Raw genomic sequence first — 72,089 nt, forward strand, 5'->3', positions numbered from 1 at the left:
TGTTTCCAGTGCCACCTACATATAGATTTACCGATTTGGTAAATTTACCGATTCGGTATTTTACATAATCGGTAAATTTACCGAATCGGTAAATTTACCGATTATGTAAAATATAGGCCCCCTACATCACAATCACCAAATACCGGTCGGTAACGGCCGAAATCGGCCGTTACGAACAGGTATTTGGTGACCTACATTTGGCCCCAAGTCATTTATTATATTTAATATTTCAGCCCCCTGAGCGCCAGTCAAGGCTCCTTCAGATAATGGAATTCTCACATCCCATGATCTAGTAACACTTGAGTCACAAGATCTCCCACAGGTAACCTTTGTACACAACCTATCTTTACCAGTACTTCTTAGGGGCACAGAAACTGCAGTGCACCATCCCTATTACCAATCTCAGACGCGGGCGGAACCCACATGCTCTGCAGCTGAGCACCACAGTCACTCCCCCTTCTCTCGTCCGATTCCACTTTTCTGGGTTCCGGTCATGTCGCGGTCCCAGGACTCAATGCAGCAGCAGCAGCTCGGAGGCTCCTGAGAAACCCTTCCAGCGTCTCCATTTTGATTGCAGCTCGAGACGCAACCTGAAGTCCTGGCTTGAACCGGGCTCAGGGCTCATCAGTTCTGGAGCAAGGGAGGAATTACACAAGCTACAATGAAGGAGTGAAGGAGCTTAGACAGCTGCTTTGGGTTGCATTCAGCGTTCAACTTCTCCTTGCTTGAAAAGTAATTAATTGAAGGGCATAGAGTGGCCCATGGAAGATGAAACTAACCGCTTTTGTTGCACTGCTTTCATGTGCCTGCATAAATAATGAATACCTGGTGGAGGGGAAAATGGGGGAGGGGCGCATTGAGGGGCATTTTTACCACTGCCCAATCCTGGATTGCTAAATCTATAAATCTGGCCTCGCCGTAACCTGAGGGTATCATGTAGAATAGCAGGAAGCATTGGCAATGGTAAGTGCTCTCTGCCTAACTATTGTTCTCTGTGAAGTACTGGGGTCGCTGGTAGGGTTCACAAAGTCACTGCAAACACTTGTAGGAATTAGTCTAAGGCTTCAGGGGCCTCCGAGACTGCAGCTTCTGCACAAAGGGGAGGCAAAAAACGTGGAGGTCAGGCAGCAGTCGAGCCAACCATACCTACCTCCTACGTAAGGAGCTAAAGACCAGGCACAGAGAACATTGAGGATAGCTTGACATCCCCGGACGCTGTTGATCATTATAATTTTGACCCCTCAGGCTCTCTCTGTCAACCAGAACACAAAAATCGACGGGATATAGGAGTGCCCACTTCCAAGCAGGGTACAGAGGGACATATAGTCGAGCTGTCCTTATATCATGAATCAGACCTGGAACAGCGCATGCCTGCAGTTAGACATTGTATATATATTTTTTGATTAGTATATGAAGATTTTAATGTGGTTATTCCTGTTTTATATTTTTTCTTTATTGTATAGGATATACGTGGCTGCTCCAGAAGAAGGCGCTGGTCGCCGAAACGCGCGTCGAGATGTATTTTGCCACTTTTTATTGTTGTGTTATTTGCTTTTTATGTTTTTAATATGAATTGTGATTAATTTTAATTTGTGACTGATAATATGTGATACTTGTTTTTCATGAAGAATTCAATAAATATTGAGTATATACCTTTTGTAAACTCTCTTTCTGTGTAATATTAGGTTTGACAAATGTTACATTAAAGTACCTAGGTTGTTTTGTTTCAATTGCAGTTAGGGAATATCCATTGTTTCAGAAGCTGAAGGCTGCTGCCACTGTGGATGTTTCAGAACTCTCCCAGGTAAAGGTCTCACCTGGGGATACCTGCTTTGGCTTCAGCAGGCGCACAGGAAATCCCACATTTATCTCTGCATGGTCCTCGGGTGGCTGCATTTCGGTTTTCCCGGCGGAACGGTCTAGAAGAAGAATCTACCAGGGCAGAAAGAGGCATTTTGGGGGCCAGGTCTCAGTGAGAGACTCTCTAGAAGGGTAGCGAAACCCCTTTTCTGCAACTGGAAGTTAAAAGTATGCTCAATCTCATCCTTGACGAGATTAAGGATTTGAAGGCTTCTGAAGCGCTGGAAACTGCGGCTCTCCATGTCAGGGTCAATAAAACTGAGGAATGATAGCACCACTTCCAGTGAGGCTAAATGAGGTTGAATTCGGGATTTTGGAGCCAGACAACCAGCTCACTATGACCCACAATAAAATTGGTCAATTCCACAAGCAGCAGTTCCTGTCAGAAAATAAGATTGAAGAATTAGAAAATCATTAACGCCACTTCGATTTACATATGTTGGATGTGAGGGCCAACAGATGCTTCCTTGGGTTAATTAATTTATCAAGTCTCATATCTTGCCAGGATTATCTGGTGATTTAACCTTAACGAGAGCCCAGCACAACGCTCTGCAACCTCACAATTCCCAAGTATAACTCTCGTTAATTTTGTTGATTATCCGAAGGCAATACAGCAGATTTTTATTTATTTATTTTATTGTTTTATAGAGCGCGAACTTGACCCTAGGGTATCAGAGCGCTTTACAAGGGAAACATAGCAGTGTACAATATGAGGGAATCACAATAGTAAGCGGTTACGTATAAAAACAGTTTACATATAATTAACTCCAGATAATGCCCCAGATTTCTTGAAGAGGTAGGACGGTATTCCGTAGGGAGGCTCTAGTCTGTATTAGGTCAAGGTCTGTGTATTGGTCAATGACTGAGAATCGGCAGGAGGCAGCATTTTGGGGCGGAATTTACCCATAAGGAAGGTTTTGGCCTCCTTTTTGAAGCGTGACAGATAAGGGATTCTTCTGATGGTGGGCGGGTGAGAGTTCCATATTCTTGGAGCAGATCCAGAGAAAGCCCGGTTATAAGTTTTTTTTTCTGGAACCATGCGGGTTGGAGTAGAAGGTCTCTGGCGGAACGGGAGTTTCTGCTTCAGCCGGATACCACAAGTTTCTGTGCAAGGTAGGCAGGGGAGTTGGAGTATAAAGCTTTGTGTGTGATGCAAGCCAGTTTGAGTTGGATTCTGGCCTCAAGCGGGATCCAGTTCAAAGCTTTCAGGTGTGGGGAGATATGATCACATTTTTTTGAGCTTGTAAGAAGTCTGGTGGCGGCATTAAAGCAGGCTTTTAGGGGTCCCAGGGAGATCTTGGGTAAGCCTGAGAGAGTGGAACAACCATATTCCAGTCTAGAGATTACTAGCGCTTGGACTGCGCTTTTTAGGTCGGTAGCGTCAAGGAAGGGTTTCAGTTTCCAGAGGTAGCTCAGGTGGAATCTGGCTGATTTGGCCATCGAGTTGATGTGGTCTCTCATGTTCAAATTACAGTCCAGGGTTATTCCCACAGATTTAGCTGAGTTCACAATGGTCGGTGGGCAATCTAAGGCTGTGATAGCCTTGACCATAGTTGCATCTCGGGATTAGTATTTGGAGGGGAGATTAGGAGGAATTCTGTTTTCTTGTCATTAAGTTTAAGTTGATTGGAGGTGAGTCAGTGGACGGTTGATTTCAGGGCCTCGTTCATGGAGAGAATGTCTTCAAGAGGCTTTGATGTAGAGCTGGGTGTCATCAGCATACATATGGTAGGAGATATTTGCTGTGCGTAGAACTTCAGTGAGAGGTTCAAGATAAAGGTTGAAGAGGGTAGGGGATAGGGTTGATCCTTGAGGGACTCCGACCTTGACCGGCGAGGGAGCTGATAGTTTGCCGTTGATTAGGAATCACTGTGATCGGTTTTGGAGGAAGGATTTAAACCATTCTAGGACAGACCAGTCCAAGCCCATCCTCAGTTTGAGACATTCGATTAATTTTTCGTGGTTGACCGTGTCGAAGGCCGAGGATAGATCTAGGAGGATTAACAGGCATGTTTCCCCTTGGTCCAGGGCTTGGAGGGCATCGTCAACGATGTGGAGGATGGTGGTTTCATAGCTGTGCCCGGGTCGGAAACTGGATTGGAAATCATCGAGAAGGTGGAAGTTGTTGATGTGCTGACTTAGTTGGTGTTGTACACCTTTCTCCAACACTTTGGCTAAGAGGGGGATGTTGGAGATAGGTATGAAGTTTTTGGGGATGGCTGGATCAAGCGATGTTTTTTTCAAAATGGGGAGGACTTGGCCGGCTTTCAGGGAGTCAGGAATGGTACCTTGCTGGAGCGAAGGCGTTAATTATTGCTGTCCAGCTAGGGATAATGGATTGGGCAACAGCCGCTAGGCAGTTGGAGGGGAGTGGGTCGTTGAAATGGTTATTCGGGTTTAGGGACGATAAGATTTTATAAACGGAGTCTTCGTCATAGAGATTGAAGTCAGTCCAGAGTGCTTGATTTTTAGGTAAAGATTGGGGGGGGGTATCGTAGGAGGCAGGCCAGGCAGGGATATGGAGTATGTGGTGGCACTAAGTTCATCTTCTAAGGTTGCGACTTTGTCCGCGATGAAGGAGGAGAATTCCTCGGATGATATTAAAGCCTAGGGGGCTTCTTTCGAGGTTTTGACTAGTTTGTTGGATTGGTGTTTGACGAGTTCAAAGAGCTTACGAGGTCTGTTCTTGGCGTTCTCAAGTTCAGATCTGATTAATTATTTCTTTGATTTCAGGAAGTTCTTGTTGCAGGCATTTATGGCCTGGCGGAGAAGTTTTAGATGAGTGGCGGATGGGTCCTGTCTCCAGATTCTTTCGGATTGCCAGAGGCATCTCTTCTCATTGTTGAGTGGTCCAGTGAACCAGGGGTTCCTATCTTTAGTTTGGGTTCTTTTTACCTTTAGTGGTGCTAGGTCATCCATAATGTTCAAGATAGTTGCGGAGTAGTGGTTGTTGAGGTCATTGACTGTTGAGCAATGTGGGTGGGGGTCAGATTTGCAGCGAGCCTCTAGTTCATTGTGGTCCAGGTTTCTAGTATCTCTAATCCAGCGTTTGGGAATCACTGGTTGAGGGGCCCTTATCTTGTGGGTGCCCTGTAACCGGAATGCGATGGCGTGGTGGTCAGACCAGTCGCATGGGTCTATGGAGTTAAGCTTGACTGTTGATTCCTTGGAAATGATCCAGTCAAGGGTGGCACCTTTTTAATGTGTTGGGAGAGAGCAGGCTTGGGTCAGGGCTTGATCGAACAGGAGGTCTTTGATGGCGTTGACATGAGGGTTCTTGGGGTCATTCCAATGCAGGTTGAAATCGCCCAGGAGGATATCTTTGGTATTGGAGGAGAACTTAGCAGTAATAAGTTCCATGAGGTGGTCAGTGAAGGAGTCGTTCGTGCCATGGGGATGATAGATGATATGTAGGTTGCACAATAGGGTGGAGTTGTTGCAAATGGGGAGTGCGAGGTATTCGCAAATGTCAGAGGAATCAGCCAGACGTTCAGATACGCTGAGGTTAGAACGGTAGATGCAAGCGATGCCCCCTCCTTTCTTGCTAGATTTTTCTCTTCACCAGAAGTACCCTTGTGTTGAATCTTTTCTGATCTATTTGCTGTTGCAGCAAGACACCGAAAGGAGTTTGTTGAAATGATTCATCTATATAAAGTGCAAGGGGAACAGGCTAGCAGTGCACAACAATCTAAACTGAAGGTTCTTTTGAAAAGACAATTTCATCTGTTATCTAATGTTTCAGATGCTCAGGAGCTTTTGCAGCAGATCTCTAAAAGAACCTAATAAAGATTAATGAAATGTTGATGTCACTGTTAATGATGTTGCTTGATATCTGGCTCCCCGCAGTACCTAAGCAAAGTTGGTAAGTTATTCTTTAGATTGCGGACGGGGCAGGGGGAGTGGGAGGGAGTGCAATGTCATTGCACCAATCTTAGCTAGAGTCACTCTGGGAGGGGTATGGTTGGCTCTTCCCCACCAACTAGGGGTGTTTTTTGTTGGGTTATTGTATTTCTACAATGACTCCCCTTTGCATTATTGATAGGTCATAGGAGGGTTTTTGGGGTAGGGGTAGATGCTATCATTAAAAAATGAGCAGCTTCATCTTTTGTGCATTTTGTTTGGGTAGAGAAGAGGGAGTCAGTATCTTTGTTTATTACAAAATGAGTGTTTTTTTCCCAGTCACTTGGCTATGGCACTTTGAAATAAGCGCTGAAAATGGCTTATAAAATTACAATTCCATCCTGTAATGTTAATGGAATGGTAACTAGACAAAAGTCAGGGGCATTAGTTAGATGACTTGCTTCCTTCTCTCCGGAAGTATTATTTCTGCAAAAGAACTGTCTTAGGGAGAATCCTCCAAAGATCTGTATACCAAGGCAATAGTATTCTCATGCGTTGGTTACTTCAGCTGGGATGGCAGTGAGAGGAGTCGCAATTTATTTGGGTAGAGCCCTCGACTGGGTTCTAAACTATACAATAAGATACCCACAGTGTTGCAAGCTTTGGTTAATGGCTCACCTATCAACCTAGTAAACTATTACGCCCCACTGACTGATATACCGGAACCTCTGCAGCAGATCTATAAAATTTGATTAGGAGCAGTCGGGTCGATTATATTGGGGGAGATTTTAATTTTATTCAAGAGCTTAGGAATGACACTCTAATAAAGGAAAACAGCAATGAAAACCTCAAACTAAAGAGGTTAATGATACCTTGAAGGAAGATCTCCATCAGATTGACCCATGGAGGATTGACCACCCCCTACTAAACAATTAATCAGTTTTCTAGTCGATATCGTACTGCTTCCCAGATTGACTTTTTTCTACTTTCCCAATTGATAATAAAGACAAGCTTGTATATTTAGGCCAATTCTTTTTCTGATCATGCCCTAATTTCTGTTACTATTGAGCTAGAGGTCAATTGGAACTACAGGCAAAGGGGGCAGCTGGACCGCTTGTCACTAGCAGATGAGCAATGGGATAGCATTGAGGAAATCTTTCAAATAAATCAGCTTACAGGTTCTGTTTTTTCTACATGAGGGCGTTCAAAGCTACTGCTAGGGGTCGCATTATTTCCTATGAGGCATTCCAACACAGAGATCCAGCAATAATCAATATTCACTCAGGGGACGTTCACGTAAGAACTATTTGGAATTCGAATCGGGCAGTCGGCTGTTTGCGAGATTCGGCATCGTATAGGGGCCGCTTTGTCGAGTATCCACGCTGACTAAGAGTCGCATATCACAGCGTACACTGATTTTTCTTGAAGAAGTTTGATATCTCCTAAACTTGGAGCCTGTAAGGATGTGTTACTTATATTTTTACGAATTCTGCAGTTCTTACCTGAATGTCCCCTGAGTGAATATTGATTATTGCTGGATGGGACATCCACATGGCGTGCTTTTATCATATTGATCTGAAACACGAGCAGTAAAGACTTTATTGGTTGGACCATATTGGATGCCCTGAGGAAGCCCCATTGGTGCGAAACATGCTGGCTGCGTGGTAAATATTGAATTTGACCATCTTGAGTCAAGAACATTTCCAGAATGTATTAAAGGAATCATCTGCTTGACATCATTGAAGGACATTTTCATTTCTTTAACGTGATATAGCATTTTGAAAGATACTTGCTTTGTTGCTTCTCTATTTGCTTGTATCTAGATTCTATGTTTATGATCCCTTGGCGGTGAACTAAAAGAGGTGGGCAACTAAAATTTGAGTGATCTATTAGGATCCATGTGTATAGTTATGCGATGCAATTTTTTCCTCCAATACTGCCAATCTGTTTAATTCGGCTATGGGCATATCTATTAATTTAGATACAGCTTTGGCACTCTTTGTTTTTTTACATAATGGGCAGCCCCAGAATGTATCTAAATCGGGTCATAAGTTTTTGGCAATTGTCATCACAGGAGCTCCCTCTCTCAGTCTGCAAATGTGGTGAACCTCCAGGTCTCCGGAATAGCAAGAATGGCTTAGTAAAATGATTAGAATGATGTAAGACACTTTATCTCAATTGTAGCACTTTAGAATAAGGCTTGGTTTGTGTAACAACATAACCTTATGTTTTATATTCATTGTTCTTGTAGCACAAGGAATTTTAGAAATGTATCTTATTATATTCTTTAGCACTTTGTAAGGATTCGGGTCAGGGTACCATCATAAATTTATGCTCCACTATCTTTTGTCTTTTCTATGTAAGATATATTAGAAATTAAATGAAATTTTTGGTCAAAATGTTTGTTATGTAAGTACACTCTTTTTTTCTCTTTTTTATTGCATATTCATATGAAATTTGATTCTTGATTGTAATGTTTTCGATCTGCTCAATAAAACTAAATTAAAAACAATGTGACAATTCATTTACCCCACTGTAAGATATCAATCATAGATTGGAGTCCCTGGCGATTCATTACCCATCAAATTAAGGATTCCCACGGGTCTCAATACCGCGCACTCATGATTCTCTTTGACAAGCAAAAGCCTCATGTGTCGCCACCACAAATGTTTGAAACCATGGAATAGTTACAAGGGGTTGACGGCTTGAAACAAAATATTGCTTGGTTGGAGTTGATACCTCTTTACAAATCAAGAGGGCATCACAACATCTTTAATGGAAGTCCAAGCCTAAAACTGACTGGTGCTCTATAAGGCCTGAAGCACATAAGATCCAACAAAATAGATGTGGTTGAATTTAAATCTAACTCACTGGTAATATGATATGGTATTATCACCATCACATGGGTGGACAAAGGTCCTACTTCACTGGCCTGGAAGGACAGGGACCAGTTTGCAGCATGGGGCATTGAGATGAGGTAACCAGAACCAGTATGTTATCCAAGTCCATTGCTTCTGGGTTTATCAGTCCTGCCAGAGACATCCAACGCACATCGGGGACTGCTAAAGGGGGTGATTGGTCCTGCGCATCCAACAGCAGCCAAGGAGGGCCTACAAAGAACTAGATATCAATAGTCAGGTAATGGAGGACAACTTATATCACATCAAGATGTCCAGCTGTCAGTATCGCATTCTAAAAGCAGAACCATAGAGGATGCATGAAACACGCAGTGGTAAGCCTCCTACATGGCTAAAGCCCTAAAAGTCTGCTCATGGAACATGAGCGGACTAAGAAGCAAGGTAGGGGAGGAAGAATTTGCACGATTGCTACATGATTTTGATCTCCAGTTATTTCAGAAAACTTGGGCATAGACAGCGATTCCCATTCCAGGCTTCAAAGAATTCCACATCAGAGCCATTAAAGCCTCCAGGTCAGGAAGAGCAAAACAGGGGCTCTCACTCTACAGTGCCACTGACCTTCTGAGGGATCACAAACACCAGGCCTGAGCTTATCCTGGATACACTGTGTCAAAGTTTTTTGCCTTATTCCCCTCTGACCAGCCCTTCACACTACTAATTTGGAACCTATATATCCATCCAGGCAAGAAGAACACACCTGTAAAGATTGAGATCCTGATTGACCTACTTAAATCTCTCCAATCCAGTAAGTCTTAATCCCACATTATGTTGTCTGGAGATTTCAATCTGAACCTACTGCAAGGCTCAAATGAGCTGCCCCTTCTTAAAGTCCGCAGATAATCAGTAATCAGGCCAGATAGACCAGCAATGCAAGGCATGTATTACTACACTTGAGGCCCTGGGTTTCTGCACACTAGATGGGCGCTCATCCCTGGACCAGCCAGCAGCATTTATTAGAATGACAAATAGAACAAACTCCATCCTGGATTATACCCTGGTTAGCTCTGAATCATTTGTGGAAACCGTGAATTTCTCTATAAATGTCAGACTAAAGATCGACCCCTTTGCTGAAACATTTTCACTAAAGATCATCCCCTCTAAAGACCCCAGAGGCAATAGGACTATGTTTAACCTAAAGCGCCTCATATGGAAAGACACAGCTGTAACCAGGATCATGGAGTTTGTCGCTCTTTACTTAAAAGCAGAGCTGTTGAGAGTGACCATCATCAACTTGCCCAATGGGGCCTGGGGGAGCTTCATCAAAACTCTCAAAACCGCATTTCTGACCAAATCTTTCCTTAAGCAAGGCTGTGGCCTGGGGGCAAATGGTTCATGCCCTAGCTGTTGAAAAATAAAAGACAGCTCAATAAGGAGATCACATGAGTACTTACGCTGGGCGGTCAACCCAATAACGAAATCAAATAAAAAATTATTGAAATGAAACAAGTCTGTAAAGAAGCGATCTGTACAGCTAAATCCAACTTCATGATGGGTATCTAGACTACATTTATTAATGCGAGCAAAAAAAACCTCTAAAACATTCTGGACCGAAATTGATAAATTAACAATTGGCACCCACTGACACCACAATGCTGGTATTATGGCGTCCGCCCGGTCAACACATATAGCCACAGTTTACACCCAGGCTGATCTGGGCCAGCCATCCAAGATAAAAGTGGATGACCAGGGGTTTAATTTGCAATGTTCACCTCCACCAGAGATGTCTCATCATTTGCTGAACCACACACAGGCAGTTCTATTTAAAAAAGACCCCTCATTTTCGGCTACTCACTTAATGCCGCTATTCAATCACACATTTCAAACAAATTGAATCATGGACTCCTGGGATGGTAGCATATCTCAGCCAATTTACAAATCATGAGTCCACTCAAATCCCATAAATTAAAGATTCATTGCCTTAATCGATGTAGAAGCAAAGCTTTACACCTCAAAACTGGTCCTAGCTCTGGAGGCCTGGGTTAATCACTCAGACATCATTCCAAAACCACAGAACAGCTTCAGAACATTCATGAGCACATTAACAAATTTGCTGGTGGTAACTCTTCTTGCAGAAAAAGCAAAATCAAAATCCGAGATATTCTCTGCCTGCTTTGTAGATATTAATGCAGCCTTTGACAACATCCTGAAGGCACAGCTGAGGGAAAAATGTCCAGATGGCTGTGTGCTGCGAAAATTATTAAAGGCAATTGCCAAGGTCTACTCTCACACCTGGGTAAAAATCAAGTCCAGTGATGGCGGGAGAACAACACACAAAATTAGTATCAACATAGGCTTAAAACAAGGTTGTGTTCTGACCCCCTGTTTATTCAACATTTACATAGTCAATCATGACAGTCATCTGGCACAAGTGTCGAGCACCCCCCCCCGCCACCCAGGCTCACCCAGGAACAACTCAGATGACTTCAATATACAGATGAAATAGTTCTGCTCAGCCAAACACCAATCAGCATGCAGCATTTAATCGATCAATTTAACGGATATGTTCAACATCTCCAGCTCGAACTCAAACTCAGCAAAATGAAGGCAGTTTGCTTCTTGAGTCCTTTCCCCAAATTGAACCCCAAATTCACTTGGTAGGCACATGGCAGTGCCTTAGAACTGGTAAAACCTTATAAGTATTTGGGTGTAGTGGTTTTATTTGTATATCACTTTTTTTGTGTACAAAAAGTGTATACGTGGAGTAATATTTGAAGCCTTGGGAGGATGAGTGCGGTGGTAAACGTTTATAGCTCAGTTAATGTTTGTTTTTTAGCATTGCTGAATTAATGTAGTGTTTTTGTAATGGTTACCATGCCTCCTTTGTCTGTCCAGTGTGTATGTGCTTGCCATAGGCCACCATTGAATTGTCTGTGCTCTCCATGCCATGTGGCCGGGGTCCATTATGTAGTCTGTGTCCTTGGTCCTGAATGTGTTCTCTTTGTTCCCCATGCCTCCTTGCTTGCTGTTGTTGTTTGACTATGTAGCCATTTTGTGCATCCAACCAGTGTGTCTTTGCCATAGGCTTGCATTATATCTATGTTCCTGCTGCCTCCTGGCTTGCTTCTGATCTTTGGCCATATGGCACTGGCTGGCAGCCATTTTGTGCATCCATTTAGCGTGCCTTGCTATGGACTTGCATGGATGGGTGTGATATCAGTTTAATAATATGCTTGTGGGTGTTATAGTGCTTATATTATGAATATGATTTTGAAGAACAGTGCTTATATATTACATCTCTTTTCTGCATTTTTTCAAATAGCACCTCCTTGTCTCACAATAGGTTTCTTTCGAACCCTCCTATAAAAAACATTCGACATTTTGTTATTGTTATTTCATTTTAATTTTTACTTAGTTTTTATTTCACATTTTTATTTTTTATTGCAATTTTTATTTGTTCTTTTTTAACTCAAATTTTTTAAAGCAGTTCGTAAGTTTTTTAAATGTGTTTTTTTTATTTTGCTTTAGTCAATCCATCCATCCATCCATCCATCCATCCATCCATCCATCCATCCATCCATCCATCATAGGCACACAGCCTCACAACAGGAGTCAGTTTTTTTAGGTATAATCCATTTCTTCCTGGACACACTGGCTGCAGTGCACTGTAGACACATCAGCATCATTCTTTTTTGTAATGATTATTCCACTTCCACCTGGACCACATTGCCTGCCAAAAGAGTACACCAACTTCAATTTTTTAAAAAGATTACTATGCCACGTACCCATGCAGTTCCCTGAGTACAACAGGAGATAAAGGAAAGAGCTCTATCTGCATGTTTTGTTTTACCCTGATTGGGAATTAAAATGTATGGTATGGTGGTGTGATTTGACCTTAAAGTGTTTATTACCTAAGCAACCAACCACACTAATATTGCCTTTGTGTGTAGTCAGTCAGTCAAAAACATCTTTATTTGGATAATCATATATCCATAAAATAAAAACCATATAAAGAACACATAAAAACAGGGCAATCTTGATCTGGAAAACATTATAGAGAATAAACACAATTCATTACACAGAAAAAAAAAATCAACATATGGCGGCATGATGAGGAAGAAGAGGGTGACATTCTTGTGCAAAATAGCCCTGTGCCAAGCAGTGCGCCAGCAGAATCACCCACCTCAGCAACTTCACAATAGCACAAGACTCAGAGTCAGACAGAGATACCTCAGAATACAGTGACCACCTCATCACGACACGCACTGAGTCTACCACCATCTATTTCTCAAAATTCGCCTGCATCAGTGGACCCCCGCATGTTTAGGCGGGGGGGTGTTATGACCGCAACCACCCAACAGCATACTTGTATAATTGGAAGATGGCAAAAATGTTAGCGTTGGACCTCCTGCCTTTTTCAATTGTGGAAGGAGTGAGATTCTTAAAATTTGTGGTAGCCATCTACCCAAAATGGAAGGCTCCAAATCAGACCTATTTTGCCAGAGTTGATGTTTCAGTTCTGCATCATTATGTGCTGCTTGCACAAGCTTTGCAGCAAAGTGTTGTCCACACTATCCACCTGATGACAGACATGTGGACCAGTTATCAGGCGATCAATTAGATGTGCATCACTGCACACTGTATCGGTAAAGCAAAAGTTATGTACAGGTCAGAGCTCTGAAGGAAATTTTCAGAGCAGTCACTGGAATGCAACAGCGGCCATGTTCGCCATGGAGAAATTACATACAGTTGCAAACATCTTGGATGAATTTAACAGCAAGGTGTCTGAAATGAATGGCTGCAAACCAGAGCTATAAGAATTGGATTTGTTGCCACGCACAATGGCAGTGACATATTCAAGGCCAATGCAGATGGTTCCAGGGTCCTGTGTTTGGCCTATTGCATCCACCTAGTGTTGCAAAACTTTCTCAAAAAGAAGACATAGCAACATACTGACCAACTGCAGCACTCCTTTTAGCCATTCTTTCAAATCTTGCAATCAGCTATGGATTATTCAGTGTGTTAATAGAGTGCCAGTTAAAGCCCTGATACAGAAGATGACAACATGTTTGAACTTGACCTATTACCTGTTGCAACATCTGTTTGAGATGTACAAACAGATCAATGACTATGTCAATCAAAGAGGATGGGATAAAGTTAAGAAAGCTCTGACTTGACCATGACGCAGTGAAATGGGACCTAGTCAAATGCCTAACACAGATGCTACTTCCTATTAAGGTTTGCACACTGGATGTTAGCAAGGAGGACAGTAGGATGGGCCAAGATCTTCTGTTGTTCCATCTGCTACAGAACCAGCTAAAAAAGGTGTCTAAAGGTTCGATCTCGCAGTTGTGAATGAGAACACAGAAGCACATGCCTTGGTTGAGAGCTTACTCTTTTGAATGGCTTCCAATGCAAGGCTGCAAAACGACATCATCTCTTCCAAACATTACATGTGTGCCACACGACTTGATCCACGGTACAAAGAAATTGTGCCCACTTTCATTCCTTTTCTGAAGGGGATGTTTCAAAATACAAGCAGTGGATTGTTGAGGAAGCCGGAGACCTGGAAGACGGCTGGAACTTAGAGTGCCACCCTGCAGTTCTGGAGTGCCTCCTTCAAATTCCAGAGAGGGTAGTCTTGTCTCACAGCAGCCAACAACACTATCAACCAGAACACCAGAAACAACAGCAACAGACCGGACCCGACTTCTGCATTGTATAACTATCAACAGGCAGGGCTTATGTTTAGTGCAGAGGCCCTCGTGAAAGAGATCGAGCATGTGGAAGCACCAATGACCATCCAGAGGATGCTCAAGGAGTATCTGGATGATCTAAAAGGGGACTATGTTGATCACAATTCTTAGATATATTAGTATTAGAAGATGCGTCAATGACCAGAGCTCAGCAGGCTGGCAATAAAGTATCTGCCTTGTCCTGTAACCAGTGTGACCACTGAGTGTGCTTCAGTGCAGCTTGAGCAGTTGTTACAGTGAGAAGTACCAGTCACTTTCCACAAAACGTGGAGAGATTAACTATGATTAAAATGAACCAACAATTCATACCACACAATTACACTGTTCCTGAAACAGCATGGGTGGACGAAGAAGATTGCTCAGAATCAAGTGCTTTGCTGACCTGGGTGAATCACCTGGGTTTAAGGACAAACTCTACTTCCCAGACTGAGTTTGACAGTGCCACTATAGAACTTTTTAATGATTTCTCGATGAACTTAGTTTTCTTTGCAAAAAAACAACAAAAAAAGTAGCTAGTGGAACATTATCTATGTGTCAGATTTATGCTGCCCCACCATTATTTTAGTCACATATATTGTCAGATTCAAGTTGAGCAATTTTACAGTGAAGAACCCTCCAGAATTCCTTCATGGGCTTTGGGACAGTGCCTGCCTCCCTCGCATGCCTATTCTTTTTTTGCATCACTTAGCAGGAGTGCCCCAGAAGATCTTTGATTTACAGGAGTGCTAATGCCAAATTCCAATGTACTTGCTGCGTCCAAGATACAATTGTGTACCTACTACCTACCCTACCCGTGCTTGAATTGGAAGAGATAACTATACCTATTGCAACAGTGAGTGAGTGATTGGGAGCGATGATTGATGATTCATGTGGTGTCAGAAAGTGATGGAGGGTGTTCAACTCTAATTTGTAAACTTGATTGAGAGATTTGCAATGTCTGGGTGTCTGGATAATGGGTGATAATTTTTTCTGGAGGTGATTCTTCCCTTATAATGGACCTACTATCAACAGGCCTACAACAGCTAGTTACAAAACCCACTCACCTGGCGGGCCTAACACTTGGTCTCTTCACTAACAATAGCAATGTCTCCCTATCTTCTGTTATAGCCCTGATCTGGACTGACCACTCTGCAATCATTTTTACTATTCAGATTAGAAAAACTGCCCGCATGTACACCGCCCCCTGCGCTCCCAAACAGATTCGGGCATGGAGGAACATCGATGCTCATCTTTTACAAACAACCCTTTCCTCCACCCAACACAAATCTACATCAGATCCCGATTTAGCGTCTCATAATTACTCACTCTGGCTACATAATGCCATTTGAACTTTAGTACCACCCAAGAACGTCTCCACCATTTGAAGTGCCCCCTCTGCCCCCTGGTTCTCAGAGGTGCTTAGACTCAAGAAACAACACTGCAGAAACTTAGAGAGACATTGGCGCAAACACTACAATAACAATGCTAGAGCATTATATAAGGACGCAACAACTAAATATAAACATCTCAGCATCGCAAAGAAAAGCAAATATTACCTGAAACAAAGAGAGTCTGCCCAAAACTCCACCAAACAGCTGTTCCAGGTGGTACCCAAACTATCCAGTCCACCGATGAGCTCAACCGTAGATGCCTCTCCGGCCCTTTGCAATTCTCTCGCTAACTTCTTTGAAGATAAGGTTAGTCAAATGTACTCAAACTTCTCCATCCAGGTCAATTCAGGCCACCCCAATCCAAATACTTTAACTAATGCCCCAGTTACTGTGTTCTCAGAATTCAGTCAGGTTTCACCTGACCAGATAAGAGAGCTTATCCTCTCCATCAAATCAGGATCCCCCTCGACCCTTGCCCCCCTTCCATTTTGAACTCATCCCGTATTCCATAGGCCCTATCCTTACCAATATCTGTAACTCAATGTTCCACACAGGCTCCTACCCTTCAGTTTGGAAAAAGTCCATCATCAAACCCCTACTCAAACAATCTAATCTCGATCCCTCAGAACCAAAAAACTACAGACCCATCGCATGCCTCCCCTTTCCATAAATAATTTTCAAAAAAATAACAAACACCCAATTAGCTCAATTCATTGACCACAATAATTTTCTGGATGACACTCAATTTGGGTTTAGGAAGGGTCATGGGACCGAGACGGCCCTCATTAAAGCATCTGAAGAGATCAGAATGATCCTAGACCAAGGTGGTGCGGCAGTTCTGATCCTATTGGATCTGTCCGTGGCATTTGACACGGTCGATCATTCCATTCTGATTGACCATGTCTCTTCCATCGGCATTCATCATAAGGCCAGAGCCCTATTAACTTAATTTCTCGTCACTTAAACTCAGCGACTTCTACTCTTCTGTATTTACCCTAACCTGTGGTATGCCTCAAGGATCCTCCCTAAGTCCGACCTTATTTAACATCTATGTGTCGGGCTTGGCCTGTCATAAAAGCTCGCGGGATGAGGTTAACCTCGTACGCCGACGACACTCAACTGGTGCTGTCATCAGCACACAATGACGGAGTAGAAGTTGCCGCCAGTTTCCAAGAGGGAATGCTAGCCATCAGGTTTGGATGGCACTCAACTGCCTAAAGTTGAACTCCGAAAAAACGGAGGTAATGACTTTTGGCAGCCTATCCCCTGGTTGGTCCCCTACTTGGTGGCCAACCGACTTGGGACCTCCTCTTTGACCTGTCACTAAGGTCAGGAACCTCGGCGTAATGATCGACAACAAGCTTTTGTTCATTTACCATGTGAACTCGGTTGTTTCCTCATCCTTCTACACCCTTAAAATGATAAGGAAACTTCTTCCATTCCTCCCTTCTAGTGCAGGAAAAACCCTCATGTGCACATAGGTCATGTCGAAGATCGATTATTGTAACGGACTCCTCCTAAATGCCCAGGAGAAAGTCTTGAATAAATTGCAACTAGTTCAGAACTTAGCTGCCAAAGTATTGTCCGGCACTCCCAAGTTTAAATCCATCTCTCCAGTCATACGCCAACTTTATTGGCTGCCAATCAGAAGCCAAACTAATTTTAAAGCACTGTGCATCACATACAAAGAGATTAACAACTCTGGAACTGAGTTCTTAAAAAAAGTACTATGTCCGTATACCCCCCAACAGACCTTTGCGCTCCTCTTCAGCTCGCCTTCTAACCATTCCTTGCACAAAGAAGACATCATAGGGAGATAGACGTTTTACGGTTGCTACAGCAAGTCTTTGGAACACCCTCCCGCTCCATATCAAGGCCAGTCCCACCCTCCTGACATTTAGGAAGCTAGTAAAAATATGGCTCTTCAACCAGTAATCATTCCCCCCCTACTGCCTCTTTTATCATCTTTAGCGCCGAGGCACCCCAGGGTATTTGTGCGCTATATAAATTGCATAAATAAATAAATAAATAAATTGGCCTATACAAACTTACTTAGCGAAAATTAAACTGTATGGTCCACTCCTGTGATCCTTCTTTTTTCATCACCTAGAAGGACTGCCCCAGAAGATCATTAGATTTACAAGACTGCCAATTTCCAATCTGTTCTTTGCATCATAGAGGAGATACAATTGTGTACCTACCACCATGGTTGGATTGGAAAAGATAAGTATCGTACCAATTGATGAAATAATATTGAGTGACTGTGAGTGATGATTGATGATTTATGTGGTGGCAGACAGTAAAGGAGGGTGTTCAACTGTAATTTGTCAATTTGATTTAGATTATTTTCAATGTTTGGGGCCTGAATGAAGGGTGATCATTTTTCCTGGAGGTGATTGGCCCCTTCACACTTAGCCAGATTTACTTGCAGTGCCCACCCATTTTTTTCTGGTTCTTCAGTGATAAATAGTTCACACTAATATTAATTAATCACTTCCCTTAAGGCACACCACTACCTTAAACACAATAGGGCCAATTCATAAAGGCATGTTTTTCAGTACTTACACTAGTACTCCGGTGGTACTATTTTATGTACTCTTTCACACCTTTGTAATTTGACTCAAAACCTCTAAAATAGCAATAAAATTGAAATATTCAGGCAATATTCATGAACAAATATTACAAGAAGAAGGGACTTTAACCTATTTGCATGTTTACTAATGGGGATTTGGATGTCTCGAGGCTGATTCACAGAGGTATTTGAGGGTCCACAAAATGGAAAACTCCAGTGGTACTACTTGCTATACTTATAAATGCTTCGATGAATCAGCCCCATAATATGCATCGTAGTTATTTTAACAGTTTTTTGAGGTGAAGTAGATTCTTTCTATTTTGTCCCGAAATTAAAAATATGCCAAAAAACACACTGTACTGAAGTCCTTCAAGATAAACTCAGAAACAGTACTTCAACTATTAATGTACATTTCCGAAAAACATGCCTTCAAATACTTATCTGCTTTGAGCTTCTTCTTCCAAACATGCTTTCAAAAGATTAACAATTCCAAAGTTTTCACAAGTTATGGTAGCAAGATCCCGGTGGCATCAATAATTTATCTTAATTACCTAATAATGATGCTGTGACCGTGAAAATTCCTACACAAAATAACTTTAAAATTGCCACCACCATTTCCAAACATCTCAAGAGTTCAAAGGATTCATGCAGAATCTAGCTTACTTTCATGTGCTGATACATATTGCATCCTTCAGCGATGCCTGACCTTCACCAAGTGGTGCCAATGATCATCGAGCACTGCCAGCCCCTCCTTGTCCTTGAAAGGTACTTAGTGCTAGTATGTTCATAATATTACACTCTCATCACCTGATGAGCACAGGAAGGTCAGTCTAAGAAACAAATCCTGACACTTTGAGACGAGATATTAAAATTGAAGGATAATAAAGAGACCTTCAAACATGTTCTGCAATGTTGTTGTGTCAAACAATGTGTCATTGCAATTACACGAATAGTGGACTTAGGTGTTATTATTAACTAAATAACGTTTATTAATTAGAAACACAATTAGAAACACAATAATTTTTTCTACATTTTTGATAGAGCCAACTCCAATTTATGATATGTAAGACGCTTTGGACAAAGTACTATACTTCCTGAGACCTTGTCTATTGCGAAAAATTCCATAGAAAATTGAACTCATATCTTGGTATTTTATTTGCTGTTCTCTTCTTTAGACCTTTTGGACCAAATTTACAAACATTTTGCATCGTGGTTGTGCAAATTTTTTGGTGCAGCCATGACGCAAAATGCCAATTCAGATTTACAAAGCTACATCAAAGACCGATTTGCTTGACTTTGTTAAAACAATTAACATAACGCAGCACGTTGCGCAGTGTTTCGCTATACTGCATTGCATATGCTTTATATGGTTTTTACCATGCATCAACCCATGTATTTTGACGCAAACTCAGATTTACTAAAGGCAGTGAACCTGGGTTTCCCGCTAAATAGTGTGCCTACCCAAGAGAGGCATAACGAGGAGAAATATCTTGGTTTCTCATCCTTACTTCCTCTTTCTCTGTGTGGCACACATTGAAAAAGGGATTGTTTTTGTATAGGAAGGTCCTACTTCCTGCACAAAAACAAAAGCAATCCTAAACATAATGCAGGCACCCTTGCACCATTGTGCAAAGGTGCCTCAGTTGGAGCTAGGCTGCCTGAAGTGCACTAGTGCAATCAAAGAGCATAAGTGTGGGATTTCTTTGTAGCTATGGTGCATTTCTGCTCTCTCCGTTTCCTCAGTGCAAGTTGCCTTGCTGCGCTGTATTGTGTGAAATGTTAGTAAATCCGAGCCTTTGGGCTAAGAGCTGGAACATGCACCACTAGCATTTGAATTATTTTCTTTACTCATTCATGTTTGATTTAACTTAGATCTTCTATTAATCTTGGATAATATAAATATTAAAAATTAATAGAAATTGAGAAACAGGTGCCCTCTTTATGTTAATTAATACCCTCATACAGTTAGCAATATCGTATTTAAAGCATGCTTGTTGAGCAATAATGGGTTATGAGTTCATTCAAGAAATGTATATTTTACAGTTATTTCATATATTAAAAATGTTTTTCTTTAAAAATTGATAATCAAGTAGGCAAAAAGAACTTCCAATACATCACAATGTTACCAATGGTGATATGTTCAGGAGAAAATAATTCTCACACACTGCACTGTTCTGTCAGTGCTGTGAGACCCATGAACCAAAAGTGAACTGTAATTGTAGCAATCAAAAATCAGATATAGACTCTGCCACAAGACTCAAGTGTTACTTTATTGTCAAGGGTGTAGTAGGCTGAAACTTGATTTGATTGCCTGTGTTCTTGTCTAAAGGGGATTTGGTATGGCAGCACGGGCTGGACTGCTGCTCTTGTAGCACGTTCAACATTGATTTGAATATGGCTGCTCTCTATCTAAAGGAGCAAAATTGATAGACAAACAATGGACTGGGATTCTAACCCAAGTGATCTCCAATGTATGAGATTAATCCAAACGTTATTACCATCATTATTTTGTTTGGGCCTGATCCCATTACTGTCAATTGTGAGTTCATCAATATATTCCCTACACTATATCATCGTGCCCATGTTGTATTCAAGTGTATATGTTCAGAGCAAAGTTTTTGCATTTAATCGACATATCTACAACCTGAAGATCTCTTTCATAGACAAAGTAAAAAGAAAATATTTTGTGGTGGGTTGGGGTCTTGTTCAGGGATACTGTATCACAAGGCATAACCCTGTTCCCAAAGTATGTAATAAAAAGGATATTCCAAATCGTCTAGGAGTTTTGTCCCACACAGGAACTCAACCTTTTCCTCTTTCTCATAACTTAACTCCTTTGTGGCTTGCACTACCCTAACAGTGCATGACATTTCTGTTCAACCATGTCTTTTGTGAGAGAACTCTATGAGGTCAGCATAGGTGTTAGGGAAAAGGAATATTTAAGTAAGCTATGGATAAGTCAGTGACTATGGCCTCTGCAAAATTATACCTGAGTAATTAAAATTACACATATGCCTAGTTATGCTACCTGTGGAATTTCTCATCACAAGACTCTGATATATATATTTTTTGTTCATTTATTTATCGAATTGCAAGTTACACCAGCAGGGCACCAAGGGGGATATCCTGAAAAACAGGATATGAACAGTAACTGATAGAAACATTTTCCTTTTGTAAAGAAGTGCCCAACCCCACCCCAAACCCATGCCACCCCACTCAACAGGTATAGCATATGAGGCGGAGACAACATTGTGCGGTTCAGTGCAATCCCCGGGAGCTTTGTAGTTCCGGCTCAACATTCAATCTCAACAATCGTTTCACATAATCATCCAGGTCTGGGTTCACCATCAAGAATATGGCCAGTGGCGCCCAGAAATCTTTCAGTCTTGAGGTAGCCGGAAGTTCCTCTGCGTATATTTCCATTTGTTCTTTGCAGTACACTAGATCTTGGATCCATTTCAGCAGGGTGGGTCCGTCTTGGCACCCCTGTGCATTGCAAAGTCAGCTTAGCAAACAGGGAAGACATTGCAACAAAGCGCCTATTGCATGTTTTTATCTTGTTTCCAGTTCTAGCAGGAACAGTTCGGATGTACAGTCAATCTTTTCAAGTGTCATTTCAGTGAGCACCTTTAGAACACGCTGCCAAAAACAGATATAACTGCGCATTCCCATGCCAGGTGCATGAAGTCTGCCCCATCTTTCCCACATCTGGTGCATCTTGCAACCTCCCTCATCCCACATCTCAAAAACTGTACAGGTGTGTAATACAACTGATGTAAGTACATAAAGTGTATAATGCGAAGATTACAATTAGCGGTCAAGTGACCAGTCATCCCGCAGCGAAACTCCCAACTCTCCTGTGTCAAGGGGGACCCAGGGTTGGCTAATAATGTTCCTTTCGATATGCAGAGCCTTGGTCAATCTGGGTCTTGAGTGGTCGTCGACGTTTCAACCCTTAGTGTGCTCCATTGGGTAGTCATGCTGGGTCTTCATCAGGACAGGACGGGGGGAGGACAATGACAGCCCAGGGTAAACCAGGCAGAGTCCTGGCTACCTAAGCATCAAATGCGGCCTGGTGGTAGAATCAGAGTGGGCCCAGGTGTTGAAATTCTAGAAGTACAGGAGGAATCGGTACTGCGGTGGAAGGCAAGCAGGCATCCGTCCTGTTTTGCCGCTGTGATCAGTCAGTCACTGACTGACCCCATCCTGTCCTGATGAAGACCCAGCGTGACTACTCAATGGAGCACACTATGGGTTGAAGCATCGACGACTACTAAAGGCCCAGATTGACCAAGGCTCTGCATATCAAAAGGAACATTATTAGCCAGCATAGCCATTGGATTTCCACAATTATCTCACAATTATCTGGCCTATCCCCCACATGTACATAGGTTTTGACCACTCTGTATAAATTGCACACTAGCTGAGCACTGAGCACATATGTCACATGATCACCATTTATGTGTAAATATTTCACCATATGTTGACAGCCTTGATCTACTACTTATGTGATTGTATATGAATGATTTAATTCAGAGAAAACATAAACAGTAGACAGCAATTTTGAGTCACATTGTTATTCATTGAAAAAGTTTTTCATTGTCTAGGCGGTTGAGATACTGATGTTAAAATTAAAATTGGGAAACAGATGTGACACTAAGTGCGCTGACAAAGTAACCGACAGAACCCGACAGAACCACTCTTTATTTACTAAGATATACCTAGGTTCTGAGGGACACCCCTTTTTTTTCAAACAATCATCGGCAATGTAAGGCAGGAAACGTTGTGGGAAATACCAGTAATGTGCAAATTGCGCTTGAGCACATAGGTAATACAAGTGCAGATCAGGTGCCTAAAACCCGCAATGGTCAAACTGTAGCGTTAGAGCGTTTCATATGCATCTTGGCTGTTTAACAGCCCAAACCATTGATAACAGGCAGGACTGTATTGCTTTAAAAAGTGCTACATTCATAAGTATTGGAATGTTCACATAAATAAAGAAGTTTGGGCAAGATAGTCATTATTACTATGACGATCCTATGTGCAAGTGAAAGGGGCAACCAGGTCCAGTATGAAACCTGTTCAGTGATTTTAGTGATGGCCCACCCAAAGTTCATAGCCAGAACCACCTCTGGATCCCTGTGTATCAATATCCCAGGATACTTCACCGGGTCAGTTGACCAGGAGAGTGGGAATAGCAGGTCGGTCTCCAAGGTGCAATTTATTCCCAGACCCGAGAACCTCTAAAATATCACATATTCCTGCAGTAGAGGTGGGAGATAGGTGGCAGGTTCATGGATGTACAGCATCATATCGTCCGCATATACAGAGATACCTAACGGTCACTGTCTAAACCTTTGAGCGGCATCTGCGTGTTTTTGTCGGATCTTGCAGGTTAGAGGCTAAAGTGCCCAAGAGAAAAGCATTGGGGAGAGGGGGCAACCCTGCTTTGTGCCCCTATTTATTGGAAATGTGTCTGAAACCCACCCATTTACCCGCAGCCGTGCCGCCAGATTTGCATATGATAACCAAACCCATTTCAGAAAGAATGGCGGCATACCGATTCCCTGCAATACAACCAACATATACCTCCCTTACATTGAGTCTAAAACCTCTGCAACATCCAGCAGCACTGCAACTGCCGGGAGGTCAGAATAAAAATAGTGTGTAACAGCTGAAATGGTTCGTCGATTGTGGATGCTTGACCGCTTAGGGACGAATCCCGTCTGATCAGGAAGGATCAGATTGGGGATCAGTGGCTGTAATCTATTCCCAATTATTCCCACCAGGATCTTAGTAAATATACTATCAAAGACAATGGCCTATAGAACTCACATTTGCCTCCTTCTAGGACTTTAGAAGTGTGACAATAAGAGCCTCTCTTAGAGTGGGAGGTAGCATACCTGTCTCATGACAGCATAGACATCAAGCAGTCCCAGTGCCAGAACATCAATGAAGGCCTTATAAAACTCACTGAGCAACCCATCCAGACACAAAGCTTTGTATGTAGGGAGGGACATTATAGCTTCCTTAACATCTTCCACATCAAAGGGCTGCGTCAAGTACTCCAGCTGTCCATCAGACAACCACCCAAGTGTGATACCCTCCAGAAAGCTGGAGAACTCTGCATCGCTCCCCGAGGGTCTATCCCCATATAATTCTGTGTAAAAACCTAGAAATATCTTGCTAATGTATGATGTTGACAACCGCATGACATACTCTTCATTCAGCATCTCAACAATATGTTCCTGTCCCTTCGGCATGGAAATCTTGCGGGCAAGTGACCGGCTGGGCCTACCACGCTCCCCAAAGTACAGGGCTTTACATCTTCTATATCTATGCAGGATCCCTTGGTCAGCAGTCTGCTTATGTTCTAAAATCAGTTCCTTGTTTCGTGCAAGTATTGCAGGTGAGGGGGATATCTCATATTCCCATTCCAGCGCGGAGATCTGTGCAACCAACCCTCGGATTCTATCCTGGAGAGCTTTCAGTACTCCTAACTGCGCCCAATACATTCCCCTCTAATGGTTACCTTGAAAGAATCCCAAAGTGTCCCTGCACTGTCCACTGATTCCTCATTTTCAGAAAAAAAGTGTTTGATTGCTCTGCCTATGGTGACCCCGAAGATGGGGTCTGTCAGGAACGATTGCTGCAACCACCAATGTAACCGGCGTCCTTCACACTCTGGGACTCGCAACTCCAACAAGACAGGGGAGTGGTCAGAATGCATTTTTGCCAAGTGTTTTATCAAAACAGTCCAGGGGCAGGCTTCCTCAGATGCCAGCCACAGTCCAGTCTGGAACAGGCCCCGTGCATTCTGGAGAGAAATATACTCTCCCTAGTAGCAGGGTTCCGGAGTCTCAACATATCTTTAATGCCCTCAGCCTTCATCAGTTCAGACAGCACCTATGCAGCTAGCTCACCACGCCCCGCTGCGTCCTGTGAGCGGTCTAATCTGGTATCAATGCCTACATTAAAGTCACCGCCCCAGAACATAACTACGGGAGAAAATAGAGAGATACGCGTCCATACACCATTGAAAAAAGCCAGATCATCAATAATGGGCCCATAGACGTTCACCAGAAGTACAGTCGTTCCTTCCAACCTGACCAAGGCTATAGCTACTCTGGCCTGCTCATCCACCTCGGTCCTAAGCAGGGAGAATGGTGTACCCATCTTAACTAAGATCATCACGCCTCTTGAATACAAGGAATACGATGCCGCTACACGCACTGCTGGCCATCTAGCACCCACATTTTTCTCCAAGTTTTTAGTACGATGTGTTTCCAGGAGAAAAGCAACCTGCACTTCTTGCCTATATAAATAAGCTAAAACATTACAGATCTTCTTTGGGTTATTAATAGGGGTGGGCATAGTTCGCGAAGTAGCGTTACGCGAAGTGCACTTCGCACTACGCGAGCTACGCGTAGCACTACGCGAACTGCGTAGTAGCATGTTCGCACTGTGCAAGATGTCGTTTTCAATGATTGCACAGTGCAGACAAGCATCCGGCACTGTGCAATCATTGAAAACAGCATCTTGCACAGCGCGAGCTGTTCTTTTCTGCCATAGATTTTTACTCGAGCAGCAGCTTTCTCAACGCGGACTGGTAGTTTCTCATCCCGAGTGGTCGCAAGCATGTGCGACCACTCGCAATGAGAAACCTGACCTCCCCCCGTTGAGAATCTCGCCTGGAGGTTTATTTTCCATGCTCGCGATCGGCAACTTGATGTTGCTGATCTCGAACAAGGAAAAAGTCTTGCGAGGATGTCATTTTCCTTGCTCGCGTTCGACAACTTGCCGTTGAGGACCGCGAGCAAGCAAAAAATGACTGCTGCACTACGCTACGCATGTTTGCACTGTGCTACGTGCAGTTCGCGTAGTGTAAAGTTGCGCAAACTTTGCAAACTACGTGAGCATAGCGTAGTGCTTTGCCCAGGGTTAGTTATTAAGCCCATGTACATTCCATATTATTGACTTTACAGTACGGCCCAGCAAAAAATTCCTCCTCCCGAGCAATACTAGAAAATTATATAAGCATCAATCAATCCAGCAATACTCTTAGATCCAATAACAGTAAAATACAATGCAAATATTTTCAAATAGGTCTTCTTAATTTCTTCTTTGTCTTCTTCAGTCACTCATTACTATTCTTCCATGTTTTCATAATATTTTGTTCTTAGTCTTTGCCAACACGTGTTTCGTCCTACTTTACAGTATTAGGACTTCATCAGGGCTAGAAGCAAAGTAAACATACCTTTAATTAAAAAAGGTTCTTTATATTATGAAAAGAGTAATACATGACCTAAACAGTGTTATGTGACATATATAGCTGGTGAACAAGGATGATCGCAAATATAGGTCCAACAGTAAGCATATCTATTGGTTCCAAATTATCATACCTAAAGTTTATACATTCATATTCACACTGTGAATAAAATAAACCTATATGGTATTTCTATTTGTTGTTAAAGGAAGATCTAAAACATCTTTGAGAACAATACACAGTTGTACATCTCTTTTAGGTATAACTATTTGATATTGCCAGAGGAAAACAACCAAACGAATACTAGAATCAACTGTCTCTCTACTGAGTTGTCCATTTGTCGCATATTTAAGTTGATGCTAGACTTACCAATTGATATCAATGGTCTGTAGTTTGGTAAAACCAAGAGGTGGTAGAAAACCTTAAAAACCTAAAATATATATATATAGGTTTATATTTAGCAGTACCAATCTATTAAGTTACTTTATTATACATTAAGAATGCATGATTCACTATCTCTTTTATACTGCTTTTAAGGACAAATTTCAAATATTAAATATCAGAATGGTATCTCATTATGATTATGAGTAAATCTATATAGCAGTTCTTTATTACACACTGGCCCCATTTCATAATTATGGCTTGACGATAGTATTTATTTACCTACATAGTCCAAAGTTTTAAGGCTCTTCGATATCGTATAACGTCTGATGGGTGTTCCTATGACGGTAATCACGTTCTAAAATAACAAGTATAGATTCATATCAAATACGGAATTGCTTGCTAAAGCTCTACTATTGATGGTCCTAAATAGAGCCCCACCATTTATTAAAGCCAGTGTATAGTGTCAGTTATAAAATCACAGACTTTCCTGTGTATACCTATTTTATAAAAGTCCATCATAATATTCTTCAAATAGGTATTATTTATACTGACAATCATAAAAGCACGAGGTACCTCCGCTATGTCAAATTTCTTTGTAGCGGTTGCCTCCAATCCAAAGTTTATAAAGTAATAGCGACTTTTCCATGTATCTACAGGATAAAAAATAAGTTTAAGAAAAGATAGCTATTCTCCTATCCTATGTTGCAATTTTTAATTACGATATTCGCAGAAAGTTCTTACCGATAGAAAGGTGTTCTGTCTCGGCATAAGGGAATCTTTACGGTAACGGCGTCTAGCATCGTCGCCATCTTGAATAGGGTTATTTATATGAATAAGAGATCAAACATTGAGATAGGACTAAACTCGAAATCGCTCCGGATTTAATTATATATTTTTAAAACTAACCGACTTAAATGATAACCGGGATAGTTCCCTTCAAATTGTTTTTTATATTCCTATTTTTATTTCGCTGTATCATAGAACCTACAACCTCTTCCTTATTTTCTTAACTCAAAGTACATTACAATGTGAAACGTGGGTGCCAAAAACATATCTTGAAGTAGTATATATATTAGTCGTGTTTTATCTATATATATCGGGCCTGTAATATTCTGGATTCTATTTATATGGTATAATTTAAATTAGTAAATGCATCTTACGTATTCTGACTTATATATCAAAATAGCGAAAATTATACCCTCATTTCAATCCAACTTTCCTCAGAAGTTATTATCATTATTCCTATTAATTTCACCAGAATTCAGAAAGGCCTAGTAAATATCATACTATAACAATTATATTAGTCATTGCCTCTAGTAATTACTAGTTACATTCTAAAATCATAGTGAGCAATTAATCCATGTACAAATAACCAAGGTACCAATAAAGAAATTTTTTCATCCGGTTATCATTCAAAGATATTTCATGATTCTTAAAATTGCTAGTACAATAACCTGACAAGTGTCCATACTGAAGATGAAAAGAGGTTTAAAACACATGTCATCATATTGTTTCACTCGACATTTTAAATATAGTTATCATTCTATCCAAGGAAATACTGCATTTCATCCTCAATGTTTATCCCCTGTTCCACTGCCCGTAATCTAATCATCCAGCGTACTTCCGCTTGTCGCACTTTAAGTTCTCTATTCCCTCCTCTCACACACGGGGGAATGCTCTCTATTCCATGAAATGAGAAACTTTTATTAGGACAGTTTGCTGCATGTAATCCTATTGGATATCTCTGATCCATATTTTTAAAAGCTTGATAATGCTCTGCAATTCGATCGTTCATACTCCTAATAGTGCTACCTACATAGATCTTTTGCCATTTACAAACTATTATAAAGACTACATATTTAGTTGTACATTCTATATGCTGTCTTATGTTGTATCTTTTTGATCCATTATATGCAAAATCTTTTATCTCCTTAATTGACATTCTGCACATACTGCAGTTATGGCATTTAAATGAACCCACATTGTGTGTGTGTAACCAAGTTTGTTTAGCTTTATTATCCCTAAGATAACTAGGGCTAGTGATAGTCCCCAGTGTTTTACCTTTCCTATAGGCTATACTTGGGTATTTAGGAATAAAGCTCTGTAGTAGCACATTAGATGTTAAGAGATGCCAATGTCTTTTCAAAATATCATATATTTTATGTGACCATGGATGGTATCCCGTTATTAATTTCACAGGTAATACTTTATAGCATTCCTTATTTCGTGATTTCAATGTGTCTAACCTTTTCAACTTCATAGCTCGATTCTTAGCTTTTATAAGTACTTGCTGGTCATAACCCCTAGATAAAAATCTCTCTTCCATGTCTTTTAAAGCGTCTGTAAAGTCACTCTCATTTGAGCAATTTCTCCGTGCTCTATAAAATTCGCCATAAGGAATGCCATTTATTTGAGTCTTCGGGTGGGCACTTCCAGCATGTAACAATGAATTACATGAGGTTTCCTTTCTATGCATTTTACTCTTCAGTTTATCCCCTTCTACAAATAACTCTACATCTAGAAAAACCATAGATTTCGCACTGTAATTCATAGTGAATTTGATGTTATAAGTGTTATTATTTAGAAAGGCAAAGAATTCTTTTAATTTTTCCACTCCTCCGGTCCCTATTAATAGACAATCATCAATGTATCGTCCATAATACATTATATATTCCTGCCATTCTGCCCCTGGTCGGCCCCAGATATGCACCGCATCAAACCGTCCCATAAAGAGACAGGCAAAAGACGGTGCAAATCTGGAGCCCATTGCCGAACCACAAATTTGTTGGTACCAATCAGTTTTGAACATAAAGACATTTTGTTCTAGACCTGCAGTAAACCATTATAACAGTAGAAAATTCCCGCAATTCCCACATATGATTGCTGTATCACCAAAGGGATTGCACCCTCTACGCACCATATCTGCCGATACTCCCCACCCCCCCACACCCCCACCCACTTCAGCACCCACAACTTGCTAAAGACATCCCAGTTAAACAGGAACGACCCCCCCATAAGCATAGCATCAACTGAACCAAGCAGGGTACACCCATCGGGGAACACTAGAGTGCAATCTGCCTCCCTATAGTCTGGGAAGTAGCCAAACTGTCCTATCGTGGTGACATATCATCACAGTTAGAGTTCCAGACTTGCAAATTCACAGTTAAATCACCACAGCAAGATTAAATAGCAAAATGTAGGCCCACAGTGCAGATATCTGGGGCGTGCGACTCATCTCAGCTTAGCCAAGTCTGGCAGGGCATGCACCACACATCAGCCCCCACGTATGTAGGCAGCAACCCCCAGGTCACCACCACTCACCATATATTTAGCAAAGCACAGGCCAGGACTTACTATTCCTCATCGTCAGGTTCATTAGCGGCTTCGCGCCAATGCTTTTTCAACGTTTTAGCATGTTCCATTGCAGCTTTTGGATTGCTGAAAATTTTGGACGCACCATCTGGGTCAATCCAAAGGCGAGCAGGGTAAAGCATTGCGTACTGGATCGCCAACAGCATCTTTTTAACTGGCACAAATTCCCTCCTGGCCGCCTGTACCGCTGTCGTGAAATCTGGGAAGAATGACAATGCATTTCCTTGGTAGTTAATGGAGCCTTTTTCTATGGCCATTCAAAGTCAGGGGTCCCGTTCCCTGTAGTTCAAAAAATGAACTATGATGGGACATGGCGGTGCTCCAGGGATTGGGCGGGCCTCAAGCAAGCAGTGTGCAAGCTCCACTATTACCATCGGAGATAAGTTATCTACCCCAAATATACCCTTGAGCATCGCTCCACAAAGACCTCCATTTTACCAGTGTTGGTCGATTTCGGCAGCCAGTGATTCTGAGGTTGTTTGTCCCGGACATCGCCTCCAAGTCCTCATTCTTTGCCTGAAAGACCGCCAGCACTTTTTTCATATTCAGGGTTTTACTGGAGCCTGTGTGCACCTCGTCTTCAGCTGTAGATACCCTCTGCTATATGGTTTATCTGGAGATTTAGGGCATTGATCTTGCCCATCGATCGACTGGAGGCTGTGCTGCATCACCAGAATGCGGCCTCAAGAGAAGGGGCAGTTTCCACAGGGGCATCTGCCTCAGAGTCCAAGGCATTTTTGCGATTTGTCAGTTTTACCCATGTTTGATAGCTCTCTTATGACGCAGGCCGACTCCACTCGCAATCGCCCAATCAGTTGTACCCCCACCACTGATTATGGCAAAGAGCGTAGGTAGCTTCGCCGTGTTAGTACATTCATTCCGGTGCAGTCCCGCTACCCAGCCTATCAGCCACAATCCCCAGTCAGCAGCCAAAGCCTTCTGAAGTACACAGTTTAGCCACAGAGCGGTGGGACCCCTCTGTGCCTAACTGCTGGCCACACTCCTCAATTTGGGGCCAGCTTCCCTTCACAGCAATGAATGTCCAGTCCTTCCAGCAACAGCAGCAGTCAGCAAGCAGAAAGGCAGGGCGCATTCCATTCCGTTGCAGCCAATTCTTTTGCTGGTTATTTATATTGCCTCCTTTCAGCAACCTTTCCTCTCAAAGTGATACAGTGCCCAAATAAACAGCTCTCCTGTGATCAGAACTCTGTCAGCTGCATGACCTCAGAAGCGTGCAGGGATGGCAGGGGAGGCCCAGCTTCACAGGTCCCTGGGCGGCACCCGACTTGGCGAATCACACCGGCTCCCCACTGCAGCCCACACCACTCAGGGAGAGACTCACCGCCCACCGGTAGTATGTTTATTCTGTCCTCATTCACCATCTGATGGCACAGCAGTGGCTCCACAAGTTCCGCAGTGCAGGCCCAGTCCACCTGCTCTTCGATAGAAGCCCCTCCTTCCAGGCCCGTGAGGCCTCCGCTCAACGAATGGCGGTGCCGGGACAGCCGGTCAGGCGCAGCTCTCTCTCAGCTCTGCAGAATCTTGGCAAGTAAAAGCCCCGCCAAACCCAGCAATGGCCTTGTGCTGGTACCGGGCTCCTAAGCGTATTGATGCGCCCTTTTAACAAAGCTAATCTGCTTATATGTGCAGGATACTGATCGGATTGCAGATCGACCAGCAGAGCTGCACTAATGCGCAGCCATCTTGCTGTATAACCTATAGCGCCCCCCAAGACTCTGATAGGTAATTGCGAACTCCTGATGATGCAAATCCTTATACGAAGACAACATAAGAGATTAGATATGCTACCAGATGTAAGAAAGGGATAACCTTATTTATTTATTTATATACAGTGTTATAAAGCATGGACAAGCCCCAGGCGGGTATCAGAGCGCTTAGCAGATGATCAAGGACCAAAAGAGTTAGGCAAGTAGGTCCATTGAAACAATAGTGAGAAGCAAGACACTGCAGTAAAAAGAGGAACAATGTCCGGGTGAAGATAATTATTCAACTCTAATTGTTCTGCCCCCACTGCAATTTGTAGTTTGGCAGCCACATTATTTGTTTACTAATGTATTGGTAATGTTTATGTAGCACTGCCCGTCATACATACATTTGAACTAGGAAATAAAATAATACATTATTATTTTTACAGAATAGGAACTCTTCAAGACTTCAATGAAAGAATACACACTGTTGGTCACAAATCAGGTTTTTTTTCGTGGCTTCTTTCATATTCAGTTAATATGAAAGGAGATATATTATTAACCGTTAAAGTATGGCTTTGAATTCGTGCTACAAGCCAGAGTACATTCTTCAGACTTGTATGCTTTTGAGTTTTTTTGGGAGATTTGTCCTTATTTCACTTCTGAAGCTGTATTACCTTCTCAGGGCACACATGCAGGATCGGCGATATTGATATTTAATGCAGATGGCGTCATTTGGGAAATGAATAGTAATCACAAAAGATTGTAACTCGTGTGTAAAAATCACAACTGCCTTATTGGCAAACATTAGATTTTGTATAACACAAGTGAAGGTGCACACAATCAGCCTAAATGCCATTACATGGCAGGTAAATAGCACAGACCGTTACAAGTGGCATTCTTTATTTTTTCATTTTTAAGTCGATATCTGTTAGAGTTGGGGGTCTCTAGTTGGCACAGGTAGGACTTGTGACAAATAGGGACCCTTGCCTCTAGTCAGGGTAAGGGGGTACACTCCTAAAATAACCCCTGCTCACCCCCTTGGTAGCTTGGCACGAGCAGACAGGCTTATCTCAGAGGCAGTATGTAAAGCATTTGTGAACACATACAGTAATCAAGTGAAAACACAACAGATGGACACCACACAGTTGTATATTAAAATTAAATATTCTTTATATAGTTTTAACACGAGACCACAAACGACAAAAATCCACAATACTGTATTTAAAATGGTAGAATTAGCTTAGTTCTCTTTAGATCTTAAAATGCAACACTTTAAGTCAATGTACCTAAAGATGCGACACGCAGGGCAACAAAAGTGTTGCAGGAAAGATGATGCGGTAGTCTCTTACACGCAAGGACGGTGATGCGTTGAAGATCTGGTGCAAAAAAACCAAAGATGTCACTTTCTCCTTGATGCGACACTGTTCCCGGTGATGCGGCGGCTTCTGCTGCGACGTCGACTTTTCTCCTGCGATGCGAGATGCTTGACACTATGCGAGCCGCGACAGACCCTGCGACACGCTTCCCAATGATGCGGAAGCGTCTGCAGCGGCGTTGATCCTCTCCCCTGGCGATGCGAGTTGTTTCCACAACGATGCGAGCTGCGACAGGCCCAGCAACACTCTTCCCGGTGATGCGACGGCATCTGCTGTAACGTCGATCCTCTTCTCCGGCAATGAGCCGCAACAGGGCCTGCGACGCGCTTCTCGTTGTATTCATGCACAACATGGTTTATGTTTATAAATCACATATTTGTATGTTTTGTTAATGACGTACTCACCTTTTTGGTTATAATTTTTATAACTTTGATGTATAAAAAAGAATGCGAGACGGTTCAATTCTAGCTTATTTTGTGACAGGAATCTATGTTTGTGTAACAAGTGTAAAACGTAATATACATATGATTATAACCCAGGGCTAATTAAAAAAATCCTATTGGGCTATAAAGAAAATGTGATTCTCAGTGTCAGAGGTAATTTGTTTTTGTACGTGTATCTCAGAGATGCGACGGCATCTGATGCAACATTGATCCTCTTCTCCTGCAACACGCTTCCCAGTGATACAGCGGAGTTTGCTGCGATGTCGATATTCTCCTCCAGCGAGGCGATTCATGTTGTGCAGCGGCAGTTCGGTGACACGCTTCTTGATCTTAAGTCGCGCTTCCAGCTCCTTGCGACACACAAGTCCTCCCAAGTCCAGCACAACTGCAGGCACTTCAAAAGAACTCTTGGGGAGCTGGTGGGTGAAGTCTGTAGTCCCTGAGACTACAGCAGGAGGCAGGCTCTTTCTCAAACCCTTGGAGATCCTTCCACAAGTTGATGAAATTACACACAAAGTTCCTCTCTCCTTTCATTGGCAGTAAGGCAACCACTGCAGGCCAATCCCCCAAGCAGCACTTCAGCTTAGGGATAGTCTCTCCTCAGTCTCTCTGGTTCCACTCCTTAGCAAAGGTTTCTTCTTGTTGTCCCAAAAGTGATCTAATTCTCTGGGGTTTGGAACCCCTCTTTTATACCCAGTTTATCTTTGTTCTCTGAAAGCAAAGAGGCCTTTGCCTAGTTCAAATCAGTTCTGGTCACTCCTGGAGCACTCTGTTTACTTGACTCCTTCTTTCCTTTCACAGTGCAGGACAGAGACCCCAGACACACCACAGGAGGTGGAGCCAGCACTGTGGAGGGAAGGCACAGCCCTATTCAGGTCCCAGGTGCAACTCTTCCCTCCCATCTAGATGCAGATCTCTCTATTCACCGCTGGACTGACTCACCCTGTCTCCTGGAAACCCCCAGCCCCTGTCACTCAAACTCCAGACAAGGAATAGACAACCTAGCAGAGGCAGGCTTGGATAGTTAGACAAGAAAATGCCTACTTTCTAAAAGTGGTATTTTCGAACACAGACGGGCATATTACCAAGAATAAGCGATAATTATCGCTAAGCTTGGTTAGAGGCAATAATTTTATCGCCGTGCTTCGCCTATTTTTATCACTTAGAAACCTTGCAATTATCAAGGTTTATCTCCTAAGCGATGAAAATCGGCCCAAATGCATGAATATTGCTGTAAAGTCACCGATATTCATGCATTACCGAGCAAATGCTCTTAGCCATGTTATCCACCTACCATTGGATAACATGGCTAAGAACTGCTCTGGGCAGGCGTTAGCTTTTGGAGATAATCGCGCTTAGCGCGATTATTTCCAAAAGTAGGTAATAGGAGATAGCGATGTTAGCGACTGTTTCCAGTCGCTAACATCTTGGCACGCCCACTTTGCATGTCATTAGCGGTAAATATCGCTGACATGCAAAGTGGGCCCCAAGATGATCGCTATCTCCTACTAGCTGTTGCTAACTGGTGTTAGCGACAGCTAGGTAATAGGGCGATAAAATTATCGCCGCTTTAGCGGGAAAAATTCCCCCTAAAACGGCGATAAGGCCCTTGGTAATATGCCCCAGAATGTTAAAACCAATTTCACTAAAATATGTATTTTATTATTCTGAGTTTAGGCACACTAACCTCGAATTTTTACCATGTTCCCTAAGTTAGGGGCTCATTATGATCGCGGACGGACTTGAGTCCGTCCGCGACCATCGAGGAGGAGGGAACCTCCGCATGGCCTGCGGAGTTCCCTCCTCTCCAATTAGGATGTGACCGCCACCTTGGCGGTCACATCCTCTATTTTTAACATTGCGGCGGGTGCGGCTTCAAGCTGCACCCGCCGCAATGTTAAAAATGCATACAAATGGTACCCCCCATGTGCACCCCCCACCCCCCCTTCACCCAGGGGGCCCGCAATGGGGCCCCGCAGTGAAGCTCCGTATGCTTTTCCACGGCGGAAAGCCCGCCGTGGAAAAGCATTTCTTTTTGGGCATCCTAATATTGCTGGCGGTGTCTGAGAGACACCGCCACCATATTAGGGCTTTTCCGCCGCGGTTGTAAGCCAACCGCGGCGGAAAAGCTGCGGACGTAAACCTGGACCCACCAGCCATCCTAATGTGGCGGTGGGTCTTTGGTGGGTCCGCTGCGGTTTTTCCGTATCCTCCGGGCCGGCGGAGGCTTCCGCCGGCCCGGAGGATACAGAAAAACGGTATCCTAATCTGTCCCTTAGTTAGGATTATAAAGTGTAATAATCTAACTGCCCACTCTGGTGTATGGGGAATAGGTGGCTTTGTAATAGTGAAAAACGAATATGGCTGTAATTCACTATTAGGACATGCCACACACATCAGGGCTTGTCCTACCTAATAATTACAATGCACCCTGCCCTTGGGCCTACCAGACGGGGGTCTAATATGAATAAAAGGGAAGGGTTAGGGACTGCAAAGTGGGTGCATGTGCTCAGTCAACATGGCAGTACCAGACTGCACACAGACTCTGCAATGGCAAGCCTTAGACACACTTTTACAGGCTGCTTCTGTGGGTGGCACAACCAGTGCTTTCAGCCCACCAGCAGCATTTGGTTTACAAGCCCTGGGCACTCCTGGTTCACTGTACTAGGGTCTGACAGGTAAACTAAACAAGCCAATCATGGATTCCCTAATCCATACATCAATTTACAATAGGGAACACTTGCACTGTGGCACTGGACAGCAGTGGCACAGTGCTCAAAGCATCTAACACCAGCAAAAACACATGAGGCAACCGCAAAAATATGGAAGGGAGACCCACGCCAAGGTGCCAGGTCTAACATGTGACCCCTCCAGCTGATATGTGGGGAGAACTACCCTACCTCCTGGGAGTTTTCATTACTAAGGCGAAAAAATCTGGACAGACCATCAGCATTGGCGTGTTCTGTACCAGGGCGCTGTTCCACCATGAAATCCATCCCCTGTGGGTAAATGGACCACCTCAACAGCTTTGAATTCTCACCTTTCATCTGCATCAGCCATCTGAGGGGCCTGTGGTCTGTCTGAACCCGGAAGTGAGTCCCAAATAGGTATGGTCTCAGCTGCTTCAGTCCCCAGACCACAGCAAATTCCTCACGTTCAATAGCATTCCACCTCTGTTCCCGTGGATGTAACCTCCTACTGATGAAGGCAACGGGTTGATCTAGGCCCCCCTCATTCATCTGTGACAAAACAGCCCCCACACCATGCTCTGATGCGTCTGTCTGAATGATAAACTTTCTGGAGAAGTTGGGTGCCAGGAGCACGGGCGCCATGCACATGGCAGCTTTCAGGGCCTCAAAAGCTTTCTGACAGATCTCAGTCCAAATCACTTTCTTGGGCTGCTTCCTGGAAGTCAACTCTGTCAAGGGTGCAACCATGTTGCCATACCCCTTGACAAACCTCCTGTAATACCCAGTGAGTCCTAAAATGCACTCACCTCTGTCTGGGTCTTGGGGGGCTCCAGGTAGGTGCACTGAACCCGTCCAGTTCAACCAACAACTGGTTGACCAAGCTCTGAAAGGTGGCAGGGGCATTCTTCATCCCAAAGGGCATAACCCAGAACTGCTAGTGCCCATCTTGTGTGTAGAATGCTGACCTCTCCTTTGCCCCATCAGTCTAGGCGATCTGCCAGTACCCAGACGTTAAGTCAAACGTGCTGATGTACCGTCTAGCCCCTAGCCAATCAAAGAGCTCATCAGCTCTGGGGATGGGGTCCCCTGTCAGACCTTATGACTGAATTGAGCCCTTGGTAGTCCACACAGAACCGGAGTTCTGGTGTGGCACTGGGTGCAGCAGCCTTTGGGACCAAGACCACTGGGCTGGCCCAAGGACTGTTAGAGGACTCAATCACCCCTAACACAAGCATCTTTAAGACTTCCTCTTTGATGCAAGCTCTCACCCTGTCTGTCACCCTATAAGTTTTGTGCTTCACAGGAAGACTATCCCCATTTTCTACATTATGGACGCACCAATCAGTAACACCGTCAGGAAGAGGCTCGGTCTCCTCCATTCCAGCATCTGTCGCTAGGAGCATGCCCACCTCGGACCTCTCCAAGTGGGGTTACAGGCGGTTGACATGCAGGACCCGCAAGGGGTTCCTGGGAGACCGCAAGTCCACCAAGTAGGTAACCGGTCTTTTGTGCTCCACAACCTCAAATGGTCTGACCTGCTTATCCTGGAGCATGCAGGGCTCCACTGGGGCCATGACCCACAATTTCTGAGCAAGCTGAAGCTCTACCAGAGTGACTTTCTAGTCATACCACCGCTTCATCTCCTCCTGGATGGCTTCCAAATTCGTCTCAGCGAGTTGTCTGAAACACCTAGTCTGGTTCCTGAAGGCCAGCATGTAGCTATATACATCCTGGGGAGGTTTCCTGGGAGATTGCTCCCAGCCTTCCTTGACCAGACTCAGAGGTTTTCAAACTGGGTGACCATAGAGAAGCTCAAAGGGACTGAACCATAGAGATTTCTGTGGCACCTCACGGGATGCAAACAACAGGCATGGTAAGAGGGCGGCCCACTTACGCCTCATAGGTTCCTCAATTCCCATAATCATGCCTTTCAGGGTTCAGTTGAATCTCTCAACCAACCCATTTCCTTGGGGTGGTCAGGAGTGGTGAACTTGTACGTTACACCACACTCCTGCCACAGGGACTTCATATACTTGGAAATGAAGTTGCCTCCCTGGTCAGACAATACCTCACTCGGGAGAAAATTCCCATCAGTGCCTCGTCCCACCATGGGGGCCATCACTGTCCTCAGAGGTATAGCTTCCGGGTACCCCGTGGCATGGTCCACTAAGACCAGGATGAACCTGTTACCCATGGCTGTCTTGGGGTCCAGTGGCCCCACAATGTCAATAACCACCCGCTCAAAGGGGGTACTGACCACAGGGAATGGCTGGAGAGGAGCCTTCTGCTTCCTCAAACTCTTTTCACTTGCCTGGCAAGTCTGACATGTCCTGCAATGAGTGTCTGAACTATTGTGCATTTGGGGCCAATGAAAGTGGGTGACAAGCCTCTCAAAGGTCTTGTCCTGCCCCAAATGGCACATCTTGAGCCAGCCCCAGTAGGAAGGCTCTGAAGCACTGGGGTACCACCAGCACACGGGCTGACCCAGGCTCAGCAACCTTAGGCTCACTATACAGGAGACCATTCACCCAGTTTATCCAATGTGATCCAGACTGATCACCTGCTGCCTGGCTTGCTGCCTGTTGCTGCAAACCCTCAAAAGAACGGCATTCTCTCTGCTCCTGGCAGAATTCTTCCCTATAGGGTCCTCCTTACTGCTGCCAATGGGTCAGCTCAGGCAGGTCTCCCAGTTCAGCTTCCTGTTCCCCTGTAGGGTGCAGGGCATCCCCCTCAGGGTCTACCTCCTCCTGGACCATGGGAACTTTGGGGGCCGGTTCCCTGTGCTCCCTGCCTCTTCTCTCTAAGGCAGGTCCCTGGGCCTCCCTCTCAGGCTCCAGGTCCTCTTGAGCACCCCTACGGGCTGCCATTGAACGCATGGTCACACACGCCCAGACATGCAGACCCAACATCTCCAAGTGAGTACTCTGCTCCACCTTTCCCCAAGGTGAGCTCTCCAAATCATTCCCCAACAAACAGTCAACAGGCATGGCGGGTCTCACAGCTACCTGAAGAGTACCAAAGACCGCCTCATTCAAAGGGAACCTGAGCCATTGGACAATGGCTCTCTGTTTTGTCTGCAGCAACAACTCAGCAAAATGCATGAGGGGCAATCTGCTCTTGAGACACCAGGTGACACTTGACAGCTGTCACACTAGCTCCTGTGTCTCTAAGAGCCTCCACCTTATGGCCTTTGATGGTCACCCACTGCCCATATTGCTTAGTGTTGTTGTGCAGTTGGGTCCCAGGCACCACCTCACAGTCTCCTAAAGAGACAAGGGACATCTCTGCGGGACCTCACCTACCTTGGACACCAATCTCCTCCTCAAAGGCTACACTCGCTATCTGCCTGGGTAGAGCACCAGGGGGAGCTGTTTTTCCAAACTGGGGACCCAGTGGATCATTAGCTGTGTGACCCATGTCCCCACACTTGTAACACCTCAGGGATCCCCTGTGAACAGAATTACCTGTCGGGCCCCTGGCTTTCTCTCAGGGGGAGGCTGGGAACCTTTCCCTTGGTTCCCTTGGGAATTACTTTGGGACCCATTCTGGAACTCCCTCTGTTTACCCTTGTCCCCCCCACTCTTCTGCTGAGGACCCTGCTCACCTAGAGGCTGAGTCTCCCATGTGACCCTTGTGGACCCGGGTGCTCACCAGCGGTCCCCCTCTTAAGCAAGCTTCCTAGGATTAGTCAACCTGCTATCAATCAGGTGCTGGCGCAGCTCTGGAAAACAATTACTGGACAAGTGATCCCATGCAATCAAATCAAAGAGCTCCTGAAAATCATTAACTTTGCTACCCTTTACCCAACCATCCAATGCTCTGCAAAAAAAGTGACATATTCCACCCAGGTACTGCTCTCTATCTTCTTGCAATTCCTGAACCTCTGTCTATAGAGTACAAGGGTCAAACCATACCTAGAAATTAATGTATCCTTCATGTGGCTATAAGAATTATGGACTTCAGAAGGCAAGTCTAACAGTGTGTCCCGCCCCTCACTAAGGAACCGACCTCACAACCCCACTCCCCAATCTCTCTCAGGGACCCGGTGGGAAGACATGGCTACCTCATAAGCTCTGAACCACTGCCCAACATTATTATTTTTAAAAATTCTTTCACCACAACTTTAGGAAGATACACCCTAGCTACTACAGGCACTGCCAGTGTGCTGCCACCAGAGGGAGTAAACTCTAAGCTTTTGGCCTTCAATTCCAACTCCCTCAAAACATTGTCATATTCAAACTGCAATTTCTTTTCTTCCAGGGCTAACTTCCTGGTTTGCAACTCAAATTCTAACTGCCCATTCAGCTTGAGCTTGGTCAGCACTATTTCATGCATCCTACTCTCTTTCCTGTCCTCCAACTCTTCTGGAGACAGTCCTCTGGCAGAAACACTGCTACCTGCTGGAGAGACTACTTTCCTCCCCTCTGGACCTAATAGCCCTTCCAGCTGCCAATCTGCATTCTCATCCTCAGGGGTATTCCTAGCTTCCACCCAGGCCCTCAGCACCTTTTGGAACTCATACTTTCTGGAGATACCAGTCATAGAAACTTTGAAACTTCTGCAGAAGCGCTTGAGCTGGGTAACAGTGTAGCATTCCAATTTCTCTTCCCAATCATTCTCAACTGATGCTATGAATGCTGTTTTATCCATGGTTGTTACAAAAATAGAAAGTCCCAGAAAAAACAATCTACAAAAAGTATGTGGTTGCATTTTGGTCTGCACTCCCTAGTGATGTTCACCAATCACTGTACATGAGTCACAAATGCAAGTCCAGAATCCTCACCGCTGTCACCAATGTTAGATTTAGGGGTCTCTAGTTGGCACAGGTGTTACTTGTGACAAATCGGGACCCTTGCCTCTAGTCAGGGTAAGGGGGTACACTCCTAAAATAATCCCTGCTCACCCCCGTTGGTAGCTTGGCATGAGCAGACAGGCTTTCTTTAGAGGCAGTGTGTAAAGCATTTGTGAACACATACAGTAATCAAGTGACAACACTACAGATGGACACCACTCCGCCTGTATGGAGGAGGTAGGAAGATGGATGACGGCCTCCTCCTTAAAACTAAACGGTGACAAAACCGAGATTATGCTTCTCGGCCCCCCTTCCCCTACCACCATCAATCAGTTATGGCCCCCTAGACTGGGCACACCTCCATCTCCGAAGAAAGATATCAAGAGCCTAGGAGTCTGGCTAGATAAAACCCTTACCCTTAACATCCAGGCAACAAAAACATCAGCAACCTGCTTTGGGCTAATCAGGCTACTAAGAAAAATCCTGCCTATCTTACCCCTTGAAGCCAGACAAATTGTCATACAAGGCCTTATCCAGTCTCGGCTTGACTTCAACAACGTTCTTTACTTGGGTGCTCCAGAATACGTTCTGGAAAAGCTCCAATGGACACAGAACTGCGCAGCCCGCACCCTACTTCAGATACCCCGGAGAGAATCAGTCAAGGCAGGGATCCGATCACTCCACTGGCTCCCAGTCAGAGAAAGAATAAAATTCAAGGCCCTCTCTATTTCCCATCAGGCCTTCTACAGAGCTAGCCCAGGAATCAATCATTCCCTTCTTACTCCCTACTGTCCTAGTAAACAACTCCGTTCAGCGAATGCATGCCTGGCTACAGTCCCTCGAATCAAAAGATCCAGGGCTGGAGGCAGGTCCTTTGAACTCAACGCTGCCAATCTTTGGAATTCCCTCCCCCTTTCCTTAAGATCCAACCAGAACCTTTTGTCCTTTCGCAAAGAATTAAAAACCTTCCTTTTCAAAAACTAATTTGACCCCTAGCCCCCTCAGAGTATTTTGCCCTTCACTCAGCACTTGGACGCCTTCGGGCAGCAGCCGCGCTTTATAAATCCCCTTTTCATTTCATTTCATTTCAGTTGTATATGTAATGTTTATGTACCACTGCCCGTCATACATATATTTGAACTGGGAAATAAAATAAGATTGTAATTTTGAACCACGAACAAGAAAAAAACAATCCGCCAACTCGCCAATTGCGGATTTTTGGGCAATTTGGCACGATCCGCGAATCGCGAAATTGGCAAAAATTCACAAATTCCACGAGCGGAACAAATTTTCCGCCCATACTTAGTTTTATTACCTTCTCAGAGCACACATGCAGGATCGGGGATATTGAAATTTAATGCAGATGGCGTCATTTGGGAAATTAATAGTAATCACAAAAGATTGTAACTCGTGTGTAAAAATCACAACTGCCTATTTGGCAAACATTAGATTTTGTATAACACAAGTGAAGGTGCACACAATCAGACTACATGCCATTACATGGCAGGTAAATAGAACAGACCGTGACAAGTGTCATCCTTTATTTTTTCATTTTTAAGTTGGTATCTGTTAGAGTTGGGGGTCTCTAGTTGGCAGAGGTAGGACTTGTGACAAATCGGGACCCTTGCCTCTAGTCAGGGTAAGGGGGTACACTCCTAAATTAATCCCTGCTCACCCCCGTTGGTAGCTTGGCACGAGCAGACAGGCTTTCCTTAGAGGCAGTGTGTAAAGAATTTGTAAACACATACAGTAATCAAGTGACAACACTACAGATGGACACCACACAGTTGTATATTAAACATAAGTATTATTTATAAAGTTTTAACACAAGCCCACAAACGACAAAAAACCACAATACTGTACTTAAAATGTAGAATTAGCTTAGTTCTCTTTAGATCTTAAAATGCAACACTTTGAGTCAATGTACCTTAAGATGCGACACGCAGGGCAACGAAAGTATTGCAGGAAAGGTGATGCGGTAGTCTCTTACACGCAAGGTCAGTGATGCATTCAAAATCTGGTGCAAAGAAACAAAGAGGGCGCTTTTTCCTTGATGCAACACGCTTCCCGATGATGTTGCAGCATCTGCTGCAACATCGATCCTCTTCTCCGGTGATGCGAGATGCTTGACACGATGCGAGCCACGACAGGCCATGCGATACACTTACCAATGATGTGGCAGTGTCTGCTGCGATGTCGATCCTCTTCTCCAGCGATGAGCCGTGACAGGCCCTGAGACACACTTCTAGGAGATACTGCGGAGTCTGATGCGATGTCGAGCCTCTTCTCCTGTAACACGCTTCCTGGTGATGCGGCAGCGTCTGCTGCAACATCGATTCTCTCCTCCGAGGATGCGAGGCACTTCGTGTTTTGAAGATGACTCCTTCTTTCCTTTCACAGTGCAGGGCAGAGACATCAGACGCACCACAGGAGTTGGAGCCAGCAATGTGGAGGGAAGGCACAGCCCTTTTCAGGTCCCAGGTGCAACTCCTCCCTCCCATCTAGATGCAGATCTCTCTATTCACAACTGGGCTGACTCACCCTGTCTCCTGGAATCCCCCAGCCCTGTCACTCAAACTCCAGGCAAGGAATACACAACCTAGCAGAGGCAGGCTTGGATACATTGACAAGAAAATACCTACTTTCTAAAAGGGCTCATTTCAAACACAGAATGTTAAAACCAAGTTCACTAAAAGATGTATTTTATCATTCTGTGTTTAGGCACACTAAACTCGAATTCCTACCATGTTCCCTGAGTCAGTTAGGATTATAAGATGTAATAATCTAACTGCCCATTCTGGCCTATGGGGAATAGGTAGCCTTGCAATAGTGAAAAACGGAAATGGCTGTAATTCACTATTAGGACACACACACATCAGGGCTTGTCCTACCTTATACTTACAATACACCCTGCCCTTGGGCCTACCATAGGGGTGCCTGATATGAGGAAAAGTGAAGGTTTAGGGACTGGCAAGTGGGTGCATGCGCTCAGTCAACATGGCAGAACCAGACTGCACACAGGCTCTGCAATGGCAAGCTTTAGACACACTTTTACAGGCTGCTTCTGTGGGTGGCACAACCAGTGCTTCAAGCACACCAGCAGCATTTGGTTTACAAGCCCTAGGCACTCCTTGTGCACTGTACTAGGATCTGACAGGTAAACTAAACCAGCCAATCATGGAATCACTAATCCATACATCAATCAACAATAGGGAGCACTTGCACTGTGGCACTGGACAGCAGTGGCACAGTGCCCAAAGCATCTAAAACCAGCAAAAACACATGAGGCAACAGCAGAAATATGGAAGGGAGACCCACGCCAAGGTGCCAGGTCTAACAGTATTGAAATAAGTATTCTTTCGAAATGGTGAAAAAGAGAATACATGTTGTGACATAGCTTTAAGGCACTCCCCTCACTGTTTTTTTCCTGAGCTCTTAGTGCAGAAAGTGTATAGGAAGGCCGTGGCCTGAGATAGTGCACGATTATTTATTTTCCCATTCCGTAAGTGCATACAGGGATCTCTTTTCAGCATCATAGGAATAATACAAACATTTGTCAGCTGCACCTTTTGCTGCGCCTCCACGTGAGTTTATTAAGGGCTCCCAACGTGAGTACCGTCATAAATAAAATCGCCATACCGTCTGCGCTTTTTAAAATTTGCCAGGAGTGCAATATATGCCGACATGGCAAGATCAATCTATTGCTCTGGTTGACAGCACAAAGAACATATTGTTTATGCACGGTGCGTGCTTGTGTCAAATATCATTTGTATTAAAACTGAGATGAACTTTATATCTTAATGTGCTCCAAGAGGGTTGAGCTGCTATTCGTTTTATAGTATGTTTCATGGTGGTAAATCAATACTTCTGCATCCCCTTATGTTAACCTCAGTTTATATATTTTTCAAATAAATAGGAAAATGTAGCTTATTAGAGCTGGATAGGTACTATCTCTATTGCTATATATTTAAAAGCAAATACATATATAGTGGGGCATTCATTTCTAACCATGTATGTAACTTGAACCAAAATTCAGTACGTTAAATTCGTTCATTGAGGTAACATCAAATAAAAGAGGCCTCATAGTTATTTGCAAATATGTTTCCATATATATTCACTGTATTATGAAGGCTGTGAGGCGTTTAGTCACATAGGGTATTGGTATGGAATTTCCCCTTGCAAATTGGGGGTGAATGTATATGTGTGTAGATAGTCTATGCCATGGTAAGCGTTTTTCATGTGTATTTCTTTAAAAGTATCTGGCCAAAACCAGGATGGAAGGGGCTAAACGTGTGCATTAAGGTAAAATAACTTTAAAGTGGCCTTATGTCTATTAGGCGAAGAATTCTACGTGTAAAGTAATTCTATCATGCCATCTGCGAGGCAGTAAACAAAGATGTTCTCAAATTAATTTCACACTACTGTGGTAATAATCTGGAATTTGGAATTTTCACTGTAGTAATAATTAGGTAAATGTTAATTTACCAGTACAGCTACTATAAATAACACACGTTATTGTACTTCATTTATTCCCACTGCCGTTGCATAAATACATTTATAATTGTGTCATAAATATATTTATGCTATCATATTGAAAATAAATGTGGCCAAATAATACGCTATTTCAAGCAACTGAACTAATTAGAGCATATTCACACACTTATTACTACAGTGCACAGGCCAAATTCACAATTATTACCACAGTACAGCAACAATTACAAGAGAGAAACACTTTTTAATGTCTCACACAAATGCATGTAGCAGTTATTTTACACAGAGAACAAACTCTCCTAATAGTTACAGGTGGGCATAATTACAAGCCCCTTGCACTGACAGAGAGTCACTTTTTGTGATGCTCCTGCGGCACAAATCATAAAATCATATCTATGGGGCCATGCAAAGCCACTACGTGCATCTATGTATGGCCTCATAGACATGGAGTAAGGCAACGCAGTGCAAATCGCTGCATTGCTGTACTCAGCACTTGGGTGGTATTCCATGGATGTTGGGTGAGTTTTTCCACGCAACACCCATCGATTTTGACACTTCCTCAGATTTGCAAGAATATTTAAACTTGGGGAATTGCCAATAACAATCGGCCCCCGATGTGAGCCATTACAAGAAGTAATATCTTTATTTCTTTGCATTTTTCACTCTTTCCATGTCTGGTGAATGCTGCAGCACATATAGAAAAAGAAAGCGCCTCTTAGGATTGTTTCTGTGCAGGAAGGAACTCCTTCCTGCGCAAAAGCAAACCTGCAGACAACACAGGCAACCTAGCACCATTGTACAAGGTTGCCTGCTTTGGTTCTAGGCTGCGGAAACTGCACCAGCAGAGGGGGAAAGGACAGGAATGCTCTGTAATTCATAAACTTGGTGCATTCTTGCCCTTTCACTTTAGCATAGGGCAGTGCAGCAAGGTGACTTGCACATAGATTAGGGCCTGAATGTCTCAAATTCATCTTATGACGCTGCACAAATGTAATCGCTGACATCTTGGTTCTGGCTAAATCCATGTTTATTAAAATAAAAATATATGGAAATGACAAGATAGAGGAGGGGCACCATGGAGGAGAGAGTCAGCATGACTTTCATGAGTCATGGCCCCTCCCCATGCTCAACAATGTTAATAAATAACATATTGCACTCTGTGAAACTGCTGATATGGTCTGTGCTGTGGCATTTTTACATGTGTATTTCTTTTTACAAAAGGAATCTAACCAAAATCAAGATGCAAAGTGTTACATTTGTGCAGCAAGGTTTAATCCTGCTCAAAAGACGTGACTATTTGGAGAGTTGTTTCCATTTGTAAAGTAAGTGTTACATGCAATCTGTGTGGCAGTAACAAGTGTTCTCTAACATCGCTTTTGCTGTACTGTGATAGTAAACTCAAATTGGACCTGTAGTAATAAATATGTGAGCTCATTCATTATTACATTGCTTTCATTTTCACTGACAAACCACTGAGAGTTGCCAGTTCTAGTTCCGCAAGATAACTATAACTTGTGCCCATGCCAAGCAATGCTTATGAACTCACATGTTACATCACTCATGTCATCTTAAAAGCAATCATTTATGAGATCACTGAGGACATCATCCAATACACTGATTCTCAAATTACTCTGCAAACCACTCGATCATTTTTGATAAGAAAGTGGATAGTGAATGGCCTACAATTATTTATAGGATACATTGACTATGCATGTACAAAATTGAAATAGAATAGCCGTGGAGAAAAGTCTGATTCACTATGCCGAAAATAAATGTTGCACAGTTTAACTAGCAGGTAAAGTTTTTAATCTAAACACTACTTCATTTAAACAAGATAAAGACTTCACCCATCGAGTGTGGGCACTACACATACGATTCAAACTGATTTTGGCTTATATCGAAGGGCTGTTGACAAAAAAATTTGAGAAAAACTAAAGCTTATCTTTTCAATACATTATTCATCTGTGCAGTTCTGTGCACATGCTGGCGTGTTAAGAGTTGTCATTTTGTGCTACAAACAAATTACATATAAACTGGAGATTTCTAAGGTGCACAGATGTTCAGTAAAAATTGTGACAAGCTGTACATTGTTGAAGAATATATAATGCGTGGATAACACACCTACAAATATATCAAGTTGCGGCGTGATTCCAAGCATTGTCCTAAAGAGTGCATGGCATGCCGAACTACAACTGATGAATGTCAGTTTTTTTTCCAGTGGTTGTTTGGTCTTAAAATGATACATTATGTGTGGCTTTCTCACCTAGATGTACTGCCCCTTCAACATTTGGTTTTGCGGTGAATTTTGTAGTCTTTTTTCTACTTGCCATAAAGGTCTTTTCTCCATAAGTTACCTTAACCTTTGACTGTTTCAATGAATTTCAAAATGTAATGTTTTTTTTGCTATACCTAACTAGAATGCCACTGTAACCTTTAGTTTTTTTCAGCGAATTTTACAGGTTTTATCATGATGTGCATTAAGCCCTTTTTACAATGCCTATTTATAACTTTCCTTTAACCTTTGTTTCTTTCAGTGAATTTCTAGAGGTTTTTAAAGGAACGTAAGATTTTTTCCACATATAACTATAATGTTACTTGAACCTTTGCTTTTGTCAGTGAATTTCACAGGTTCTTATAACGTAAGTTGCAGTGTTTTTTCTATTCCTTAGTATAATCATCATTTTACCCAGTGAATTTTAGAGGTTTTTTTAATGTCATCTCAAAGCTGTGAACAACTTTGAACCAAGTGCAGCAGGTAAGGTTAGCAAAATACTTTGGTCTAGCGGTGCTCTCTGTCCAATTCTTCCAAGGGTGGCAAATCCAGTCATGTGCACGTCATTTTAATAGAAACTGTCTAGACAGTCCCTGCCTTTTTTGGGGATTTAAGAAAAAAATCCAATATCAGGTTTTTAACGTTTTTTTTTACTAAGGTCTTCTGAGTGGGCAATCCGGACGACACTCAACTCATCCTCACCTTCGACAAAAACACCCCTAAGATCGGAAACATCTTTGCAGACGGCATGAAAATAATAACATCATGGATTAGTGGCAACTTCCTGCAGTTAAACCATGATAAAACAGAAATATTGCTATTCAAAAACGCAACAACCAGCTGGCTACCCAGCTGGTGGCCAGAGGAACTAGGTCCTGCACCTTCCCCAAAGACAGTGGTCAAGGACCTCGGAGTTCTAATAGATAGTAAACTCAACCTGGATGAGCACATAATCGCAACCAATCGGGCTTGCTTCCATGCACTCAGCCTGCTCCGCAAAGTTTTCCACTTCCTCCCCTCTTCCACACGCAAAACCCTGGTACATGCCCTGGTACTCAGCCGACTAGATTTCAGCAATGCCCTGCTGATCTCTGCTAAGGAAAACTCCCTGAGAAGTCTACAAGTGGTACAGAACACAGCAGCCCGCCTAGTAACCAGGGCTCCCTATCGCACCCCCTCACTCCCCCTTCTCCACAAATTACACTGGTTACCCATACACAAAATAATTCAATTCAAAATATGCTGTCTGGTGCTCAAAGGCCTTAATCAGATGAGGCCAGTGTACCTGGCGGATAAACTGGCCAGATACACTCAATCACATACCCTTCGCTCAAAAGGGAAAGGTCTTTTCACCGTTCCACGCATAAAACAAACCAGCCTAGGAGGCAAAGCTTTCTCCTACCTAACCCATCAAATCTGGAACCAACTACCCTTAGACATCCGACAATGCGCTAACAATCTGACCTTCAGGAAAAAACTCAAAACTCACTTTTCTAGTTCTTATTCAATACCTCTTCACGTCCTTAGCGCGGAGATACCCCAGCCGGGGTGATTCATGCAGTCTATAAATGATATAAATAAATAAATAAATCAAACGGATGATTTGATTTCATTTTCTTTTGACCTTGCATAGTGCCATGTGGTACTCCAGTCAGACCAGTTGACCCAATGAGTCAACTGGGGATCCTGCATAGGATTTACTTCCTATTACTTCCTATTATGTGCTTACTGGAGTACTGCTGGACGTGGAAAAACCTTTAAAAAATGTTGTGTTTTGAATGAAGATGTAATTTTAATTTAACTATGAGCCAAGAGGTTTCCTCACAGGTACAATTAAGCAAGAACTTTTTTGTGAAATGTCTGCGTTTTTAAGTATTTCTGTACTATGGTGCCTGGAAAAGGTACAATAGTGCCTGTGACTTAGAGTAAAACACCATCTCATTGGCTAATGTCAATAGTTTTATGTATTCCCAGAAAGTTCCCACCCTCTGTGTTTATTAGGGCGAAGACCTGGAGAAGATTCACATCCTTTATATTTTCTCCTGCTCTTTTTATTTTTTTTCCATTTTTGTTTTGCATTAAGCTCTAAAAATGGCATCACCCGAAGAGGACAGGTAAGAATGAAGGATGGGAAACAGTATAGTGAGCCACAGATGACACAAGAGTCCATTGTGATGGACTTTATTATGATTACAACGGGGCAGAAGAAAGTCTCTGCTCAGATTGAGATGTGCAAGATCTGCCATCAAGTTTTTCCAGAGGAACCACCCAAAAATATTGTTTTGGAGCCTCTGGAATGTTTAAACATATACGTTTTGTCACAGCAGGCAGCTAAACACTGCAAAGGGAAAATGTGATGAGGATGAAGGAGCTTTCACAACCTCGGCTCTTCTACCCACTGTCCAGGCTGGGCTCACTGATCCATCTGATGCTGCTTCCCTGGGGACCGGGACCACAACCCCTTGTATCAGCATTACGCTATATTGTATGGATGCAGGAAATTTGTACATGCTGGAGAACGGGGCACCTGGTTGTCAACTGCTCGTATAAAAGTTAGCAAAATGAATATATTTTGTATCAAAGTTTTGATACCCATTTCTCTCCTTTTTAGTTTAATCCCAAAAAAATGGAAACGATTAACAAATATCAAAAAATGTTATAAAATAAAATAAAGCTTAATGTTGAATCATCTTTTCTGGTTGAAAAATAAAATTGATCTTGTTTTTTATGTCTGTCTATTACTGTTAGTATATCCTTAAAGTATGTTATAGCAGGCAACAGATTCCATTAAAAGACCAATCTACTCGTGTAGCAAAAGACACACAATTCATGGATGGAATGCAGAACAAATCAAAACATTCACCCCCAGTCAAGAGATCTGGGTTAAATCCATCATTCTTTTGCTCACCATGCCACCCAAGTTTAGACCTGGCCATATGCAAATCAGTCTTGACCCTGTGCCTCATAGAAAGAGTCCAGCCCGAACTGCCAAGCCAGGTCCTCCCTTGACCGGAAACAAGTATCCTAGGACCGATTTGGGGTTTCACCCCTCATCAGCCAGGATAGATTGAGTACAGTGGCACAGTGAGCCTAGGACCCACGTCTGGGCATACCTGTCGCACTTAGGGTGAGAATGCAAAAGACACGCAATTGATGGACGGAATGCAGAACAAATGAAAACATTCAACCCCAGTCAAGAGATCTGGGTTAAATCCATTATTCTTTTGCTCACCATGCCACCCCAGTTTAGAACTGTCCATTTGCAAATCAGTCTTGACTAACCCTGGGCAAAGTACTATGCTACGCTCGCGTACTTTGCGAAGTTTGCGCAACTTCGCACTACGCAAACTGCACGTAGCACAGTGCAAACATGCGTAGTGTAGCGTAGTGCAGCGGTCATTTTTTGCTGGCTCGCGGTCCTCAACGTCAAGTTGGCGAGCGCGAGCAAGCAAAATTACATCCTCGCGAGACTTTTTCCTTGTTTGCGATCAGCAACATCAAGTTGCCGATCGCGAGCATTGAAAATAAACCTCCCAGCGAGATTCTCAACGCAGGGAGGTCAGGTTTCTCATTGCGAGTGGTGGCGCATGCTCGCTCGCGATGAGAGACTAGCAGTCCGCATTGAGAAAGCTGCAGCTTGAGTAAAAATCTACTCGAGCGGCAGAAAAGTACAGCTCGCACTTGTCCGCACTGTGCAATCATTGAAAACGGCATCTTGGTCAGACACCGTCTGTAGAAAATGGCAACAGGCTGGAATAATACGACTGGGGCAGATTTACGATGAAGGGGGTTTTAGGTCATTTGCTTCTTTAAAAAGTGAGTTTGGGATATTACAGAATTCACTTTTTAAATATTTGCAAATCAGAAATTATTTCTTACAAGGGAAGGGATTGTTTGCTCTCCCCCATACTTCTGCCATACTCCGGGCTATCTTTCTCACTCCTGGTCGGCGTCAGATTGGTAAAGCCTATCAGTGCTTCATGCAAGAAACAGTGGATGATGGCTTGATAAGGGTAGCTAAGATTAACCATATGTTTGCAACCGGAATTAGTATGGAAGCATTTCATGACTCCCTTGCTACAATCAATTCTGCTGTCTCTTCATTCAATCTGAATCTGCATCAGCATCGTATTATGTTTATGCTGTATTATACTCCGCAGTTAATTTCTAAATGGGCAAACTCCCAGGGTTCTTTGAAATCCTTTTGCCCTAAGTGTAATTTGTCCACTGCTGATCTTAGACATATGTTTATTTTATACCCATGTCTAAATACATTCTGGTATGAGATTGCCTCGGTGCTGAGTAGGCTATCAGGTACATCAATTTATATAACGTAAAGAGAAATAATTCTGGGCTCGGTTAGCGAGTCAGGTAAACTATCTAAATCGTTAGTCTCAATTATTATTATTGCGGCACGGCTCTGCATTACCAGGGCATAGATTGAGGCAGATAGTCCCAAGATCAGTGACTTCTGGTAGTTACTTAGGGGAGTTTTTGAAATGGAACTGGCATTAGCAAAAGCACGGGGCCTACGCTCAAGGGTTAAATTTGGGAAGGTGTGGTCTAGCTTGCAATGGGATTAATTGCTGCTGTTTGCTTTAATTCTTTTGTAACATTCTTCATATTTTGGGGGTGTTAATTTATAATTTATGTTGGTTCCATGTATTATTCTAATCAATTTGTATGTTTTCTTCTTTTATTATTCCAATCGGCCCTGAATCAGATTATTATTCGCTTAACTGCCGTATTCGATATATGTGAATTTTTTTGATTAATTAACATGAGATGGTCTGGTTATTTCCATCTATACTTGTGCTATATATGTTTGGTTGCTTTTTGTGTTATGTTTGTGACAATAAAAAAAACGAAAATGACATCTTGCACAGTGCGAACATGCTACTACGCAGTTCGCGTAGTGCTACACGTAGCTTGCGTAGTGCGAAGTGCACTTTGCGTAGCTGCGCGTAGCGCTACTTCTCGAACTACGCCCACCCTTAGTCTTGACCCTGAGTCTCATGGGAACAGTCCAGCCCGAACTGGCCAAGCCAAGTCCTCCTTGCAAGCATCCTAGGAGCGGCTTCAGGGTTTCATCCCTCTTCAACCTGGATAGCTTGATTCCAGTGACACAGTGAGCCCAGGACCCACGTCTGGGCATACCTGGCGCACTCAGAGCAAGAAAGCAAAAGACACACAATTGATTACCGGAATGCAGAACAAATCAAAACATTAACCCCAGTCAAGAGATCTGGGTTAAATCCATTATTCTTTTGCTCACCATGCCACCCCAGTTTAGACCTGTCCATATGCAAATCAATCTTGACCATGTGCTTCATGGGAACAGTCCAGTTCAAACTGCCAAGCTAGGTCCTCCCTGGGCCGGAAACAAGCATCCTAGGACCAGTTTCGGGGTTTCGCCACTCTTCTGCCAGGATAGCTTGATTCCGGTGGCACAGTGAGCCCAGGACCCACGTCTGGGCATATCTGGCGCACTTACGGCGAGAAAGCAAAAGACACACAATTGATGGACGGAATGCAGAACAAATCAAAACATTCACCCCCAGTCAAGAGATCTGGGTTAAATCCATCATTCTATTGCTCACCATGCCACCCCAACTTAGACCTGGCCATATGCAAATCAGTCTTGACCCTGTGCCTCATGGGAACAATCCCGCCCAAACGGCCAAGCCAGGTCCTCCCTCGACCGGAAACAAGCATCCTAGGACCTGTTTCAGGGTTTCTCCCCTCTTCAGCCAGGATAGATTGATTTCAGTGGCACAGTGGGCCCAGGACCCATGTCTGGGCATACATGGTGTACCTAGGGCAAGAAAGCAAAAGACACAAAATTGATGGACGGAATACAGAACATTTCAAAACATTCACCCCCAATTAACAGATCTGGGTTAAAACCATAATTCTTTTGCTCACAATGCCACCCCAGTTTAGACCTGGCCATATGCAAATCAGTCTTGACCCTGTGCCTCATAGGAACAGTCTAGCCCGAACTGCCAGGCCAGGTCCTCCCTGGACTGGAAACAAGTATCCTAGGACCGGTTAAGACCGGCTAGGACATCTTTAGCCAGCTATCCTGGCTGAAGAGTGAAACCCCGAAACCGGTCTTAGGATGCTTGTTTCTGGTCCAAGGAGGACCTGGCTTGAACAAATGCCGAGTTTTGCAGCAATTAAACAGTGGATACCCAAGTATTATTTTAGCATCCTGCTAGTGTTCCCTAAGTGATATATGTAATACGCCAACAGACCTATCGAGCTGGTTTTGACACTCCAGCATATTTTGACACTGTAATGTCAGTAAGAGGCTCACTGTGATTCGAATGTGTCTGGCTGGGAAGAAAAAGGAAGGGGCCAGGCCTGGGTTTTAGCTACATCTGCTTTTTACAGTGTAGGCCCGTTGAAGCTAATCAAGTTCCTGGGTCAATGTTATATCCCACTTCTAATCCTTGTCATTAGATGCTTTATCTGGGACTTGACTGCAGGTTTTTTGGACCAAGATGACACCCTTGGCCCCCTGGATACTCCCTCTACTCCCACTTGAATCTCCCAGTCCAATACTTGTGATGCACAGTCTCAGCCCCTGGACCATCCCTCCACGCCCAACCATGTACAACCATTTGTACACAACCTAGAAACCATGGCATGATGTGTTGAAGAGTTCAGGTTTCAAATGACAAACCATAGCCATGTGAAACCCTACACCCTACCACATCTTTCCCTAATCATGCTCCCCTAATGGGGAATGTCCTACACTTTGATTACATCCCAGAAACAAGTCAGACCCTCTGGAACAATCCATGCCTAAGTCTTGTGAGATTCTGTGCTCTCAAGAAATTTGGTGGCCATTTGGGCACTGTAGTATGAATACCGCTCCCACCACTTGAATCTTTGCTTGCCTTCAAGACCTCTTGGAGAACACCAGCGAATCCCATAGGGCCTGCTTACTTGCAGTTCGGATCCTAGAGCAGTTTTTCTTTTGAGCCGCTTTCTGGTTCGCTGTGAATCTTTTTCCTGAACCCAGCTTCTTCTTCCCTGATCCTGGTGTATCTCTTCATAATATTCAAAAGAAGAGAAAAGATACGATTCGAAAGAACAAAACAACTACAATCAAAACCTGCACATTTAAACAGGTCACTGCACTGAACCTTCTGTTGATGAGACTGCTTTATTTTTGGAACATTGTCGACTCTCCAGAATACCAGAAGTTAACCTACTGGACTAGGACAGATATGCTAATTTGGTCGTTGTGTGAAGAGAAAGACTAAATCCACAACAACTAATCAGGCCTCATGATAACTTCAGGACAAAGAGTCATTTGAGAATGAAATGCTTATAAAATAATAGGAAGCATTATACTCAAGCATTGTGATAGTTCTTCTAGACAAGCGTCAGGTGGGAGTTGGTTGGGGAACTGTAATAATCTTATGCCTATGATTAATGTAGCGTTGCTTGATGTTTGTATTTATAAACAAAGACACTCACTAGAAGTCTCTTGATTAAGAGATCAAGGGCTAAATGTAGGTAAATGGCATTTACCGATTCGTAAATACCGAATTTTACCGATTCGGTTTTTACAAATCGGTAAATGCTATGTAGGTAAATATTCTTTAAAAATTACCAAATCGTTAAGATTTGGTAATTACCGAATCGGTATTTACCGATTCGGTAATTGCCAATGATTGCTGTGGGCCTTGAGGCCCATAGGAATCAATGGCAATTACTGAATCGGTAAATACCGATTCGGTAAAAATACCGAATTGTCAAGGGGGACAGGGTGTCACTTTGACACCCTGCTGCACCCCTGATTCTGGCTTGTGTGCCATGTGACACACATACATGCCCTAAGGGGCACATGGCACAGGTGTACATGCACAGATGTGCATGTACACAGGAATTTGTTATTTACCATGTAATAGTATTTCATGGTAAATAACGAATTCTTAAGGGTCTGTGGCACTATTTTAAGTGCCACCTACATTTAGATTTACCGATTGTGTAAATTTACCGATTCGGTATTTTACCGAATCTGTAAATTTACCGAATCAGTAAATTTACAGAATCGTTAAAATTTGGGCCCCCTACATCTCAAAAACCAAATACCGGTCGGTAACAGCTGAAATCGGCCGTTACCGACCGGTATTTGGTGTCCTAAATCTGGCCCCAAGATCCATGGCGCAGTCCTGAAAGCAGACAATTCGTGAAGAGGTCACCAAAGACAAGCAAAGGTAACCTACTATCTCTTCACTCTCTCATCACAACCTACTTTTCCCTGGGTATCAACTACCAATACCCATAATCTGTTGAGGGTCGGTGTTAGAGGGTGAAGGTGGAGTATCTTTGCTCCTGCAGACCACTTGCTTTTCAGGTGACGGTAGCAGGTTGGCTTTCACAGCATTTGTAGATGATGTGATTCTGACACTTAGTCTGCAGACATTTATCCCAGAATGATGTTGATACTCCAAAAACTTTAGGCAGTTTGAGGATTTAAAGTTAACTCGTCCAAGTCAGAAGGATTGTCATTAAAGTTCAGGCCATACAATACAAGAAGGTTGGAAACTGACTTCATTCAGATGGGCTGAAGAGGCTATAGAGTATCTAGACATAGTGATCGGAAGGAGTGTACAGGAAAACCTCGAAAGAATCATAAAACAATGAGCAAATGTAACCAAAATTTATCTGTACACTGATATAACTATATTATCTCCTGGTTTGACAGGATAGCTGCAGCCTTGATGACTGTATTGCCCAGACTCTGGTACATGTTTTCTACACTACCACTTACAATATGTAGTGTTGGCAACCAGAAACTACAATACTTATTCACCTACTACATCTGGCAAAGGAAGAGGCCAGGATTTGGTGCAGTCAGGGGCCCAATAAACCCTGGGAAGGAGGCTCGGGCATATCACACTTACTCGGGTACTACCTATGTTTTGTGTGATAATAGTTCTATTCAAATCTTCAACACCAGGTTGAATTCCCAGCTAATGAATAACCTCTCTCTGGACTAAATTTCATTACTCAATGATTTATACTTAATTAATACTTTCATCTTGTCCCTGCCCCTATAAACTAGACTTGTCTGGTTTAAAGCTGCACATAGAAGAATAACTAAATAAGTGCTTTTTACATAGTTCACCCTCAAGCAGATATTTTGGGGAAGAGGCGTGGTAGCCAAAGCCACAGACGTTGCCACGCCTTTATATTTTTCCAATGACAAGTCCCACTCTGAAGGTGTGTAATGTAAAAGCAATGAAGGGCTCCGTTCATATGCCATACTTTTCTCGTCATTGTTGGGGGGAAACTGATTTCTACCTGGGACTGGATATCAAGCCCTGAGAGTGTTCAAATGGGTATGATGTATGATCGCAGAGACCTCTCACAGAAATAGGAAATGAAGTGCTTCCACAAGCTAAAGAGGAGTTTGGCCTGGGGGGTAGATTTAGAGCCAGATGTTCGTTAATTCTGGTTTGCAATGTCATTGTTATACATTTTTGTGATTTGCTATTAGGAAATTGCAAAGAGCTGTGTGCAACAGTGCGTTTTAAACTGTTTGCGATTCCCAGTGGGTTGCAATTTTACCTACCTCATAAATATACATGAGAGAGGTCACAAATTGTGACACACTGGGAATCGCTAAAATCACAGGGATGGTGGCCTGGTAGGGTCAGCAGACCACCATGTCTGTGATTTCTTTAACTAAAGCATCATTTTAAAAACAAATGCAGCCTGTTTACCTTAAAAGAAAATGGAATGTGTTTCAAATACAAAAATGCAAATTTTTCTTTTAATTATTTAAGAGTAGGCAAAGGTCTGTGGGACCACTGCATGAGCTGAAAAAAACGTTTTGCACCATTCTCAAAGAAGAAGGGATCCCTTAGGGCGACTTCTTGTTTGCAAATGGGTTAGCAGCTACTTAAAGAAGGTGGTAATTGTGAGAAGTTGGCCTGGTATATGCTGTCCACTAATTAAAGTGGGCGCCCTGTAACAGTCCAAACAACCCTTATTGATGATTAGGTTAAAGACAACCTTTACAGAAAACTATCCTAGTGATAGCTGTGGAGAGCAGCCTTCAGGCTTAGTCTCGAAGGAATGTAAAGCAGCTTGTTTTACCAGATCAGAACCTCCTGAATAACCAAATGAAAGGGGAACCAAACAAGAGATATATAAAATATATGTATTTATTACTAAACACTCTCTACTAACCTCTATATGAGATTAGAGCACAAGGCACACAATACTTAATCAATAGAACGACAGTAAATAGCACAATACGGAGCGGGCTCCAGGGGGAGATGAACTATATACTAAAAAATGGTATAAGAACAACAACTTCACTAGACACAGTGCCTATAGCACGTAGAATCGCTGGGACCCTAAGGAACCACCCAAAGGAGTTCCGTACAACTCTATGGGAAGTCGCGGTTTGAAAATTATAGTTAAGGACACTTCAGAAAGGACTTCAAGCAAACCCTTTGGAACATAGAAGGTTCTAAGGCAAGCACCCTTGTGAATACCGAAGTACCCTAGTTACCTACCCAAGGGAGCCGAGGGCATAGGTTCAAGTGGTGTCGGAAACCTTCATCGTTTTTAATGGCGTGACTCAAAGAAGTGCAGCTGCCGGGAAGATGAAAAGTGTCAGTTGGAATCCAAACCTGTATATGAGGTGAGAAGAACCTGAAAGCAGAAGGGACAGATTCTGGGTCAGTTCAGGGTGACCAGGGGCTCAGTAGACGAATGCCCACCGATGTCGGGTGTTTTAGGTGTGAAGATTGGATGCTTGACTCTGCAGCCCCGGGGACCAGGAGATGTCGATGATGACCAAAGTCCAGAGGTGAGCTGTCCCACAAAGGATGTCGAGTGCTGAGGGGTCAGTGTCCAGATTGAAAACCAACAAGCCTTGGCAAATGCAACCCCCTGGCAAAGGAAACAGGATACGGTGAGAACCAGCAAGGTCCTGGAGACTCTCCAAGCAATGGGGATTCAGGGCACATCTGGGGCAAACAGGAAAGCCCAAGAGAAATCAAAAATACCTTCACAGGGACCCACAGGCCAACAGACCAGGGATCGCAAAGGGACCTCAAGCTGAATCACGAAGTACAGGTCCACGGAGCAGTCGTGGAGTGAAGGCTGGAAATCTTTAGTGTAAACACTGCGCTGGGTTGGGACTACACGTAGCTCAAAGCACAGCCTCTGGGATTGCCAAAAAGCATATGCTGCTGCAAATGTACATGGTGCAAAGGGGTTCAGGTTGCACAGTCCACACAAGGGATACTGGTCTCAGAATTACTGAGAGAGCAGATCAACCTCAGAGATACTCAGAAACCCACCTTCTGTTTTGTAGAAATCTTCGGAGTCCTCAGAAGCTCAGGAGATGCAAACCAGTCAGATGCATTAAGGTGCCTGCTTCAGCAGGGGAGTAACTCCTTTACTCCAAGGGAGATTCTTCTGTCGTCTACTCCAAGGGAGATTCTTCTGTCGTCCAGTGAAGTGTAGATCATCAAAGTACTTGGGGCCTCATTTATGAGACCTGGTGTCAGTTTTGCGCTTCCGATGCGTCACTTTTTGTGATGCCTCGGTGGCGTAAAACATGCCCCTGTTGCGCACTATTTACAAAGTGACGCATCTAAGCAGATGCGTCACTTTGTAAACCCCTGCGCTACATTATACCTGCGTCAGGTATAATGTATGCAGGGGGGCGTTCCCCCGCAAAAAGCCTCGTAGAAGTGACGCAGTGAAATCTATGAGATTTCACTGCGTCACTTCCGGGACGCCGTTGCATCAAAATCTTGCGCCTGCCTCACAGCAGGCGTAAGACTGACGCAGACCCTTTCACATGGGGCTTGCCCCATGTGAAAGGACGCATTGCTGGAGTTGCGTCACTTTTGTGACACACTCCAGCAGTGCATCACTTTTGCACTTTCAGATACGTCAGAAATACTGACGTATCTGTCACTCCTTGCGACATGATGCGTCATACATTAAATATGACGCATCAGGTATGTCGCAAGGAGGGCGCACTGAGAAGTGACGCATTGCTGCTTTCACCCAGCGATGCGTCATTTCTCATAAAGGAGGCCCTTGGTTTCTACTTACAGAGTTTAGTCCAGTTAAAATCTAAAGTCCTGTAGTGAGGATTCCTACTTTGTACCCAAGGAAGGGGTTGTACAAACTCTGGGACCCACCTATGGGAGGGTCAGGACAGAGGGGTGGCGAAACCCATAGCCTTTGTCCAGTTTCGTGCTAGAGCAGGAGCTAATGGCTCCCGCAACTGGTTTGAGCTGGACTATATACAGGGACACCAAATGCAGACTTTCAGGCACTCTCTGAGTGCTCCCACCCAGCCCCAATACACTAAATCCTGTCTGGGAGGTGGTCACACCTCCCTGTGACAGGAAACCTATTGTGGAGCCTTCCCCTGCTCGAGCTCAGCTCAGCAGCAGGAGGGTAGACTCGTGTCTGTGGCTGGCATCATCCATTTTGTGAAGCTCAGGTCGAGAAAGCTGGTACTGGGTAGACCGGTGACCCACAGTAGTGCTTCTACAAGGGAGGACACACTTATTAGATAAGTGAAGCACAACTACTTTGATACAATATTAAATAACTGCTCTTTTAAATCTTTTTATAGAGCGTGCGACAGTGGGTTACGTGCTGCCTGGAAACACCTACAATGAAACACCCTACTTCAAGGCTATTCAACCTGACCACTGTGCACTATTGCTAATGCCACTGCAAAATTACATATACAATTTCCCACAGGGTTTCAAAACAATATATAACTTAATTTCAACCAAAATCATTCACAAAATAAATGAATCATAACTCTATAATTCATTTAACGCTCAATGAAAACACATTTAAATCAACATTATTACAATGAGTACAATATACAATCATTGTAATACTGTTGATTTAATGAACCTGTGAATTCATTGAGCATTAAATGAATTATGGAGTTATGATTCATTTGTTTTGTGAATGATTTTGGTTGAAATGAAGTTATATATTGTTTTGAAACCCTGTGGGAAATTGTATATATAATTTTGCAGTGGCATTAGCAATAGTGCACAGTGGTCAGGTTGAATAGACTTGTAGTAGGGTTTGTACATGGGAGGAATCATACCTCCCACACTGGTGTGGCGGTATGATTCCAAGGTGTTTGAAACCAAAGCAACATGTTTCTAAGCAGCCGTTTTAAAGTTAGCATTTACCGCGAGGTTATAATGCACTTGAGTACATATGGTTTGACTGCATCACAGACAAAATCAGGGAATAGATTGCGAACCGAAGGCTGCATAGGGGCTCTGCTCATGCAGGGGCACCCTCTCACACAAAACCCAGCACCCTGCCTTCAGAACTGATAAGGCCTGCCACAGAGGTGACTGATAGGTTTATATGTGTAGTGATTTAGAATAGATATTGGTAACCCATATCTAAGTAGGAGGTGCATTCACCACCTTACACAGGCTGCAGTAGCAGACCTGTGCTGTCAATTTGAATGGTCTCTCAGGGGTGGTATAATACATGCTGCAGCCCCCGGGAGGCCGCTAGGGTACCTATGCCCTGGGTACATAGTGTACCATATGCTAGGGGCTGATAATGGTCCCCCAGTATCCAATCTGGAGTGTACCTAAAGTACATGCAATCAATTTACAGGAGAAAGAAGCTAGACTGTGATCCATCAGCAAAACGTGGGGGTAACTATAAGAAGCAGATCCTACTCTCCTACAATTATATGCAACTGTTTTGTGATCTAATTTCACTCGCAATACATTCACACACACCACTGCGAGTTGCTCTTAGGAAGGGACACCCTTAACATCCCCTTCCCAATACCAAATCGCTGACCCATTTTGCAATTCGGTTATAGCTTACCAAATTATAAACTAGGGTTTGGACAATAGAAAAAAAGGCTTTTTCTGGTTGCCAATAGACTGAGTGTGCAAATCGGGCATTTGAAACTAGAAAAAAATCTATGCACATCTGGCCCTTCATTATTTACAGGAGCACCATAAGATGATGCAGACCTCTGTTAAGGCAGGAGGCACCCAGACTTTTGAAAAACGCCCCTAAATATTGAGTGTATTTGAACTGCTGGCCGATGAAATGCTGGAATAAATTACATAATAAACTTGACTTCTGTATACGATCTATGGGCCAGAGGTACAATTTATTTTAGGGTTGCAGACACTCCGAATAGGAGTTTGCAACCTCAAAAAAGGTTTCACTATGTAACAATATAATTTTAGGTTTCGGTACAGTATTGCCTACTCCTAAAAGGAGCTTGCAACTTGATACCATTTTGGTATTTGGAAAGAGCGTGTGAGCGCATTGCTTTCATACGCAAAATCAGTAGCCATTGTATCTTTGAAAATTGATTGGCTATTTGGGTGCAGTGCTACATTGCACGCCATGGAATTCACAGCCCATGTGGCCCTAGGACAGATGCAGAGGGAGGAGAAGTCCTGTTACAATAAAAGAGCAGGTCAAAGAGGAGTCATAACATGAATAAATAATGATGCGCATATGGCACAGTTAGTGGAAAGCTGTCAGCTTTGGTATCCTTTGGGGGTTTTTGCCGATTTCCACAAAGTCCTACCCCTCCCAAAAATATTTATGATCTGCTCTGTTCTTTTACAGATTCCAAAATAACTGAGCCGGGTGTACCACGGTTGCAAAATGTGTCAAATTGGAGTGCAGTGTTTACCCCCAAAATCTGGAACCTAATGTGCAAAGCACTCCTTCTTAACCCACTAACATAACAGGAGTCTAGAATTATACCCTCTGATTGAATGATTAGATTAAACTCTTCCCTTATGTTTGTTGGCATAAGTGTACCTTTCCACTTGCAAAATATCTCACCGTAGAGAATAAGCAAGTGCGTCTGCCTTGCAAGAATATAAAAGGAAAATCATTACTGTCCAATAGCAAGAAAGTGGACAATGGGCCTAGTCACCTTCTCTAAGTGAAAATATTATTTCCACTATTACTAATGTATATGAAAGAGCTCTGTGTCAGACACTCTTGGCAACTACATGTTGGACATGAATCAGAACACTCGTGAGTTTGCTCGAAACACTAGTAGCTGCACTGCACCTAATTATTACCATTTAAAATGGCGACCTTGAGGTTTAAATTGTCATTTATTGTAAGTTGAGGTAGCTTTCAACCAGCCCTGTGAGTGTAATTGCCAAATTCATTCTATTCAGATGTGAGGACTTCAATGAGCAACAAAATGAATTGCAGATATCATATGCTTAGTGAATTTGTTCTCATTTGGGGGCATATTATCAAACACCTATTGCCACGGGAACATAATTTTTTGTGACTTTGTGGTGGCGATAGGGTCAGCGCCCTATTATCAAGGCAGTGTTAAGCCACGTAACGTGGCTTAAAGCCACGTTACGTGGCTTAACACTGCCTTGATAATAGGGCCCCTTACACGCTAAACTTAGCGTGGTTGGCAGTGCCAAACTTAAGACCAGAAAAATCCTGGTCTTAAGGCGTCGAAACAAAGAGAAATGTTTTATTTCTCCTCGTTTTTGCTTTTTCCATGTGTGCTGCCTTGTGCAGCTCAAATGGAAAAAGCAAAATGCTATGGTTTGTTTATGTAGAGGAAGGTGTCCCCTCCTGTACATGAACAAACGGTTTTTCAAAATGCCATTTTGTAACTTCCATGTTTGCTGCACGAAGCAGCACTTATATGGTGCAGCCTGGCGTTTCCGAAGTGGTGGAGAGAGGCGTTAAGCCAAGACGGCTTACACCTCTCTCCGCCACTTCCTTTGTAATGTGTCCCTTAGTGTTTCCACCACTCGCTTTTTATTAACAGGGTTTGGTGAAAGTTTAGCAAAAATAAATGTTGCAAAAAAAATTGCATTGATTTTCCTAAATTGACAGAATGAAAAAATGAAAAAGAATCTTTTGGGCAAATGCCATTCACAGTGACCTGGGGAGATGCCTTTGAACGTGCCTGGTAAACCGGAAGGCCTTGGAGCAGCACCAGAGATTAATGAGCTATAGCAATGAACAGTAATCAACTTCAGTACATTTTCATCATGTCAAAACAACTGAAAAAATAAATTGTACGGAAACGTCTTAAATAAAGTGTTCCCCAATAACATCGTTGTGGAGCGCGGGTGGTAGCAGTGGGACAGAAAAGGTTGCCGCAAAGGAAGCGCTTGGTTAGTAAGTGTTAAACATAGTGCCTGGACTCCGTGCATCTTCCAAAGCAGTTATCTGCTCACACTGAAGTCACCAAAGGGAGTGCCGTGTTGCAAATCCTCACTGCTCACAGTTGCCGAATGTGCGCGTCTACAGAAAACCTTTAAAAAATACAATTATGGGCTGCACAAGAATATTGCAGCCATCGGCCTGCCCTCTGCCATACATCCCCGCCCCGTGATGCAGTTTTAATCAAGGCACAGGACAACACTCGACAGATTCCCAGCCAGCTGTTGTGTTCTCAAGTCTGCCCCACTAATATGGCTGGGGGACACAGTTGCAGAGCGCACTTTAAGGGAGTGATGGTGATGGCCTTTAAATAATGCACGGACACGAGGGTGCTTGTATGCTGGTCACCACGCCGTCGCCAACTGGCGTACGTGTGTGCGTAGACCTCTTTTTTTATTCACAGGTCACATGGTGCTGACGTGTTACGCCACAGGCTAAAACACTACATTCCTCCCCAACAAACCTTGAAACAAAACATTAACAGATATCTCTCTGATCCCGCTCCAAATTGGTCAATTACAACTTCACATAATAATCAGCAGGCACAAATATAGGAACAGTCTTACGTGAAGTAGTCTTGAAGTCGGCAGGATGGCACGGCGTTCCGCCGCAGTTGGTGTTGTGATAAACCCCGGCTCTGGGTCTCGCTGACATCGGCGTCAAGTGAAGTTTCACCGGGCCGGAGCTCAGGGCTACAGCCAGTGCTCTCCCGCCTCTCATCTGCCGCTTCGTCTCGATGAATTAACGCCTTGTCAGGGGACCCCGACTTTCTGCAGGAAGGGACAAGTCCATCAATCCACTGGACTCAGCGTCTTCCCTGGTCGGGGAGCAGGGGCTCTCTTCACGCCTTGTGGGGGACCATGCACCCCCCCCCCCAGATTGGTACCTTTTTCAGTGAGATACATTGCGGGTCACTGTTTCTCTCCCTCGGGTGGCAATTACCCTGGTTCCTTTGACATTGATGACTGTCCATGGCTCGGATTCATAGGGCAGTCTGAACTTCCCACTAGTGATGCGATTCTTTAACAACACAACATCCCCTCTGGTGAGCTGGGGCGCTTTGGCCTTTCTCCGCTGACTGACCTGAGCATGGGCTTGGCGGCGTCTGGCATCAACTTGACTGTCACCGGGAGGCTCTGGCCGCCACTGGGGATGGTGAGGTATTGAGTCCGTAACCACTCGGCCCATGAGGAGGTGTCCGGGGGCTACACCCATTCTGGTGTGGGGTGTCTGACGATAGCTCCTTAAAAATGTGAAGATGGCCAGTTCAAGGGATTGTCCTTTGTCATAGGCAATTCGAATCACCTTATTTAATGTTCGCATAAATCTTTCTACTTCGCCGTTCGCTTGTGGCCATCTGGGTGTGATTCGGCGGTGTTGAATGCCTAAAGCACTCAGGTAGGTGGATAGTTCTTGGCCTTGAAATGGAGGACCATTATCAGTTCTCAGCTCGCGCATCAGTCCATGCGCTGCCATGATCTTCTCCAGTTTAGGAATCACTTCTGTGGCACTGGGTGTTGATATAATTTCCACCTCCGGATATTTAGAGTGGTCGTCAATGGCCACCATCATGTGGCGGCCATCCGGAAGGCTGCCAAAATCAGGCTGACACAAGCCCAAGGGGACTTCGGCCGGGGCGCCACGATGATCGATGCTGGTCGAGTGGCTTCTCCCGTCACGTGACACGCAGCACAGGATCGAACCGTGGCCTCTACGAGTTCGTCCATCAGGTGGAACCATACCTTAGTTCTGAGTCGCCACTTAGTCTTAACCATGCCTTGATGGCCAACATGAGCGAGTTGAACAACTTGGGCGGTTAGTGATGAGGGTATCACCAGCCGGTGTCTTCTTAGCAGGCATCTGGTGTCAGCTTCAGTGAGATCGTCTCTCACGTGATGTAGGCTGTCCATGACACGCTGTGCTTCGGTGGTCAGTATCTTCCATTCCACCTTGGCCTTGTGCCAATTTCTGCTCTGCAACGCCGCCCTGGCCCGTTGGAGGCAGTCATCCCTTCTGGTGGCCTCTGCTAGACTTTCCATGGATATCGGTAGGGGACATGATCGGGCGGATACACACCGGACGTATTCTACTGTGTCGGACACGTCTTCCATTTCCTCCTGGGTAGCTGCTCGGGGATGTCGTGACAAGTAGTCGACTGGGTTCCGAGATCCAGACTGGTATTCTACTTTGCAATTTCCATTTCCATTTCCATTTATAAAGCGCAATTATCACCAACAGTACTCTAAGCGCTATCAGGAAGAAAGAGACACGGACTAGCCTACAGGCGCAACTGGGCAAATATTAACAAGAACCCCAGGCCTCTCGGCAAAGAACCGTTTTTAACTACTTCCTGAAAGGAAGAAGGGCGTGCTCTTTACGCAATGTCTCTGGTAGTTTATTCCATAGAGGGGGGATGGTGATGGAAAAGGCTCTATCCCCTTTGGTAACGAGCCTGAAACGATGACTCTTCAGTAAACAGGCCTCGGAGGACCGAAGCGCCCGATTCGGAATGTAAAGTGCTAGGCAATCTTTAACATACAGGGGGGCTTGACCATAAATGGCCTTATGCGTAATGCAGAGGCCCTTAAACTTGGCTCTCTGCTTTACTGGAAGCCAATGCAGATGTTGGAGGAGAGGGGTGGCATGAGCTCCTCTAGGCAATTTGAAAATCAACCTGGCAGCATCGTTCATGGTAACCTGAAGTCTGGCAAGTAACTTCTCTGGAAGGCCAATGTATAGGGCATTGCCATAATCAAAGCAAGAAATTATCATTGCTGACACGATCAGTCTGAGAGCAGAGAAGCTCAAAAGGGGAGCGAGCTTACGAAGCTGTCTCATCAGGCCGGCGCAGGCTCCCACTACTGCGGACACCTGTTGAGTCATGGACAGGTTAGCATCTACCTTAATTCCCAGGCTCTTCACAACCGTAGCCGGGACTGGGTCAACGCCCAGTTCCTGAGGCCAGAAGAGGTTGCTCCACGGATTAGAGACAGTGGTAATGGCCAGAACCTCCATCTTGTCCGGGTTGATTTTTAAAGAGTTGGTCGTCATCCAATTGGTGATGAATTTAAGAATTTAAGAATATTCTGTGTCTTAACATGGGAGATGATAAGTTGGGTATCATCCAGATAATTATAGATCTGGCAATCCATGGTATTTAACGCACCTATCAAGGGCTGCAGGTAGGCATTAAAGAGAAGAGGGGACAGAGCCGATCCCTGCGGGACTCCACAAGAGAGACTATCCGGATCAGACATATGAGATGACAGCTGTACTCTCTGTGTGTGGCCGCTAAGTAAAGATGTGAACCATTTAAGGGCTGTGTCCTGGACTCCAAGATCATGTATCCACGACAAGAGAAGGTTATGATTAACCGTGTCAAATGCCGCGGACAGATCGAATAGGACCAGGGCTAAGATCGTCCAGCACTGCAAGCATAACCATTTAAGTGCTGTGATGGGCCCTGAAACCTGCCTGATTATGCTGCAGAAGATTATTTATTTCAAGATGGTGAGAGAGAGATTTCAGCACGTGTTGCTCCAACACCTTTGCCAGGAAAGGGAGTTGGGAGATAGGTCTAAACTTTTTTAAATTCTTCACATCCGCTCCTGGCTTCTTCAGAAGTGGGATGACACGTGCTTACTTGAAGTTAACGGGAACAATGCCATGTGCCAGGGATTGATTAAGAAGTGAAAGCACCTACTCCTCAATCCCAGGTAGCGCCATCTTAAAGATAGTTGGTGGACCAGGATCTGCCGGGGAGCCGGACTTAACCCATCCTGTTAGATGGGGTAGAGCGTCAATAGTCAGAGTCGGAAAGACAGTGAGTGGTGTTGCAATCAGAGGTACCAAGGGAGCAGGTGACAAAGAACAAGGTACAGTGGAGGTGGCGGTAATTACATTTTGTAAATCCTTGACCTGGTCAAGGAAGGATTGCAACATGTTGCAATCCTCTAGGCTCTGTACAGGCTTCACAGTCTCTGTTTGCCTTAACTCAGAGACTACCCTAAAAGTTTCTTTTTGAATATCTTGAGCTGAAGTCATCCTAAATTCATAGAATTCTGCTTTCCCAATAAGGATGGCTTTTTTATAGGCTCCAAGCGCTAGAAGGTACTCCCTGTGGGAATCTACCCTATATGATCTCCGCCATGCTCTCTCCTGTTGACAAAGACGTTGCTTCAAAGCTCTTAGGGAGCCAGTAAACCATGGAGCCCCTTTACCTTTGTCCCTAATTATTACTCTCTGCATGGGAGCAACTAAGGCCTGCTTCAACCTGGTTGACAGGGCAGAGCTGGCAGCATCTGGATTTCCCCCAATAGGCTTGGAAGGAGCTGTATTTTTTAAAGATGTTGACCAAATCAACTGTTTGGATTTTCTTCCAATTTCGGCTTTCTTTCCACTCGGGAGCTGTGTTCACTATAGGCTTTGTAGAAGGTAATTGGCCTATTGGATGAACGAACGGGTGGGATGTCCAAACTAAATCTAAGGTATGACCCTTTTCATGTGTGGGAACATGTACTACCTGCTTAAGTTCCAAACAGGTCAGTGCTTTGTTAAGTTGGAAGGCCTGACTATCCCTGGGAATCTGATCCCAATGGAAGTTAGAGTCTCTCATTATTAGTAGACAACGGTAGCATGTACGAATATCACAGACAAGTTCAATAAAAGCCTCCACAAACTTGAGGGGTGTATGCAGGGGTCGAGATATTATAAGAATGGCTAGGCAGGAAGTTGGAGAGCAGATTTTCGCCCCCAACACATCTGCCCCCTCAAAGCTTTCAGCACAAATTTTTTCAGTCTTCAACTCTTTTTTGTATAAAATTGCTACTCCTCCCCCCCTGGTGCTGCCCAGTCTGTTGTGGTATACAGCAGCATAGTTAGGAGGCAGGGAAGCAACAATATCAGGACTAGAGGATTCCTCAAGCCAGGTTTTAGTAATACCAAGGAGGTCTAAGGTATTATCTTGCAGGAGGGAGAAACCCTCAAGATTGTGTTTTTGTAAGGAGCGGGTGTTAAGGGAGGCTACCTTAGTCCCCCATGATACAGGAATTTTGGGTGACCTAGGAGGAAGAACAATGGACCGGTGTGCAATAGTTACCCTATGGGCTTTGAATAATTTGTGAGATCTGAGTATATCAACAGTAGAAGCGTTGAGAGGCACAGTGTTATAGGCCAGACTCAATAGATCTTCCGAGCCATACCGGAGCCGGGGGCCAGGGGTACCGGCCCCCAGACCCTGTCGGGTGCAGACGGGCGCAGACAGGCTTGCCTCTTTGATCTCTCGAAATGCCTTGACTTGTTCCGGGCCCCACCTCCAGGGAGTGGAGTCTTTGGTGAGTTCCCTCAGTGGCAGGGTTAGGTTGGCAAGGTCACGAATGAACCTTCCACAGTAATTTACCATACAGAGGAAACTCCGGACTTCCGTGACGGTGGTGGGGGCAACGGCGTCTTTGATGTCTTTCACCTTTTACAGATCAGGGTTGACGCCCTCGGGCGAAAAGGTATATCCAAAGAATTGCAATTTTCGCTTCAAGAACTCACACTTTCCCGCTGAAGGGTGAGCCCCGCATCTCGCAGGCCCCGGAGTACTTGAGTTAAATGGTTGTTATGCTCCGGAATGGTCTTCGCATGTATCATAATGTCGTCGCTGACATTGATCACACCAGGGATGTCCGCGATGAGTTCCTGTATTACGTTCTGGAATACTTCAGCCGCGCTGGATATCCTGAAACTCAGTCAGGTATATCTCCGGAGCCCAATGTGTGTTGAGAAAGTTGTAATGTTGCGAGATGCTTCGTCTAGCACCAGCTGGTGGTAGCCTGTTCGTAGATCCAGTTAGGAGAACCAGCCCGCTCCCGCCATTTCCCCATATGAGGTCATCTATGGTGGGGGTTATGTGGCGCTCCCGCTTGATGGCGGCATTGGGCAGTCGCATGTCCACATAGATCCTCACAACGCTAGGCTGTTTGGGCTTCCTCGTGACCACGATTGGCGAGACCCGGGGGATGGGACCAGTTACTTTCTCTATTATTCCGGCAGTCTCAAGCTTCTTGAGCTCTTCCTCGACCAGCGGTCGCAGGTGGAACGCTATGCGTCGGTGCCTCAGGGCCACTGGCTGGACGGTGTGGTCAATGTGGAGGTGGACCTCTTTTCCTCTGAATTTCCCAATTCCTTCAAAGACTTCCGAGAATTCCGTCAGCAGATGTTGAATTGACTCTTGATGGACACCGAAGGCGAACATCCCAACCCCTAGGTCTTCGGCCGCTCGGCATCCCAGCAGCATGCGTTGTCCGTCTTCTGTTACAAAGACGTTGGTTGTGATGGACCGTTCCCCATGTGAGAGGGATGTTCTGAAGTTGCCTATGATCTTGTGAGGTGTGTCTTGTCCATAGGCAAACACGGTGATGGCTGACGGAAGAAGCACCGGTGGTGGATTTCGGGTTTGATGGAGGGCAAATGCCATGATGCCATGATGTTTATGGTGGCGCCTGTGTCCACGACTGCCATGACGTCTTGGGAGCCTACGCGGATGCCGCACTGGGGCAGACGTCATGCCTTTCGAGTGGCGGTGCCGATCATGTGCACCTTGTGCACTATCCGCTCTTCATCCTCGTCATCGTCCATGTCACTTTGCCCTCGGTCCCCTTCTGGCACGGCGTTGACCACTTGTCTCGGCTTGCGAGACTTCTTGGATCTGCAGACCTTCTCAAAGTGGTTAAAGCATCCACATCCCGAGCACCGCTTGCCTTTGGCGGAACACTCCGCCGCCAGATGGGGTGTTCCGCCGCAGTACCCACAGGACTTAGATTGCCCTGATGTAGATGCTCCGGACCCCTTCTTGGTCCACCTCGTCAGAGGCTTCATTGTTACACTGTTGACTGGTTCAGCCTTCACTGGCGCCTGGAGGGCCGCTTCCATATGTGCGGCTCGGGCCTTCGACAGCTCCTTGGTGAACCCTAGGGTTAGTATGTCGGCGAGAGATGGATCCACTCCCGCAGCTTGGTGGACGGACAGCCTTGAATGACCTCGCTACGGATTTCTTCTTTGGGGTCGGCGAACCCGCACTTGGATGACAGGTTCTTTAGCCGGGCATGATAGGTGTCCAGCGACTCCTCAGGTAGCTGCCTTGCCTGCCGGAATATGAATCTTTCGTAGTCCTGGTTGGCCATTGGTTCGAAGTACCCATTAGGAGCGTTTATCAGTGTGTGGTGGTTCTTTGGTGTGACTTCCACCAGCGTCTTTGCGATGTTGTGGACGTCTTTGCCTCCCAGGTCGAGTACCATGGCCCTTTTCTGGTCCTTGTGGACCTTTGTTGCTTCAAAGAAGATAAGTAGGCAATCCACCCAGTCTTCCACTTGGGAGCGAGTGACGAGGGTGATCCCTCAACTATGAACGGCTGTATTGGGGGTATCGTGGACATGTTGGGTGCAGGGGCGTGTGGCTGTCCCTACAGCGTCCGTATATTTGTCTGTCCGCTTTTGTCGCTGCTGGCCGGCCTTCTGAGGTTCCCCTTCTGGGTGTACCAGTGTCAACTTGGTTGGGCCAATGCTTGATGGCTTGAGTCTGACTTTGCTTGCAGGTGGCAATGCTTGTTGGCTTGTCCCTGATTACTTGCTTTGGGCTCCTAACCAGCTGGTGTGTTTCTGGGGCCAGGGCACGTGGTGACTCCTGTGTTGGGCCTCTCCGCCTTTCCCCTGTGTGTGCTGGGCCCACTAGGCTTGTGGTTGAGGCTTTTCACTTCACCCTTTGTTCAATTGTCTTGCCCTCGTGGCTGTAGAGGGCCTGAGGCCCTGTTTGGGGCT

This window comes from Lissotriton helveticus, chromosome 2_1 (assembly GCF_964261635.1).
Source record: "Lissotriton helveticus chromosome 2_1, aLisHel1.1, whole genome shotgun sequence".
Taxonomy (NCBI): Eukaryota; Metazoa; Chordata; class Amphibia; order Caudata; family Salamandridae; genus Lissotriton; species Lissotriton helveticus.